The sequence below is a fragment of the Ischnura elegans genome, chromosome 9, assembly GCF_921293095.1.
Source record: "Ischnura elegans chromosome 9, ioIscEleg1.1, whole genome shotgun sequence".
Taxonomy (NCBI): domain Eukaryota; kingdom Metazoa; phylum Arthropoda; class Insecta; order Odonata; family Coenagrionidae; genus Ischnura; species Ischnura elegans.
This window is the reverse complement of record NC_060254.1, coordinates 22382042-22453747: the sequence shown is the minus strand read 5'-3', so window position 1 is coordinate 22453747 and position 71706 is coordinate 22382042. Positions and strand designations below refer to the sequence as shown.

Below are 71706 nucleotides of genomic sequence, written 5' to 3'. Positions count from 1 at the left end.
GCCATATTTGTTGAACATATGACAAAAAAACTGAAATGCACGCAATTTGTGTGGTGACTTTGTGACACGCCAACTTGTCACAAAGTCACCCCACCATGGCTTTAGGTTAAATTTTATCATGTTTTTTGTTTTTACAATACTGAAAGGAAGATGAGGACTTATAAAAAGAAGTTGGGTGCACGATCCTATAGAAATTACTCTCCAGAGACGTTAAATAAGGCCGTAAAATTGGTTTTAACAAAGAAAATGACCCTGCGAGCAGCATCTGAAAGGTTAGTAGCCATTCATACCAACTTTGCTGTCATTTAACGGGTATTTAAACCCGATGTGCAACTTTTGGCATTTTTCCTTGATGAAGGAAGGGTCTGTGCAAGCAATAAGCCTACCTTCTTAAAAATCTGATAATGTTTAGATTCTTGGAAAATTTTTTCTATTAAACATCTTTTAAAAGCCATTTTTCTCAGAATTAAAAAATCAGGTACCGGTGCGGTATACCGTTTCATACGTTCATTTTTTCTGCTCTTAGATTCAATATTCATCGAAACACCTTGTGGAACAAAACCAAAGAGATAAAAGGTTCAGCCAACCTAAGCCCAGAGACAGTCAAACCTAAAAGAGAGCATGGGGGTCAACCTGTTTTCACAAAAGAAGAAGAGGATACGTTCGTTGCTCATTCCATTGCAATGGCAGCTTACGGTTTCCCAATGACGTCTTTTGATTTGCGTTGCGTCGTTAAATCATATCTTGATCGAACCGGGAGAAAAGTTCCCGCGTTTACTAATAAAAACTTACCTGGGAGAGAGTGGGCCATGTCATTTATGAAGCGGCACAAGGATATTCTCTCCGAACGCGTCGCCAAAAATATCACCTATGCAAGAGCCGCGACTGACAATGAAGTGATTGACGAATATTTTCAGCATTTAGAGAAGGAGCTAGAGGATATTCCGCCAGAAAAAATATGGAATTATGATGAAACAAACGTCCAGGACGATCCGGGAAGCAAAAAAGTGCTTGTCAGAAGAGGAGCAAAATATCCTGAGCGGATACAAAATTGTTCGAAAGCATGTACTACTATTATGGTCTGTGGGAACGCCGCAGGACAGTTGGCTCCACTATATATAAATTACAAGGCCGAGAACATGTGGTCGACCTGGACCGACAATGGACCTGAAGGAGCCCGGTATAATCGTACTAAATCTGGATGGTTCGATCACCAAGTGTTTGAAGACTGGTTCGTCAATCTTATGCTCCCCATACTGAAACAACAAGACGGCCAAAAAGTTCTTATTGGCGATAATTTGAGTTCGCATATTAACCTGGAGGTTATTCGTCTCTGCGAAAAATATGGGATAAAATTCATCGCACTCCCACCAAATGCGACACATCTACTGCAACCGCTAGATGTCGCAATATTCAGAGTTCTAAAACTGATTTGGCGTGAAATTTTGTCCAATTGGAAGCAGTCGACGTCCGGTAGCCGGTGCACGTCCGTCCCAAAAGACGAACTGCCAGGTCTGCTAAAGAAAATGATGGACAAGCTGCAGGAGAACATCATAAAAAATCTCCAGTCAGGGTTCAGGAAGACTGGGATTTTTCCACTCAACAAAATGGAAGTTCTCCGAAGACTTCCGAAGGCCGTCTTGGAAGAGAGCCTGCAGTCCGTACCAGGAGTGGTTGGTGAGATCTTTATAGAAGAACTAAACAAGAAGAGAAAAGAGGTTACAGGATGCCGGGCCCCCAAGAGAAGGAGAAGGCTCGCCGTTCCAGCGGGCAAAAGTATCTCAAGTGCCGAAATTGAAGCCAGTAGGGCAGAACAGCCGAAAGGGAAGAAGACAAAAGCCAGTCCTGCTTCTAGATCCAGCGGTGGCAAGAAAAAGGCTGTACCGGTAGTCAATTTCTCTGAAGAAAGCAGCGCCAGTGAAAGCTCTTCAGACGAAGTCAACGACGGAAAGAAGAACTGGACGGATGAAGATCCCAGTGACCCCGACGTGCTGGATGAATCTTTCAGCAATTTGGAGGATTCAGATGTTGAAACGACTCCCACCACGGTGATTCCAAATGCTAAAGACGTCCTGGGAATCAACGGCATGGCGCCTGAAAAACATATCTTCAAAGTGGATGATTTTGTAGTGGTCAACTTTGAAGGGAAACTTTTTCCAGGAAGGGTGACGGAAGAAAAACTCGAGGGATACATCGTTAGTGTAATGGAGAGGACCAGTATGTACTGGAAGTGGCCTACTAAAGAAGATGCTATTTTATATTCTAAGGAAGAAGTTTTGTATGCCATCGACCCCCCAAGAGCTGTAGGAAAGCGAGGGTTCTTTGAGGTGAAAAATATCGATTAGGGAGATCCCTTTTCAACGCTTGTAAAAATGTTGTAGCTTTGCCAAAGCATAAAACACTTTTACATTAAGTAAATATACTTTTTAATTGGTCGAAATTGTGACATTAATTTTTTCCTGTACTTTGTAACCTGAAAAAAATGTTGTCACAAAGTCACCCCACAGGGTGGGGTGACTTTGTGACAACGTTTTCCCTTTATATAGTTGTTCATATTAAAGATACAGATTTTTTGAAGACATAATCTTGTAAAGGAAAGTTGAAGCTATCTTGTGACGCCATTCGTTTCAGTTTATCTTAAAAATCAATCAGCGTGCGAGTGAAAAAGTGCAAAACTTGTCACAAAGTCACCCCATTTTACGGTAGTGCTTAGAGATCGGGAATAACCTTTTGCCACATACGTGATTCCTTCTTTCAGTAGCCTATTGTAAAACCAAATTCCATGGTGGATCACCTTGCTTCTATCTATAGCTTCACTAACAATGCTTGGAATTACCAACATTCGACTAATTTTATCTAAGACGTACACATTTTGGACTACTTCGTGCACAAATGCACTGTTATGCAGATTGCGGAAGCCCTGAATGAATCTGCCTACAACAGAACCCGTTTGAATTTCATTTATCATGCAGGGCAATTTTAGAAGAGAGATAAAAGATTCATACACTTGAATCTCAGCACGCTGCTTACTGTGAACTAGGCGGGTCATTTTTCCATTAAGATCCTCAAAAGGAAAGCAACTCAATACATACAATGGCCCTGACTGGATGACAGTTTCCGCTAAATGCAGCAAGGCATGAACATTGGCAGTCGTAAACCTTAGACCATAAATTCTTTCATACAGCTCGACAAATTTTTCCAATTTCTCCTGAGCGTTCATAATGTCAGTTTTTGAAATCGAACCCCTAGACAAATCCTTCACCGCTTCAACAAGGAGCAGGTAATGACCAAAATAATCATCTCTCATTATTCCATTTAAGATAGCCAAGGAATAGTACATGAAAAATGTTTTAATTTCCGATGCCTTTAAATATGCCAGGTTGTCCATAAGAGATCTAGGCAACCTCTGAACGTAACTTGGAGGTTATATGGCAAATAATCTGATATCAATTTCCTCTTTCACAGCATACAGAGAAAAGGGAAAGCCCTTGAATTTAACATCAAACCATAATAACATCAGCTTATTCACAACACCACAATATAAGGTATGCATACTGTCAATGGTAATTCCGGAAATGTAATCCGCCATTATTACATTAAACAAACTTATCCCATTGACCCCTTGGACACGCTTTTTCCCATTAGCTAGCCTACTTTGCTCATTGGTTTCCACTGAAGTCCTTGCTATCCTCTCCTTTTCATATGGATAAACAAGAGCCCTTTTTTTCTCTGCAAATTCATGCATATGACCCCGATTTTTGCATTTAGGACATCCATGTATACCATTGAAATTTACCATATTCAAACAAAGAGCTTTGGTAGGCATGTCTGCGGTCCCGACGAGAAGGATGCCCTTCATAACTCTCGTACCAAGATTGTCAAGATCAATCTGAATACCATTTGCTAAATTATTAAATTCACCGAGCAAAGGCTTCAGGAACAAGTTGAAATTGGGTTTGGTCTTCCCATACCATAACCCAGCCAAAACAACATTTTCAGGCAAACATCTGTTTTTATATGGCAACTCATTAACAGTCAAAAACAAAGGCCACACATTAAATTTAGCGGACTTAAACAACGGAACCCCATCAGTGTTAAAAGTAAATGAAATGTTATTTGGGTCACTTAATATACCATCATTATCATAATACCGTTTATATAATTCTCCATCGTACAAATCCTCTATATTATCATCCACAGACTTGTTCCTATGAAATCTGTGAAGAAGTAGATTTCTAAATTTGTCCCTGTGCATCATGTCTTTAAGCTGCTCAGCAATGGAGAAAGTGATAAAGGAATTCATTTTAGCATTACCACAGGTGCATTGGCCTTTTTTTTGGAAATACTTTAACACACTTCGTGCATCCATAATGCCAGTTAACAGAGCGGCTTTCCAAGGACAAAAATTTTCTCAGTCGATACAAAGTTTTAACGAAGGCATTTTTTTCTGGCAAGTGAAACGAAATGACCTTCAGTAACGTCTCCATTGTTGAATATGCAAGTTGGCATTTAAAAAAAACCGTCAGTAATAGACATACACTTTCCATGACAGTAATTGTGGCATTGGGATACAATGGCGTATTAAAACTGAGTTCAGTTTCATCCAAACCGTAAAGCACGTCTCCATTCTCACTCAGCATGGACTCACAATCAGATGATTCATCTGCTGAAACCCATTCTGATTGCGTAGCTCCCACGAAGCCTTCTTCCTGGGATGACTGAATTACAGTATCACGTGATCCTGTATGAAGCACAAAGGCAATCATAAATGATTAATCGAGTGGGTTCCAATTGGAACAATATTATTTAGGAGTAAAAACGTTTGGCAAATTAGATAAACGCACCTGAAAAATTTCTTAGGTTGAAGTAATCGCCAGCATCTTCATCACAGGTGGACGACGAACCAATGATTTCAGAATCTGTTCTCAGCCTCTTCTTCAGTCGGGAAATTCTTTGACGTTCACGAGTGGATGTTTTCGTCCTTTTTGGAGCCATTTTAAATCCCTTTCTTTAAAATGCCAAACACAGGATTCGTTATTTTGGTGAAAAATGTAGCATCCTTGGGTTAATTTTTCCGCTTTGAGTAACAGATTTAACTTAGCGCCCAACAAAATGAGAACTACGAGAACTTCCTCACCAATGGCGTGTTGTCTCGAAATCGATAGTTGGTACACAATCGTTAGCTACCATCGATATCTTTTCGGCAAGCAATAAGTGTGTGTTAGCAAGAAGACTGCGGGACATTAACCAAGATCTTGAAAGTTAATTCCGATAAAACAGCAGACCTTCCCATTAATTAGCTTAGCATATTTAAAAAAAATATTTACTCTGGATAGGGTTCCTCGTTCGATTGCAGGAACGACCTTGACGAAGGTGAGCTGTGATTGGTCGAGCCTCAAGTCGCCTGTGACCCAAGCCTGCTGAGCACATTGGAGCACATTTTAGCGTTGGGACGCCATTAATATTTTATTATCCGTGGCTCTGTGGTACACCTTTCAGTGTTTCAGTGATGGATAAGAGCAGAATTATGGCTATGGATGGTGTCGTTGATAACGAATCAGATGCGAGCGAGGTCAGCGTAGCATCGAATCGAGCTCGGAGGAAAAATAGAGAGTTTGCGCTGGTGCACTTTTTAAAGGATGACCAGACGGACGTAATTGACGTGGGGGCAATTTCGAAAGTGGAAGATCGCCAAGTGGGGAAGATAGCCGATGTGCTATGGAAGGATAATACAAAATACCGAGCGAAAATCCTCGCCATCAATGGTACGTATACATTGCAGCTGTAACTAAATTTCGAGCAAGTGTTTGCAATTGTGTTCATGCTCGTCGAACAATCCTATCGGTAAGCCGTTAGGAAAATAGTAATTTTTGCGTGCGTGCACGCTTACTTTGTATATTTTAGCGCTTCGAAGAAATCTCTGCGAGGAAGAGGACTTCTTCTGGCATGAGAGGAAGAGGAGGGAAAGAGCCGAAGCGACGGCGAAACCGAAATTCAGTGTGAAGCAGGGTAAAAAAACAAATCCGGTGGCAAAGGTGACTGGGAACAATGAAAATAGACCAGTTTCCGATGAGACTTTGGAGAAAGGTTTGGAAATGCCTGGTGGGTCGGAGGTCTGTTCCTGCCCACTTTATAAGCTGGTTTACGGGCAAGGTAAGAGTCGTGAATTCCCATAAAGTGCATACACGTTGCGTCAATTAAATGTTGGGAAGGATAGTGTCTAATGATTTGCCTCTTTTAGGTAGCAAGACTGAATCCGCTCGGATACTAAGGGAAATGGCCACGAAATTGGATGGCGGTGAGATGATAATCTGTTCAAACTCTACTACGGGCAATAAAGTTTCCGACCTGCAGGTAAGTTGCTTACTTGTTGGTTTTGTGTCTGGGAATATGCTACTCATGTTCTTCAGCTAACGTTTCAGATGGCTGGTTACTCATTCTGCATTGTCATATTATAATTTTCAGCCCTTGGTTTCTGGTTCGAGTGTCCTAATTAGCCGTAGGAAAAAGAGAGCGGCATTGGTGGGAGTGAAGGACGGAGAGTCCATGATGAGGGCACTCATTAGGGTCCTAATACCTAAAGTAGTAGTAGTAGTGTTTGGATTTAGGGTGCGTCGACGGCAAGGTCATTTTGCACCACTACTGTGCTATTTAATTACAATTGTTATGTATAAAGTAATCTAATGCATCTGATGTCTTCGTTGAAAGTGTACATAATTAGACTTTATTAAAAATGTTTATTTCTCTGAGAAACCGAAATGTACAGATTAAGTTGGTAGGGTGGTCTCCTAAAAGGGTTTTTAGGTCTCCCCCTAGATTATTTCGCCTTCGCGCTTCGCGGTACTTAACACAATCTAGCATGATGTGTCTAATACTTAATGGACATTTACAATCCCCACATTGGGGAGGTTCCTTCTCTTCAGTAAAGAGATACGCATGGGTCAGGGGGCTGTGCCCTATCCTCAATCGTGTAAGTACTACTTCCTCTCTCCGATTACTACGAGCTGAGGAGGGCCACGCTGCTACCGTGTCCTTGATGCCACGGAGCTTGTTATTATTTAGAATCCTCCATGACTCCCTCCATTTTCCAAATACCACGTTTCTTAGAGATGCTCGTAAGTCCTCGTGGGGAACCAGCGTTGAGACTAGAACTTCGTTATTCAGAGCTTCCTTGGCCATAGCGTCTGCTATCTCATTCCCGGCTATCCCCTCATGTCCCGGTACCCACAGAAAATGGATATTCAAACCCTTTCTCGAAAGGGTCAGCAGGAGAGAGTGTATTTCTTGCACGATCGGGTGCACGGGTGAGAAGCCAGAGATGGCTTGTAGCGAGCTCCTGGAGTCAGTGCATATCACAAAGGAGCCGCCGTGGTCATCTAGGGCTTCTAGAGCTGTCCTTATGGCATAAAGCTCCGCCGTGTACACACTGCACATCGGGTGAAGCTTTGCTCTGATGTTCCCGTGGATAGGGGAGACCACTGCACATGCACAAGCAGAGTTATCTTTCGAACCGTCAGTGTAAACGGGGGTAAGGTTGGGGTGATTCCATCGGAACATGGCAAACAAACGCTGGTACTCCGAGGGAGTTGTGGAAGACTTCGGTCGAGATCGTGAAAGAATATTCACCACCGGAGTGGGAGTAATCCAAGGGGGGTGTTCCGAGAATGAAACAGGATACACTTCAGGTAGCGTGAATTCGCATCCGCGAATAAAATCGTTAAAACGAACGCTTACTGGTCTGGTTGCTTTAGTCCTTCGGTTAAAAACATTAATAAAACGGGGTTTAAAAAGTAAACTATAACATGGGTGACTCGTCATTGCTAAAATTTTGGAAACGTAGCTACAAAGAAGCCAGGTCCTTCGGTAACATAGAGGAGGCTCGCCTGCGTCGGTATATATACTGGGAATCGGGCTGGTCCTAAACGCCCCAGTGCATAGTCGCAGACCTGCGTTGTGCACTGAATTAAGTGCTTTCAAATACGTCTCGCGTGCGGACGCATACACGAATGAGCCGTAGTCTAATTTCGACCGCACCAGTGTGCGGTAAAGTAAAATTAAGGTGGTGCGGTCTGCTCCCCAAGATGCGTGGCTTAAAAACTTTAAAATGTTTAAAGACTTCAAACAGTTTACCTTGACAGAATTAATGTGCTCCTTCCAGTTGAGTTTGTGGTCGAGGGTCATCCCCAGAAAACGGACTGATTCCACAAATGGGAGGTTTCTACCACCTAGGTGTAACGTGGGATTTACATGGACGCCCCGAGTGCGAGAAAAGTGAACGCACTTTGTTTTCTCCAAAGAGAAAAGGAAGCCGTTATTTTGGGTCCATTTGTGAAGTTTATTGATGGTGAGTTGCGCCATACGCGATGCATTCACGACCCTAGATGATCTGCAGAAAATCGCGAGATCATCCACAAACAGTGACCCTAACACTGGCTCCTTGATGCAGTGAGCTATGTCGTTGATCGCAATAGCGAACAACGTCACGCTCAGAACCGAGCCTTGGGGAACTCCGTTGTCAAGAGGGTAAAAATTTGACAACAACTGTCCCGTCCTTACTTTAAAAACACGGTTGGTTAAAAAATTTTGTATAAAAATGGGCAAACAGCCTCTAAAACCCCACTCGCGTAATACGCGTAGAATCTTACGTCGCCAGACCCGGTCGTAAGCCTTCTCTAAGTCGAAAAATACACCGACTACGTGTTGGCGGAGAAGGAAGGCTTCTTGGATGAAATTTTCAATTCTGACCAAGTGGTCCATTGTGGAACGGTTCCGTCTGAATCCGCATTGTATCCTAGAGAGGAGTTTTCGACGCTCCAGCCACCAAATGAGACGTCGATTTACCATTCGCTCCATTAACTTGCACAGGCAGCTGGTGAGAGAAATCGGCCGGTAAGAATTCGGGTCAGCTCGGTCTTTTCCATGTTTTGGGATGGGGACAATGACGGACTCCCGCCAGGACGGAGGAAAATCCCCATTGGCCCAGAGCTGATTAAAAGTTTCAAGGATTTCCAGCAACGCCGATTCCGATAGATTTCGGAGGAAGGCATTGTGGATCTCGTCGGGTCCTGGGGACGTGTCGTGGGAGTCATGGATGGCAGATTTCAGCTCCCAAATGGTAAATGGCATATTGTAGTCTGCCGTTGTTTTAGGCTCCATAAAGGATATAGGGACGTTCTCGAGCCTTTTCTTGAGGATCGCAAAAGAAGGGTCATAGCATTCGTCGCTGCTCACTTTGGCGAGTAATTGGGCGAATACGTTCCCTATCGCAGCTGGAGAAGTGATAACCTTTCCTTCGACTTCTAGGAAGGATATACCTAGATGCTGGCTGCTACCCGATATGCTCCTCACCTTACGCCATACCTGTGCAAGTGGAGTCCTGTGGTTGACACCGGAGACAAAATTCATCCAAGAAATCCTCTTTGCGTCCTTTATTACCTGACGCGCTTTCGCTCTTAGTCGCCGAAAAGCGGAGAGATTATTTGCTGTAGGATACTTGTTGAAAATTCGGAGAGCTTTCTTACGTTTTTTAATGGCTTCTGCGCAGGTTTCATTCCACCATGGCACCGCATTTCTTGGAAGGATGCTTCGAGATCGTGGTATGCTAATTTCGGCGGCTTGAATGATGCTGGATGTCAAAAGATTTACGTTTGTTACACAGTCGTTGTTTTTATCCCACACGTAGTTAAAATTTGAGTTAAAAAGATGCCAATCAGCTTTCCGGACAATCCAACAGCCTGGTCTAATAAAATCGGGGTTTATATTTTGCTCCCTTTTGATTAAAAGGGGAAAGTGATCGCTCCCACTAAGATCCTTATGCACAGAGAGTTTGAGTTTATTGACCAAACTAGTCGATAAAATACTCAAGTCAATGGAGGAAGAATCGCCGCTATAAGAGTTAAAACGGGTTTTCTCGCCGTTATTGAGTAAAAAAAGGTTAAAATCACTAATAAAACTTGATAAAATACGTCCCCTGCGGTTGCACTGTTCCGGGGTGCTTCCCCATAGACGATCGTGAGCATTAAAATCTCCGAGTAAAATAAAAGGCTGAGGTAGCTGGTGAACAAGGGATTCTAGATTAAAACGGGTGACGGGTGCACCCTCCGGCAGGTAAACGTTGCACACCGTTATCGCCTCGGGAGCGTGCACCGTCACCGCTACCGCTTGGAACGGTGTGTTAAGATTTATTCGGGAGGTGTAAAGAGCCTCCCGGACAAAAACCGAAACTCCACCATGGGCTCGTTGGCCACTAGTATCGTCCAGTCTAAAAGTGTTAAAATGTTTTAAATATCCCTTGTCTGTATCTTTAAAACGCGTTTCCTGCAAACATATACAGAAAGGGTTAAAATCATTTATTAAAACAGCCAGCTCCTCCTTATGCCGATAAAATCCATTACAATTCCATTGTAATATAAAATTCATAAAAAGGGTTCAAAAAGGGTAAAAGATAAATAAAAACAGAAAAAAAAGGATGTCAATATTGAAACTTGGAGCAGCATTAGCCCGGAAGTCTGTGGAATCATCGCTTTAAGCGACTTTTCCTTCCCTTATTCCTGACTTTTTCGATCTCTGTGTCCGAAATACAGAGATCTTCGTCTATGTCCTCCTGCATCGGTTCCATACCTTTGCCGGAGGGACCAGGAGAGGGAGTTTTCTCTCGCTGGTCAGGTTTTCTGGTGGTTTTCTTTGTTGTATTTTTGGGAGACACTACGGAGGAGTTAGGGGTGTTTTTTTTAGTATTGCTATTGTTACTCGCATTTGTTTTTTTTAATAAATCTATCTGCTTTTCAGGTTCCGTCTGTGTAGAAATGGTGCACTTCTTAACTGGAGCAGAGGCGATTGCGGCAAAAGAACGCGAGAAAGAGGGGGCACTAAGGGCTTTGAACTTTTTCCTTGCCTCCAGGTAAGATATTTTTTCCATAGTTTTTATTTCCATAATCTTCCGTTCCTCTTTCATTTTCGGGCAATCGCGAGAGTAAGCCGCGTGGGTACCCTCGCAATTCACGCAGCAGGCCGCTTCCGCACATTTGTCCCCATCGTGCTTGTCCTTGCCGCAGCGCGGGCAGGTGGCCTTGCCCTCACATCGCGGTGCGATGTGGCCGAATTTTTGGCATTGGAAGCAGCGCATCGGTTGAGGGAAGAATGGTCGCACAGTTACAGATTCGTATCCTAAGAAGACTTTAACGGGCAGTTTGTCTAGAGCGAACGTGAGAATTACTGACGTGGTATTTATCACTTCACCGTTTCGCTTCGTAGTCAGTCTGCGGCAGTCGATGACGCCCTGGGGGGCCATCTCTCTCTTGATCTCTTCTGGTTCCACGTAAAGAAGGTCGTAGTGACTTATTACTCCCTTAGAGGTATTTAGAGTGCGGTGGATCTCGACTTTAACTGGGATGTCGTGTAATTTTTCAGTTTTAAGCAATTTTTCAGCTTGGATGTTGTTCGCAGTCTCTATTAGTAGGGTACCATCTCTTAGTTTTTTCACCGAATTTGGCTCTCCAGTAATTATCGATTGCATAGCTTTTTTTATGAAAAAGGGAGACACCTTTTTCAGAGTGTCACCTTCTTTGGCGCATTTCATAGACAAAAAACGCTTCGAGCTTTCAAAAGACTTTTCTCCTCCGCCCGTGTCCGGGCGGGATCTTTTTGGTGGAGGAAGAGTAATCGTCTCCATGAAAGTAAGAACATAATTCATCCCCTGGGCTCCCCACCCACCACGGAGCCACACATTCGGGACGCCACACCGAGATCCGGTGTGGTCGCCAGGGCTACCCAAGGGATATAGGAACCTTTGATAGGGGGTCTCTTTTGGGTTAGAACCTCCAGCGCGGGGGCCCTCCGAACCCACGCACCTTCGGCCGCCCTACGGAGACCCCCATATCTCCAGCACTAACCCGTCCTGGCGTACGCTCGGAAGGAGCCGCCAAGCTCCCCAGCCGCCAGGAGCCGATTGACCGAGCTGGGCTCTTCTCGGCCGCCCGTTTTTCGGGGAATCCAGGGCCGAAGTGGGGTATTGAACTCCGGCCCATACCGGGTTTCCGACGCCCAGCTGGGAGCCGGAGAACTCACCCACCAGGATCCCCTTCTCCCCCTTGTACGGGTCTCCACGCACGGCAAACACGTGGGTGAATCTGGACGCCAGATGTATCGGCTACTCAGCACAGCAGAGTCACATGCTGTCTGGACGCTATCCTAGCGTGCGAAGGGTTTTTTGACGAGGTTGTCTCCCCGGTGGGCTCGGGTCCGTGGGGGCGCGGCTCCCCAAAGGAAGAGATAACTCTCCTCCCCCCGTGCGGGGCCTAATACCTAAAGATAATATCATTCGTTTTACTGGCAAATGTGACCAGAATAAGGAGATCTTAGATGCCATTGCGGGTAAGTGACTCATAGTTACTTTACATATAATTATAAAGTATGTTCTTAAAATCCCAGCAGTTTATTATTAAATTATTGTGATTTCAGCATACACAGTACAAAGGTTTGACGAGAAAAAGGTGGAGGAAATGAAGAGGCCTGTTACAGTGTACAATGAGATGAGGAGAAATTATTTCCGGACGGAGAGGAAGTCACAGGGCTACTACCGGAAAAAAAATGGCAGCGAGTATGTTCCATTTCTTATTAGTTATTACTTTAACTTAAGGCATATTGAAATTGAAAATCTTATCTGGATTTTTACTGGTGAAACTGTCATGCCTTGTTACCTTTTCTAACAAGCAGACGTTGCCAAAGTGATGTTAGGAATTTAGATGAAACCATTTTTGCTAGAAAGTAGACACATACAGAGGAATACGGTGAAGGGCTTTCATCCATTTACGCCGGTGTTCGTGAGAAAAAAGCATTTCTAAAGTTAAAAATACGGATATGTTAAATATAGTCTAAACGTTGGCATTATTGTTAACATCCAATTTAGTGTCATACTGCACTCTGGACTACAAGGTCAGACGTTCAGTCCTGCGTGATGGCGATTTTTTTAATATTCTTTAATGTGTTTTCTTTCTCGACCTCTTGATTTTCAAATGTATTTTTGTTATCGAGTGCAGGTCCTTATTATGATTGTGTTCAATGATAAGACATTCTATGCCAACGTTTTGGAACTAATATGTTCCATCATCAAGGCTAAAAAACTACTTGACACAACTTTCTGTTTTTTTTTCACACTTTTATATCTTTATTCATTTTGGAAACTGTTGATATTGTAACGTTTATTATTGTATATGTTAAAAATACTGGTTACTCCATTGTCAAAACAAATGAAGAATGATATTTGGTGTACAAATGACTCTTAGAGGTCTTCAATAGTGGTTTCTCAAGAGGCATCATGCCTTACGCTCACTACAACTGGTGCATTTTTCATCCTAACATGAAACAGTAGTAAGGAACTCAGCTTAACACTTAGTCTAAGGTAATCACCCCTCCCAACATGGTAAACTATCACTGTAAAATGAAGGTTGTACTATTTTTGATTCCTACTTTGTAGCCCTGATGATGGAACATATTAAAGTTCCAAAACATTGGCGTAGAATGTCTTATTAATGAACACAAGCATAATAAGGACCTGTACATGATAACAAATAATCATTTTTTATTCCAAAATGTCTATTTTTTGGTCAACTTTTCCATGTTCGTCAGAGTTGTTGATTTACTTGCTTTAACCTATTTTTATTGGCGGCCTTTGGAGAATATGCGCTAAATTCATATTCATTTCCCTAACTAACCCTTACCTCGAATGTTTCTTTCTATTACCAAGACTCAATAAAGCGGGAGTGATAGAACTGTTGTGCCAAAGTTAAGGGAACTTATTTCTAAAGCAAATGATTTTAAACATGCTGTCTTGAATGCTCACTTGAAGTATTCAAAATTGATCGTATAGGTAGAAGGGGAAGATCTACTCGCAGGACGACTCGAACCAGGGAAACTTTTTTCTCTCGAACCCAGGCGTATTTGGACGAAAGCCCTAAACCGTATTCCTATCTAAGTGTCTACTTTCTAACAAAACTGATTTCACCTAAATTCTTGACATCACTTCGGCAACGTCTCCTTGTAAGTGAAAATTAGTGCTACTGGGTCATTCCAAGTCAACCATGCTCTCCATTTAAAATTTTAATTATATTTTAGGCCTAATGCAAATAATTTTTGAGATATTATTGTTTGAATACAACTCTGCACCCACTAAAGATCTGCCAAATGGTTCAAAACAATCATATTTGTGCCCCTGTAAAATCTTTACCGAGTCAACTAAAATATTTTAAAAATTTTAAATATCGAAAAAAAATACCTAATTTTTTATTTATTTCAGAGATGGGCCAAAGAAAGCCAGGAAGAGGAGTGTGCCAGAGACGGAAAACACACTATCAGACGGAGAGAGTCAGTGAATGAAATTTTAAGTTTTCAGTAACTGTAATTTGTGTTGTGTGTAATGCAATAAACCATTTGGTCCTTTATTTCATAAAACTGTGCATTATTGGCTACTTAAGTTTACATTAGTTTTTTATTAAATGTAGGTAGAATTGCATCACTTGTCGCAGGTAATATGCTGCGCAGATAGTAAGTTTTGACCTCTTACGTGTAAGAATATTTAAATCGCTTACTGATGAAAGGTATGTCCAAACTGAACGATTTTTTTTATCTTAGTTGGTGCTAGGTGCAAGACTCGGCGTTTATTGAGAAAAGGAATCATTTGTGGACAGAATTACTAGCAAAGTTTTATCAAACTATAATATTTTTAAAAAAGAATTTTATAGTTTATAAAACTATAATATTTTTTTGTGATGTTCTTGGGTGGTGAATTGGGCATGATGATTATGATTTCTTTGTGGTAGTTCTGTATTCCCCATCTGATACTTGTTTTCATGTTAGTAAATTGTAACGAATAACCAGAGCTGTAGTCTTGAGGAATGATGAGTATCATTTCTGTCCCTCCAACCCTTCAGCAAGCCCGGGGTAGACTATAATCATCCCTCTCTATCTTTATTGCATCAGAATAGTTTTTGAGCATAAAGTGAATACTAAAATATAGTTTATCTTGATTATTCGGTGATTGCAAAAGTTTTCCCCTTCAATTAGTTAAAGTATGTTTTTTTTAGGTAAATGCTAACTGAACTCAATAGGGACATTATTTCCTATGTAACCAATAATCCAGCTTGTGTGAATAGTCATTTTATATTTCATTTGTTTGATGTGTCATTTTGAAGGGTCATCTCATCCCTTTTTTTTCAGTTGAAAGTAATTATTTTCAATTGGAGGAAGTACTAAATGTCCTTTTTACCCTCAAGTATATCACTTCATAAAGTTTGCTTTTTTACTGTTTTGTGACAACATTTTTAGCCTCATAATCGACAATATTTTTTTAGTGTTCTAAATATGTTCATTTTGTGTTCAAATTATGTTCTTCCTATGTTCACAAAAGTGTGCTCACTTTGTGTTCTTTTAATGTGTTTTGTGACAGAGAGAACATAAAATGAACACAAAAATAACATATCCCAAAGAGAAAAAAATGTTCTTTTTATGTTCATTTTGTGTTCTTTTGATGTTCAAAAATTGTTCATTTTGTGTTCAAATTATGTTCTTTTTATGTTCGCAGACGAGTGTTCATTTTGTGTTCTTTTTATGTTCTTTCTGTCACAAAACACATAAAAAGAACATGAAGTGAACATTCGGTGAACATAGAAGGAACACAATTTGAACATTAAATGAACATAAAAAGAACACTGAATGAACACACTTTTTTTCTACTAGGTAAGACAGAGATGGTAGTGGATAATGGATGCAACAAGATGATATTTAAAGAAGAAAATATTATATCTGAGAGAATACTCTGACAGTGTGAAGACTGCTAAAGAAAATACATGTATGCCAATAAAAGGATGTGGGTATGTTGAATTTGAAAACTGTATTCTGAAAGAAGTGTATTATGTGCCAGATCTAACTAGAAACCTACTTTCAGTGAACGCTGTAACTAAAGCTGAAGGTACAGTGTATTTTGATAGTGAAAAAGTATATCCCGAAAACAAAAATTGAAATACCTAGAGACAGCATCATCATGGAGGGGAGAAAAACAAACAATGGTTTATATGTGGTGAACATGAAGAAAAATCCAGGAAATGCTTTTGGTGCTGAGCAGACAACAACAGGCCTTGAGATGTGGCACAAGAAACTAGGTCATCTAAGCTATGGTCAGATAATGAAGATACCCTATATGTGTGATGGAGTATCATTCTCAATGGATGAGAGTAAGAAGGAGAAAAACAATTGCAAAACTTGTGCACAGGCAAAACAAGTCAGACTGCCTTTCAAAACAATTACGGAAAGAGCAAATCGACCTCTGCAGATCATCCATACTGATCTATGTGGACCCATTGATCCACCAACTTATGACAACAAAAATATTTTATGATACTGCTGGATGATATCACCCATATCTGTGTGGTGTATTTCATGGAAACAAAATCATCAAGTGAAGTATTCCAGTGCATAAAGAAATTCATAAATGAAGGAGAGGCACATTTCAAAGTTAAAGAAAGCAAACTAAATGTTAATATAACGATTTATGTACCTGATGATGTCGCATCTGTGACGAAACCGGTCGTATTGAATAAATCGTGTGAAAAGGTATCATAACTTTTTATTGTTCAAACCAAGAAGTGATAATGGAGGTGAATTTCACAACAATCTTCTCTCTGACTGGTGTAACGAAAAACACAGGATATACACGATTTTACAATTCCTCACACACCCCAATTGAATGGCAAAAGCGAGAGGATGATGTTGACTCTTCTAAACAAAGCAAGAGCGTTAATTTTTTATTCAAACTGTAACAAAGAAATGTGGGGAGAAGCAGTACAAACAGCTACTTACTTAGCAAACCGAAGTCCAACTAGAGGAATGCCCAACACACCAGCTGAAAATTGGTATATGAAGAAACCAAATCTAAGAAACTTACAAATATTTGGCCGAAGGGTACACTCAAAAATAGTTCGACCTTTGAAGAAATTAGAGGAAAGGAGTGAAGAGGCAATGCTCGTTGGATATCGTCTGTGGAATCCAAAAGAGAGAAAAGTATTTATCAGCAGAGATGTAATCTTCACTAACAAATTTTTTAAATAATGAAGAAGAAGAATTGCCCAGAAATATAGAAAATGAACGACCAAGAAGAGAAAGGAAAGTACCCAGTAGAAACAAAGTTTATGAGATGAACTTTTTAAGTTGGGATGAAGATGAGGCATATAAGACAAGCAAGGTTGGTAGCACTATTCTTGTGTTTTTTTGTTTTTACAATATGTGTCAGTGTGTGTTTTTTCCAATAAAAGCATAATAAAAGGACACAAGTGAGTTGTTCTTTACAAGTGTGTTGCGACTATTGAGTGACAATTAACAATAATGCGACACATGGTTCCTAATGTAAGACATAATTTTAATATGTAATAATATTCACAGTTGGTACTGTGCATCTGCGATTCATATTAGCATGTATTCATTTTCTCTTGGTCCATCACATATCATTGTATTATACCGTCTAAAACTGTTAACTTGTCGATTTCCAGAGCAAAGTGGGTGATCGTCAAATTTCTGGATTCACTTGATGATGAGGAGCCTGCTATTACTTTCAGCATTATTCCAACATCATGGCTGGAAACAGAAGAGGGGGCAGACTTTGCCAGATGGCCTCCATCTACAAATTCTCAGAAGGAATTGAAAGTTATTCAAAATATGATTCAGAATGGTACCCCAGCATGTACTGAGGGGCCCATCCACATTGTAATTGAAATAACTCCGGAAATTGGTGAGTTTTTGTGTGGAATAGCTTTAAAGCAACCTATATTTACTGCAACCGACCAGTTAATTTTGTTGTTATGGCTGGAAAATTTGATACGAACCTTTGTCAAAATCTCTTTAAGTGTTTACATTGCATCCTTTCCTTAGATACATACGAAGAGGCTAAGGAGTATGAAAAACGCATTGGGAAGCTGGGGCAAGGCCGGAACTTGCTCAAAGGCTACGAGGCAAGACGACAAGCTCTCCTTAATAAAAAAAGGGTTGTCTACACAAATAAGGCATTTCCAGTGGAGGAGTCGTCAACCGATGACGACAGTATATTTTTTTCCCTGAACTTCCCCCAGTTACCAAGATGAAGAAAATTGAGACAGGCAAGAATAATGTTGCATACTAGAAATATTCTTTCTTGGCTTCGTGCAAACACTATCCTATGTCAATGCTTATTATGGCCTATCATTGTAATTGAAATAACTCCGGAAATTGGTGAGTTTGTGTGTGGAATAGCTTTAAAGCAACCTATATTTACTGCAACCGACCAGTTAATTTTGTTGTTATGGCTGGAAAATTTGATACGAACCTTTGTCAAAATCTCTTTAAGTGTTTACATTGCATCCTTTCCTTAGATACATACGAAGAGCCTAAGGAGTATGAAAAACGCATTGGGAAGCTGGGGCAAGGCCGGAACTTGCTCAAAGGCTACGAGGCAAGACGACAAGCTCTCCTTAATAAAAAAAAGGGTTGTCTACACAAATAAGGCATTTCCAGTGGAGGAGTCGTCAACCGATGACGACAGTATATTTTCGTTACCTGAACTTCCCCCAGTTACCAAGAGGAAGAAAATTGAGACAGGCAAGAATAATGTTGCATTCTAGAAATATTCTTTCTTGGCTTCGTGCAAACACTATCCTATGTCAATGCTTATTATGGCCTATCATAATGACATTGGAACACGCGTCGGAATTGGCGTCTCGTTCATGTTGTTCCTGCAATAACTCGTTAGAAAGTGGGAGGAAAGTTATCCTATGAGACATTTGCCCTCATTTCATTTCATGCTGAATGCACGGGCCTTAAAGATCTGCAATTGAGTGTTTTAATAGACAGTCATGACATTTTTTGGAAGTGTTTTTCATGCCGCGAGTCTAAGTTCACTTTATCAAACATGGCCGCTGACATTGAGTTGCTGAAGCTTGAGATAAAAATTTAAAAAGTTCGCGACGATCCGACGCCATCAACCAGAGAAAGGGTTCATTTAAACCATCTAAACTATTGACAGCTGATGAAATCAGAATTCAGCAACCGGCTTCGCTGGCTGCTGCTACAGCGACCAAAGCTGTTACTACTAAGGTGGAAGAAGATGACGCGAGATTAGGCGAAAGGAATTCTGGTTCGGGAACTGAAGAATCTCTATCGCTGTCGCCATCAGTTCAAACACCTGAGCAGACAATTGTGGAAAATATTGCGGACAACGAAGGTTATACAAAGGTGAGATCGGAAAAAAATAAAAAGCGTAAACACAATGTTGTGTTTGGCAGCAATGCGTGTTCTAACGATACACAAAACTTTTCTGGTGTCCCACGGCGGTCCCTTATCTATGTGGGACGTGTTAAATCAATCACAACATGTGATGATATATCCAAATATCTGCAGAAAATTTTCCAATTTGTTACTTTCTGTGTGAGAGCTTGTTTGTTGGCGAAAAATATCGTTCTTTTAAAGTTGACGTGCCGTATAGCCTGCGGGAAGATATGTTTAAAAGTGAAACCTGGCCTCAGGGAGTGAAGGTGGGGAAATTCTTCCCATCTAAACGGTTTAAAGATGTAACGGTCGCTGCATCCATACCTTGTAATGACCCATCAACTGCGAACAGCGGCAAAACGCAAGTTACAACCCATGATAGAGTCACGAGATCGGTCACTGGATCTCTAAAACCCAAAGCGACATGCATATTGTAAGCGGAACATCTTGAGTTCGCGGAGACGAGAGACCGGATGGTAATGTTATTCTGATCCCATGCATAGGCACTCATGAGAGTGCGTGGGAGTGATGCTGCCATCAGCACCTTCCAGGACTATGGCCACGTGGTGGTGGCCACGTGGTGGTGGCCACGTGGGTAAGGGGAAGGCGGAGGACGCCGTAGGCAGCGGCAGTCGGCGGAAAGACTCACGTGAAAAAGGTGTGCAAAGAGGGCGTGTGCGCGTTGCAATATGTTTTGTTGTCAATAAATACCTTCACTAAATGACTTGTTCTAATAATTCCTCTGGAGTGCCAGCCCAACAGAAACCCCGCGCTTACAATATTATATATGCATGTCGCTAAATGTCTGTGGTTTTTGAAATCATTGAACTTTACTAAATACTGAATACCTTGTGCATTGACAGGTCCTCGAAGGTGGTGAAGAAGCGGATGGATCTGAAGGTGGTGAAGAAGCGGATGGATCTGAAGGTGGTGAAGAAGCGGATGGATCTGAAGGTGGTGAAGAAGCGGATGGATCTGAAGGTGGTGAAGAAGCGGATGGATCTGAAGGTGGTGAAGAAGCGGATGGATCTGAAGGTGGTGAAGAAGCGGATGGATCTGAAGGTGGTGAAGAAGCGGATGGATCTGAAGGTGGTGAAGAAGCGGATGGATCTGAAGGTGGTGAAGAAGCGGATGGATCTGAAGGTGGTGAAGAAGCGGATGGATCTGAAGGTGGTGAAGAAGCGGATGGATCTGAAGGTGGTGAAGAAGCGGATGGATCTGAAGGTGGTGAAGAAGCGGATGGATCTGAAGGTGGTGAAGAAGCGGATGGATCTGAAGGTGGTGAAGAAGCGGATGGATCTGAAGGTGGTGAAGAAGCGGATGGATCTGAAGGTGGTGAAGAAGCGGATGGATCTGAAGGTGGTGAAGAAGCGGATGGATCTGAAGGTGGTGAAGAAGCGGATGGATCTGAAGGTGGTGAAGAAGCGGATGGATCTGAAGGTGGTGAAGAAGCGGATGGATCTGAAGGTGGTGAAGAAGCGGATGGATCTGAAGGTGGTGAAGAAGCGGATGGATCTGAAGGTGGTGAAGAAGCGGATGGATCTGAAGGTGGTGAAGAAGCGGATGGATCTGAAGGTGGTGAAGAAGCGGATGGATCTGAAGGTGGTGAAGAAGCGGATGGATCTGAAGGTGGTGAAGAAGCGGATGGATCTGAAGGTGGTGAAGAAGCGGATGGATCTGAAGGTGGTGAAGAAGCGGATGGATCTGAAGGTGGTGAAGAAGCGGATGGATCTGAAGGTGGTAAAGAAGCGGATGGATCTGAAGGTGGTAAAGAAGCGGATGGATCTGAAGGTGGTAAAGAAGCGGATGGATCTGAAGGTGGTAAAGAAGCGGATGGATCTGAAGGTGGTAAAGAAGCGGATGGATCTGAAGGTGGTAAAGAAGCGGATGGATCTGAAGGTGGTAAAGAAGCGGATGGATCTGAAGGTGGTAAAGAAGCGGATGGATCTGAAGGTGGTAAAGAAGCGGATGGATCTGAAGGTGGTAAAGAAGCGGATGGATCTGAAGGTGGTAAAGAAGCGGATGGATCTGAAGGTGGTAAAGAAGCGGATGGATCTGAAGGTGGTAAAGAAGCGGATGGATCTGAAGGTGGTAAAGAAGCGGATGGATCTGAAGGTGGTAAAGAAGCGGATGGATCTGAAGGTGGTAAAGAAGCGGATGGATCTGAAGGTGGTAAAGAAGCGGATGGATCTGAAGGTGGTAAAGAAGCGGATGGATCTGAAGGTGGTAAAGAAGCGGATGGATCTGAAGGTGGTAAAGAAGCGGATGGATCTGAAGGTGGTAAAGAAGCGGATGGATCTGAAGGTGGTGAAGAAGCGGATGGATCTGAAGGTGGTGAAGAAGCGGATGGATCTGAAGGTGGTGAAGAAGCGGGTGGATCTGAAGGTGGTGAAGAAGCGGATGGATCTGAAGGCGATCTTCCCGAGAAGCAGCAATATGAGGAATACGGTAGGTAGAATTAGGTAGAATTGAGATTAAGGGTGCGTCGACGGCAAGGTCATTTTGCACCACTACTCAATCGTTTGATTCAAGACGCTTTATAAATGGATCTTTACTACGCAATTTGTTTCCATAAAATAGAGGGAAGCTTTTAAATTTTATTGAAAAGACCTATTTCCTTGAAAAACAAAATTGTACTACTTAGATTGGTGGGGTGGTCTCCTAGAATATATTCTAGATCCCCATCTAGATTGAACCGTGTTCGCGCGTCACGGTATTTGTCGCACTCTGTCAAGATATGTGGGATGCTTAAAGGGCACCTACACTCATCACATTCCGTAAAAAGAAAGCCATGAGTCAGAGGGCAGTGCCCTATCCTCAAACGAGTGACAACTACTTCCTCCCTTCGATTGATTCTGGTAGAGGAAGGCCAAGCTGACGTTGTATGTTTGATGCTTCGCAGTTTATTGTTGTTCAAAGTCCTCCACGACTCCCTCCACTGTTCAAATACAACATTTTTTAGTGACAGTCTTAGGTCTTCGTACGGAACTAGCGATGATGTAATCTCTTCGTTAGTAAGAGCTTCCTTGGCCAACAAATCTGCTTTTTCGTTTCCACGTATCCCAGCATGTCCCGGAACCCAAAGAAAACAAACACTTATTCCCTTGTTCATGAGAGTCAGCAGCGTGGAATGATTGTGTTGAACAACTGGATGCATGGGTAAGAAGCCAGAAATGGATTGTAAGGAGCTACGGGAGTCGGTGCATATGACAAACGAGCCATTTTCGTCACTCAAGGCTTCCAAAGCCATTTTAATTGCGAAGAGTTCCGCCGTATAAATGTTGCACAGCGGATGCAGCTTCGCCTTAATGGCTCCATGTAGAGGAGAGAACGCTGCACATGCACAGGCAGAGTTACATTTCGATCCGTCCGTGTAAATGGGGATTAAATTGGGGTGGTTCCACCGAAACTTAAAATACTCACGTTGGTATTCCAAGGGAGTAGTGGAGGATTTTGGTCGAGATAGTAAAGGCATTAACCGTAGGAGTGGGAGTCAACCAAGGTGCGTAAGTAGAGTATGCAACAGGGTATATGCCGGGTAATTGCAAATCACACCCGAGAATAAAATCATCAAAACGAATACTTACAGGTCTCGTTGTCGTACTCTTTCGATTAAAAACGTTTATAAAACGGGGTTTAAAAAGTATGTCGTAACATGGGTGACTCGTCATAGATAAAATTTTGGATGCATAACTGCAAAAGCAGCCAAGTCCTACGATAGCACAAGGGAGGTTCTCCTGCGTCAGAATGGATGCTTGGAACTGGGCTGGTTCGAAAGGCCCCAGTGCAGAGTCGTAGCGCGGTGTTGTGCAAAGAATTTAACGCTCGTAGATACGATGGGCGGGCAGATGCATAAACAAAGGAGCCGTAGTCTATTTTAGACCGCATCAATGTGCGGTATAGTAAGAGTAGGGTGGTACGGTCTGCTCCCCACGATATGTGACTCAAAATTTTTTAAATATTTATAGACTTAAAACAACGTGCCTTCAGATTATTGATGTGATCTCGCCAGTTTAGTCTTTGATCCAATGTTAGCCCCAGAAAACGGATTGACTCCACAAATGGGAGATTTCTTCCGCTAAGACGAAGTGTAGGAGGAAGGTGGACGCCTCTGACACGGTGGAAGTGAACGCATTTGGTTTTCTCAGTTGAAAATCGAAAACCGCTACTATGGGTCCATTGGTCTAATTTGTTCAACGTGTGCTGGATCAATCACTATATTTTAGCCACTCTTGATGACCTGCAGAAAATCGCCAGGTCATCAACGAACAGAGTGGCCATTATCGGCGTCTGGATGTACTCAGCTACGTCGTTGATCGCAATAGCGAAAAGAGTCACGCTCAAGACGGACCCCTGGGGGACTCCGTTGTCAAGAGGGTACGGACGCGTTAGGAACTGCCCCGTCCATACTTTAAAAATACGGTTTGTTAAAATTTTTGAATAAAAGTCGGTAGGTTGCCCCTAAAACCCCAATCAGGCAGAATGCGTAAGATTTTTCTGCGCCAAACCGATCGTAGGCCTTCTCTATGTCGAAGAATACCCCAACCACGTGTAGGCGGAGGATGAAGGCTTCTTGGATATAATTTTCGATCCTCACCAAGTGGTCCAAGGTGGAGCGGCCCCTTCAAATCCACTTTAAATATTGCAGAGAAGGTTTCGGCGTTCCAACCACCAAATGAGCCTCCGATTAACCATTCTCTCAATGAGTTTGCATAAGCAGCTGGTGAGTGAGATCGGACGGTAAGAATTTGGGTCGGACTTATCTTTCCCATGCTTGGGTATGGGGATTATGACACTCTCCCGCCAGGACGAAGGAGAGGTTCCTTCTGCCCATAACTGATTATAGGTTCGCAGGACTTCCAACAAGGCGGATTCCGGGAGGTTGCGAAGAAAAGCATTGTGGATATCGTCTGGTCCTGGAGAGGTATCGTGGGAGTCGTGGATGGCTGACCGCAGCTCCCACATAGTTAACGGGAGGTTGTAGTTGCCATCGTCCGATTCTCCTTAAAACAGATAGGGATGATTTCTAATCGCCGTTTGAAAGAGCGAAAAGATGAATCATAACTTTCGTCGCTGCTCGTCCTGGCGAGTGGCTCGCCGAAGACGTCGCCTATAGCAGGGAGTGATGTGATGGTGGTTCCATTTACTTTCAAGTTGGAAACGCCGAATTGCTGACGGTTGCCCGATATCTTCTTCACTTTACGCCATGCCTGTGCTAGTGGTGCCCTGATATTGATACTAGAGACGTATTTCATCCAAGAGTTCTTCTTTGCCTCTTTCACAACTTGGCGGGCTTTCGCTCTCAGGCGTCGGAATGCGGACAGATTAATTGCCGTGGGATATTTGTTAAAAATTCTTTGCGCTTTCTTACGTTGACGGATAGCCTTTGCGCATTCATCGTTCCACCATGGAACAGCAGGTCTCGACATTATGCGCCGAGATCGTGGCACGCATGTGTCTGCCGCGTTGATGATAGCGCTCGTTAAACGTTTCGTATTAGAAACGCTATCGCAATTTTCGTCGCATGTATATTTAAAATTTTCTTTATAACTATGCCAGTCGGCTTTTTGGATAATCCAGCTGCCCGGTCTGATAAAATCAGGGTTAAGATTTTCGTCCTTACAGATAAAAATAGGGAAATGATCACTCCCGCAGCGATCGTCGTGAACACGTGATGAAATTTTGTTAGTTAAACTGCTCGATAAAATTCATAAATCGATGGTAGAGAAATCGCCATTGAATGAGTTTAAGCGGGTTTCCTCCCCGTTGCTCAATAAAATTAAATTAAAATCAGCAATAAAACTAGATAAAATACGTCCACGGCGGTTGCATTGCGCCCCCGTGCTATCCCACAAGATATCATGAGCGTTAAAATCTCCTAATAAAATGTAGGGCCGAGGTAGTTGGCGGACAAGGGACTCCAAGTTAAAACGTGTGACTAGTGATCCCTCCGGCAGATACACGTTGCATAACGTAATCGCCTCAGGGGCATTCACTGTCACCACCACCGCTTGAAACGGTGTATTAAGGTTTACTCGGGAGGTGTAAAGTGCCTCCCGAGCATAAACCGCCACTCCTCCATGGGCTCGTTGTCCACTCGTATCGTCCAATCTAAAAAAATTAAAACCATTTAAAACACCCTTGTCCGTTGATTTAAAATGCGTTTCTTGCAGACAAATACAGGATGGATTAAAATCACGCAATAAAATGGCCAGCTCCTCCTTGTGCCGATAAAAACCATTGCAATGCCATTGCAAAATAAAAGCCATGATTTAAAAATATAAAAGAGGATCAAAACTAAAAAGAGCAGTTGAGTCACGAAGGGCGCTTCACGTGACTCTTCTTCCCTCTGCTCTAAATTTTTAAGATATCCGTATCGGATAGGTATTCCAACTCCATTAAATTGGTTTGGCTCTTCGGAGCCTTATCAGAGGGGCCGGGGGACTGAGAGTTCCCGCGTTTGGTTTGTGTAGCCCCGGCGTTGTTTTTGTTAAGTTTCTTAATTGGAGATTTCGTTCCCACGACTTTATCCTTGTTTGCCGGATCTGTGGCCTTAGCCGGCGCGGCCGATTTTTTTCTCCAGCCTTCTTGTTCATATTTTCTTCTGTCTGAGTCGAGATGGTGATTTTGGCGATAGGAGCGGAAGCTATTTGGGCGAAAGATCTGGAAAAAGTAGGAGCTACTTGAGCTCTGTACTTTTTCCTCGCCTCAAAGTACGGGATCTATTCTACTGTCTTGATCTCCATTATTTTCCGCTCTTCTATCAGCTTCGGGCATTTGCGGGAGTACACGGGATGAGCACCCTCACAGTTGACGCAACGCTGGTCCCTGTTGTACTCACCCTCATGCTTGTCCAGGCCGCATCGTGGGCAAGTGGTCTTGCCTTGGCACCTCGTGGCCATATGACCGAACTGCTGGCACTGGAAACATCTCAGGGGTGCCGGTATGAATGGTCGCACTCGGACCGATTCGTATCCGATAAACACTCTGTCAGGGAGTTTGTCGCGCGCGAACGTGAGTACGACAGATGTCGAGTCTATTCTCTCTCCGTTGCACCTTGTAGTGAGTCGACGAGAATCAGAGACTCCTTGGGAGGCCATCTCACGTTTGATCACGTCGATCTCAACGTACAGCAGATCAAAGTGGCTTACAACTCCCCGACAGGTGTTTAGGGTGGAGTGCACCTCGACCCTGACGGGAATATCATACAGCTTATTAACGTTTAGAAATTTTTCACTCTGGGCTTTATTATCAGTTTCAATGAGAAGTGTACCATCGCGAAGCTTTTTAGTTGATTTCAGCTCCCCGGGAACCAAACCCGATAAAACTTTACGAATAAGGAAAGGGGACACCTTTTTCAGGTTCTCCCCTTCCTTCTGGCACCTCATTACTAGATAGCGCTGACTAGCGCCGTGAACTTTAACTCTCCCGTCGTCTGGACGGGATCTTTTGGTTGGAGGTGGAGTTTCTTCAGTCATCCAAGTACATTAAATTCATCCCCTGGGCTCCCCACCCACCACGAAGCCACACATTTGGGACGCCACCCGCAAGCCGGAATGGACGTCAGGGCTACCCAAGGGATATAGGAACCTTTGACAGGGGAACTCTTTCGGGTTAGAACCTCCAGCGCGGGGGCCTTCCGAACACACGCACCTTCGGCCGCCCTACGGAGACCCCCATATCGCCAGCGCTAACCCGTCCTGGCGTGCGCTAGAAAGGAGCCACCAGGAGCCGATTGACCGGGCTGGGCTCTTCCCGGCCGCCCGTTTTGCAGGGAATCCAGGGTTTCCGACGCCCAGCTGGGTGCCGGAGAACTCACCCACCAGGATCCCCTTCTCCCCCCGCACGGGTCTCCACGCACGGCAAACACGTGGGTGAATCTGAACGCCAGATGTTACTGCTACTCAGAGCAGCAGAGTCACATGCTGTCTGGACACTATCCGAGCGAGCGATGGTTTTTTAACGAGGTTGTCTCCCCGGTGGGCTCGGGTCCGTGGGGGCGCGGCTCCCCAAAGGAAGAGATCAGCCTCTTCCCTCCGTGCGGGGCTGAGGAATACGACGAGGAGGAGAGCTACTCCTACTTTCTACAGGAGATACTGGTGGTGCTTTACCATTTATTTTGTTCTTATATTTAACTACATTTGGTGGTTAAAATTATATTGAAAATCTTCATTTTTACTTGGCATGAAGGATTTACGATGCAGGATTACAACATCAGCATTTTGTGGAATAGAAATTTGGGGTATATAATGGAACTGTAATGAAATTGCATATTTGGTTTCAGTGAGAACGCAGTGTCCTGGAGAGGAGATACGCAGTGGTGGTGTAGAAACAACAAATTGTCACGGCATGTCTCATCCTCCAGTGGGACATGACATCTCATCTCAGGGTAATGATCTGGAAGTGCTTTAGTTTCAAAATTTATTCTTCAATGGTTGTGCATATTTTTGGCCATTGGAGTTGATCATTTCATCTTAAGTAATAACTTTTCTCTAACAATTATTCGTCGTGAAGTCGTGTCGTGAAGTCGTGTCGTGAAGTAGGCTACAGATGTAGCTACTTCACGACAATATCGAGACAAAAGACTCACTACCAGATTATTTAATGAAGAAATTTGAGTGTGAGCGACAGTGAAATTGATGCTAAGAGGTGTATCAGTGCAGCTATTAGGAATTTTTTAAACAATTACGCCAGGCGTTTAAAATAAAGTGGGAGAAAATATGAATATTTTCTTACGAAATATAATACGTGGCTTCAAAACCCATTGCTCCTGCCCAATACAGTGACAGAAAAACGTCTCAGAAATAACTTAAGTGCCGAAGCTTAGCCATCAACCTCCAAGGGAAGACCCAGAAAAGTGTTCGAACACTGCACGGATAGAGCGAAACGGACGAGAGTGCAGCCGTTGATTAGGTCTCAAACAGAGGATGAAATCGTAATCGTGTTCGCGGCCCAGTAGCTCCATTCCTCTGGGAAACGAGACGCTGCAGCTATGGTGAGAGAAGTTACCCGAACTACTCCCCGTAAGGCTAACAAAGTAAAGAAAGCCTACAAATCGCCCCCACGACCCTCAATACCATACACTGAGGAGGAGGCGCTGGCGCTTCTGATTGAAACTGGATTGACAGACTCGCGCTACACGAGGATCAGGACAAGAGCGAAGGACAGATTAAGCAGCATTTACCTGTCTTATGATGTGTTAAAATTGTCGAAAATGCAATGCTAACCTCCTAAGGAAACTTTAAAAGTAACAGAAAGGTGTGCAGAAGTCAAATTACAAGCTCATTTGGACCACACAATCGAACGTATTGCGTTGCAGTGCACTAATGAGAGAGAACTGTGAGTGTCACGCTGACCTGCATTCCCACCATGGTTAGCTGTAGAGCAAGCAGATACATAATGCCTTCCTCCCACCCCTCCCTGCATCCGGTGAGAAGAACGGTGGGAACTGCAAGCTGGCCGATGCGTCGGTGGGAAGAAGACACGACGTTGGGAGTTGGTTTGGAGACGACTTGCGGGATGGATGTATCTGAACGCGAATAAAGAGGAGTTATGGAAAAGACCGGGAATTTGTTATTAATTCCATAATTCCCTTCCTCGCGTTCCCTCTGCGGCCTCCGGCGGACCCAGGAGACTTTACAGAACTGCATTTAATATTTAAATAGGGGTGTGACGGTAGCAGTGGTCAAAGCGTATATAAACAACGCAATGAAATTTATGAGGGTGCTCAGAATCATTCACTATGGTTGTCATATCACTCGTGCCTATGGAATTATACCAAATTCATTGACTAGGGGGGAACAAAACGATACTGTGGAAAAATCCACAACCGTCGTCCAGTAAATTTTGCCGGCCATTTAAGTTTTTTTTCAGAAAGAAATTTTCCAGAAAGAAACAAAGACAATCATAAAACAAGAAATTGAACGTGTGCAAAGTGAAATAGGATCGCTTAGTGTAACCATTGTAATAGATGGAGCAAACGCGCTTGAAGGAGGAGCGGCTCTCCGCATCAAGGGAGCAGAGAATTCGGCAACTAATCCAGTGAGAAGAGATAGGGGACTGGAATCCTGCGCAGTTCCTCTGGCACTTAAGGAACCTCGCCGGAACGGCTGTCCTTGACGAGTTTCTCCGCACACGTTAGTTAATTTAGTACAGCTAGGTTTACATGTGCGAGAAATTGCGTGATATTTCTACTGAAAGTCAAAATTGCAAGTGCAAACAGGTCGGCGAGCAAGGTCATGAGCTCGGCGGCGGAGTGTGGCACTTCAACTCGAAGATCTAAAAATGAAACTTAGCTCTATCAATGTCTAGAGCTCACATTGTCGCCTGATCACACCGTGGGAGATATTTCCCGATAGTATTGTGGACGTTGGGCTGAAGTGAGGTTGTGTTGTCTCTCGAGTCTCCTGTAATTTGTTAATTGGTTTCTTGTATGCGGTGCCGTGTTGTGTTTTGTCAATGGATGAAGGGAACAAGATGGAAAAATCCCGTCGAGCAAAGTTAGAAGAAATGGTCGGACCTGGAGACAAATTCTTATTACGTTATATGAAGAAAGCGAAATATTGTGGAATGTGACACTGAAAGATTACAGAAACCGAGTGACAAAAAACAGGAAGCTTTGCGTGATATTAGCAAGAAGCTGAAAATTATTCAGACTGGAGTTCAAAGAAACTTCATAACTTACGCAGTCAATACAATTCAGAACTGAAAAAGATAAGGAAGAGAATGCCAGGGCAGTCAGCGGATGATGCATACGTGTCCAACTGGCCATACTTTGCAGCTTTGAAATTCATTTAAGTGAACGTACTTACAACATCCAGTACTTAGGTAAGTAAACATGCTATTTGTATTCAAATGTGGTAATTTTTTATGGTTCCATGAAAGGGAAAGTTTTGGTGATGCGAAATGGACGTTCATAATATGTAACATTATTGCGGTTTTCAGTTATTTTTTTTACTGAAGGGCATATTCATTTCTTATAAAATGAAAAAATACAAAAAAGCAAAAAAAACCGTGTTTTACAGACTTTTTTTACTACCACCACATTTTTCGATTGAGGTCAGCTATGCATTAAAATATTTGCACATTAAACTATCAAATTTACTACCATATGTTATTGTGCACCTTTGCATTAGTTTTTCATACTTTAGTACTCAGTAATTCAGCACTACAATGACTATTGAATAATGTGTTATACATAGATTTGTGGCCAGATGTTCAGCTAAACCACGTAATTCATTATACTATTAAATTTAACAGACACATAAAACACATTATTAAAAAGTCATTCCATGCCAACTTAACCAGAGTCCCACGAACGCAAGCTCCGCTGTTTAATGGGCTACACAGTTCGTATTTGTTTGTTTGACAGCCGCTAGATAGCGGGCAGCTTCAGAACCTAAAGAAGAGCCGCTCGTGTCATAACGTCACAGGAAGTCATTTTCAGAACCCATGTGCTCTGAGACAGCGTGAAAAATGGCTCGCTTCTGAAAGTACTTATTTTTCTCGTATTTTCATGAAGATTGTGTTGTTGTATTTTCGTAGACAATTACGTGAGTAATGATGTAATAATTATTTAGGAAGGAAATATTACATTGTCTGAATGTACATTAGAATTGTTTTTGCATGTGTAGTATACTACACATCGGGTCCTTGGATGTGAATAAATTCTTGATCACGAAATTCTGGAAAATCATGTACCAGTGCTTTTGCTGCATGTGTGCATGTTATTTTGATTATAGTAGTAGTAGAGTTTATTTTATAGGGTGCGTCGGCGGCTAAGGCCATTTTGCACCACTCACTGACTGGTATTGATAAAGGGGATTAGGCCCGTTCTGAAATTAACGTGTCAATAATTTACAAGAGGTATCATTTATATTTTATTGAAAAGTCGAGTTGAGTGTAGGAATGCTATCAGTCGGGAAATGTTTTCGGGAGTGTCTCCTAGTACCTCAGCTAGGTTGACTCCGAGGTTGTGATTCACCCGTGCAGTACGATATCTTGCACAGTCCGTCAGGATATGTCGCACTGTTAGTGGACAATCGCAATTTAAGCATTGGGGCTGTATTCTCTCTTCGGTGAAGAGGTATGAATGGGTTAATAAGCAGTGACCAATTCTTAAGCGTGTTAAAACCACTTCCTCCCTGCGGACATTTCTTATAGAGGTCTGCCACGCAGTTATTACGGGCTTAATTTCCCGAAGTTTGTTATTTTGGATTTCGAGCCATTGCGTCTTCCAATTTTGTCTAATCATACCCCTCATGGCATTCCCTAAATCTTCCGCTGGCATTAACTGAAAATCTGTATCCGGAGACCTGAGCGCATCTTTGGCTGCAGAGTCTGCTTTCTCATTCCCTGGTATGCCCACATGTCCAGGGACCCAAGCGAAGCTTATAGTGGTCCCTTTTTTACTCAGGGATAACAGAGTGCTTTGTATGTCCTGAACAATGGGGTGACAAGGAGAATAACGAGATATGGATTGGAGAGCACTGTAGGAATCTGTACAGATCATAAATGACGCAACACTGTTTTTAATGAATCGGAGAGCAATCCTAATGGCAGTGAGCTCAGCCGTAAAAATGGAACAGTACGGATGCAATTTTGCCTTAAGGACTCCATGATATGGGGATACCACAGCGCACCCACAGGCGGTATCCGATTTCGAACCGTCAGTGTATACGAACGTAGATTCGGAGTTTTCGGCGCGGAATTCCTTGAAAAGTTGTTGGTATTCTCCCGGCATAGTAGTAGATTTAGAGCAGCGAGTAAGATCAAGTCTCAAAGCTGGCCGGGGAATTAACCACGGCGGCACGTTGCTGTACCCAGTGGGGTACGTGGCGGGCAAGGTAAAATTGCGTTCTGCGATTAGGTTTCTGAAGCGAACACTTAGAGGTTTAGTGGATCTTGTCTTTCGGTTAAAAAGGTCTAAAAGCAGTGGGTGAGAAATAATGTTAAAACAGGGGTGGTTCGGCGCGGATAAAATTTTTGTGGCATAATTGCACATCAACGTCTCTCTGCGATTGACTAGGGGAGGCTCTCCTGTATCGGCGTAAATGCTCAAGACAGGGGAGGTCCTGAAGGCACCGGTTGCTAAACGCAGTCCCGTATTATGAACCGTCGAGAGCGGTTTCATGTAGGTCTCACGGGCGGATGAGTACACAATCGATCCGTAGTCTAGCCTTGAACGTACTAATGCTCGATACAGCATAAGCATTGAGGTACGATCCGCGCCCCATGTCGAATGTGACAGAAACCGTAAAATGTTCAGAACTTTGAAGCATTTGCCTCTTAGAGCTCGGAAATGTTCGCGCCAATTCAGGCGCCGGTCCAATGTCATACCCAGAAATCGGGCGTTCTCAACGTAAGGAAGCTCATTACCATTGAGATATAGGGACGGTGGGGCTTGTACACCCCGTCCTCGGTAAAAGTGAATGCATTTCGTTTTCTCAGTAGAGAAACGGAATCCATTCCTCTGAGACCAAACGGAGAGCTTATTCAGAGTCAGCTGGATCAGCCTAGAGGCATTCGTTAATTTTGATGACCTGCAGAAAATAGCGAGATCATCAACAAACAAGGAGCCCATAACTGGGGAGCGGATACACTCTGTCACATCGTTTATCGCAATGGCAAATAGGGTCACGCTCAGTACGGACCCCTGGGGTACTCCATTTTCTTGTGGATATAAGGTAGATAGATATTCACCTATTCTAACTTTAAAAACTCGGGTATACAGAAAATTTTTAATGAAAATAGGTAGATTTCCTTTAAACCCCCATTTATCAAGTGTCTTCAGAATTTTGTACCGCCAAACACGGTCATACGCTTTCTCTAAGTCGAAGAACACGCCAATTACGTTTTGCCGCAAGAGAAATGCTTCCTGAATGAAACTGTCAGTCCTGACGAGATGGTCGGAGGTTGACCTACCCCGTCGAAAGCCGCACTGGATATCCGAAAGAAGGTTCCGCCGCTCCAACCACCAAACGAGACGACGGTTGACCATTCTTTCCATCACCTTGCATACGCAGCTGGTGAGAGATATCGGTCTATAGTTGTTTGGGTCCGATCCATCTTTTCCTTGTTTAAGGATGGGTACGACTATGGACTCCCTCCAAGGGTCTGGAAAACTACCCTCTGACCAAATTTGGTTAAGGGATCGCAGCATATGGGGGAGTGCTTCTTTGGGAAGATTTCTTAGAAAAGCGTTATGCACCTTATCTATTCCTGGTGAGCCGTCACGGGATTCGAGGATGGCGGAGGTCAACTCCCACAGAGAAAAGGGGTCGTTGTAAACCTCGCCAGAGTCTCTCGGGTTAAAGGTAAGAGGTATCGTCTCATTCTGCTCTTTCAGTGTTCTAAATGGTTCGTCGTAGCTGCCGTTACGACTCGTCTCCGCAAGTCGACGTCCGAAGCACTCGCTTATTTCGGGAGGTGTCGTCAGAACTCGGTCAGTCTCCTTCAGGGATGAAATTGCAGGGTTGTGGTTAGAGCCAGAGATGCTTTTAATCTTCCTCCAGATGTTGGATATGGGAGTCCTGTGGTTTATAGAACACACAAACTCCTCCCATGAAGCTTTCTTGTCCTCCTTAACCACTTGCCGAGCTTTCGCTCTGAGGCGCCGGAAGGCGGTGAGATTTGTCGCCGTAGGATATTTGCTAAAGATTCGGAGTGCCCTCTTTCGCACCTGTATAGCTTTTGCGCACTCCTCGTTCCACCAAGGAACTGTGGGCCTGTGAGATTTGCATTTAGAACGGGGTACGGTGGAATTTGCGGCTTCTAGAATGTTATCTGTGAGTACTTTTATGTTCCCCACACCATTCACATTGTCGTCGTGGTTAAAATAAAATTTTCTTTTAAAAAGAGACCAATTGGCCTTGCGGACAACCCAATTGCTTGGTTGAGTCGGACGGTGGATAAAACCGCCACCTTTAGTAATTAGAATAGGGTAGTGGTCGCTACCGCATAAATCTTTATGTACGGACCACTCAAGCCTACGCATTAGGCCACCTGTCGAAATACTTAAGTCGATACACGAGAAGGTACCGTTGAAGCTGTTGAATCGAGTTTTTTCACCGGTGTTTAGTAAAAACAAGTTAAGGTCATTGATAAAATTTGTGACTATGTGTCCCCTTTGATTGCACTGAGTTCTTGTGCTACCCCATAGGGTGTCGTGTGCGTTGAAGTCACCCATTAAAACATAGGGCCGAGGTAACTGACGAACGAGGGATTCTAAATTAACTCGACTCACAGGTGCACCTTCCGGCAGATATACGTTGCAGAGAGTAATTGCCTCGGGTGCGTGTACTGTCACTGCAATTGCCTGCAGCGGAGTGTCCAATTGCACTCGTGAGGTGCATAGGGCCTCCCGAATAGCAATTGCCACTCCACCCTGGGCTCGCTGACCACTGGTGTCGTCAAGTCTAAAATATTTAAAACCTTTTAAAACGGTCTTGTCTGTCAGCTTAAAATGCGTCTCTTGCAGGCATATGCAGACGGGGTTATAGTCTCTAATTAAAACAACCAGCTCCTCCTTGTGCCTATAAAAACCATTCATATTCCATTGTAGAATAAAATACATGGTTTAAATTGTTAAAATAAATAAATAAATAGGTTAAAAACTGGAAATGTACGTATGTACACAATGAGCGGAGGATCAACGTTTTAACCGCTGTTTCCTCTGCTTTATCCTGGCCTGGAACACTTCTGTGTCCGAGACACAGAGGTCTTCTTCCATGGCATCATATTGTGCATCTTTAGAGGATGTGGGTGGGGGTGTTTTATCCCGCTTATTCCCAGCATCCTCAGAAGTAGATTTTGGGTTTTTCTTAGGGGAAGCCGCCTTAGAATGACTTTTCCTGTCTGTGACTTTATTAATTTGCTTTTCTGTTTTTTTTGGTTCTCGTATGGGCATCTTCGTGCTCTCAATGCGAAAATCATTATAAGTCTGAGTAGAGATGGTACATGTTGTTTTTTTAGTGGTGGTTGCCACTATTTGCGAATACGATTTTGAAAATGTTGGGGCCATCTGTGACCGGTATTTCATTCGTGCCTCGGAATAGGGGATTCTTTCCAGGGTCTTTATTTCCATTATCCTCCTTTCATCTTTCATGACGGGACAATCTCGGGAGTACGATGGATGCGTGCCCTCGCAGTTGACGCAGAAAGGCTCCGATGAACATTTCTCACCGTCATGCTTGTCCTTGCCACAGCGCGGGCAGGTGTTCTTGCCCTCACATCGCGGTGCGATGTGGCCGAATTTTTGGCATTGAAAGCAACGCATCGGGTTGGGAAAGAAAGGTCTCACAGGTACCGATTCATAGCCTAGGTAGACTTTGCTCGGGATTTTATCCAAACCGAACGTGAGGATTACCGAGGTAGTATTAATCACTTCACCGTTACGCTTCGTTGTAAGTCGTCGACAATCAATGACACCCTGGGAAGCCATCTCCTTCTTAATTTCGTCTGGTTCGACATATAGTAGGTCGTAGTGGCTGATCACACCCCTAGATGTATTTAGAGTACGGTGGATCTCGACATTGATTGGTATATCGTGCAACTTTTCTACTTTTAACAATTTTTCGGCTTGTACGTTATTGGCTGTTTCGATTAATAGGGAACCATCTCTAAGTTTCTTTACTGAGTTTGGCTCTCCTGGAATGATGGCTTGAAGTGCTTTTTTAATGAAGAAGGGAGAAACCTTTTTCAAATTTTCGCCGTCCTTGGAGCATTTCAATGACAGAAACCGTTTTGCTCTTTCGAATAACTGTTCTCCTCCGCCCGTGTCCGGGCGGGATCTCTTTGGTGGAGGAAGAATTTCAGACTCCATACTACGTTATATTTCATCCCCTGGGCTCCCCACCCACCACGGAGCCACACATTCGGGACGCCACACCGAGATTCGGTGTGGTCGCCAGGGCTACCCAAGGGACATAGGAACCTTCGAAAGGGGGTCTCTTTCGGGTTAGAACCTCCAGCGCGGGGGCCCTCCGAACCCACACGCCTTCGGCCGCCCTACGGAGACCCCCATATCTCCAGCACTAACCCGTCCTGGCGTACGCTCGGAAGGAGCCGCCAAGCTCCCCAGCCGCCAGGAGCCGATTGACCGAGCTGGGCTCTTCTCGGCCGCCCGTTTTGCGGGGAATCCAGGGCCGAAGTGGGGTGTTGAACTCCGGCCCATACCGGGTTTCCGACGCCCAGCTGGGTGCCGGAGAGCTCACCCACCAGGATCCCCTTCTCCCCCACGTACGGGTCTCCACGCACGGCAAACACGTGGGTGATTCTGGACGCCAGATCTTACGGCTACTCAGAGCAGCAGAGTCACATGCTGTCTGGACACTATCCGAGCGAGCGACGGGGTTTTTTTACGAGCTTGTCTCCTCGGTGGGCTCGGGTCCGTGGGGGCGCGACTCCCCAAAGGAAGAGATAACTCTCCTCCCCCCGTGCGGGTTTTTGATTATAGCCATTTAGAAAACCTCTTACTATTTGCATATTTATTTTGCATTACTAGTGTCAGGAGATGAAATAAGAAAAGAACTCGTGACTGAAAATGATGGAAACATCTCAAAACTGGAAGGGTTTTCCAGCGATGAAGAGGCTTAAGAGAGGTTAGCGCCTTGCCCAGATGATGTAGAGTCGTCGGAAGCATCGGAAGATGAAGCCACAGCGTGTGCCAAGACATCAACTATCAAAAAAGGTACTCGGTGGGTCCACACAGACATTTTTGAACCCCTCCAGCTCTTGAGGAGAAGCTTTGGGACGGGAAAGATATTCCCGTTCAAGGTTATTTTTATAAATATATTCCTCTTGCAAACTCCTCCTTCAACCTCTTTTTAAAATGTCTTTTCATTGTGTTCATTTTACACTGTTCAATGACAAGTTTGGTCTTTCCTTTCTTTCAATTGAGTATATTGTCTTTTTTTCTTTCATAATTTTTCAGAGCATAAGAATTATTGTCAATTATGTTTATGTGATATGGGCGTCTAATTATTTTAATGGGAAAACGCCCGTCAATCTGAACTTTTGAAGTGTATTATGGGTTAGGACTATGCATGATATGTGGATAAGTGCTCAGGTTTTACCTAATATGTGCTGAAGGGTATATTTCGACAGTGATAACTAGTGGGGACGAAATTTCATGTGCTGTATTCTTGTTTATTATTGTGCTTGGTGTTATTTTTTATTTTATTTCTTTTTTGCACGTGCCTAAGAAATTGGTTTCATTGTGTTTCATCCCCCCCCCCCCCAAATTTTAAAATTTCCATGTATGTAAATTTTAAAATTTGGCCTATGGCCTATGACCTGAGTTCTTCTCTTTCCTCCTGTACTTTTCCCTTCCCGTCTATAAGACATGCCTGCGTAGGCATTCCTTCTTCCACCCACTCCCGCCCACTTCCCCCCTTTCCTCTTGCACCTCCTTACCTATAGAGTCAGCAGCGTACTTTGTACCTAAACGCGCGATGCACTGACGACATCGGGAGCCAATGAGGGCTTCGAACCACGTCACGAGGGGGACGCCGAGAGACCGAGGTACTGTTGGCGCGCGGCAGTCGCGCGCGAGATGTAATCAGGAGTGAACGCAATAAACGCTATCCACCGTTAGTCTGACTGTCATTGCCCTTGGTTCCCTTCCTTCCTTCAGCCGAATCCGTTGATCGCCGCCCCTGGCGTTACAGTGCGCAAAAATAAAAGAGAATTACCACCGGATAAAGTTAATGTATGATAGAGAGTAGAAAATGGCAGCTTATTCTGCTTTAGAAGAATATAGCTCTGGTTTCGTACCTCCCAAAAAAACAAATAATGTCATCCTTTTATCAACAATGCACAACAGAATTTCTATCGACAAATCCACAGGAAATAAAAGGAAACCGGAAATATTGACCTTTTCCAATTCAACTAATGGAGGGGTAGACACATTAGATGAAATGTGCAGCACCTATTGTACCAACAGAAACACCAGGTGACGGCCAATGACTGTTTTCTTTCATTTGCTAAACACTGCTGGTATCAAAGCATTCATTATGTTTAGGTATACCAATCCCAATTCAAAATTGCGGAGAAGTTTTCTTCGTGAGATATCTCGATCCTTAATTTTACCATACATTAAAAGGAGATCAAAAATAAACACGATTCCCAGAGAGCTGAGAAGAAAAGTTGAGAAATAATGAGTCTGATTGTGAGGAAAAGAAAGAGAAAAGAAAGAGGAAACAAAGAAAAAAGTTGGAAGATGCGTTCTTTATCCTAGAAGTAAAGATATAAAAACAAAAATTTGATGTGAATTATGTTAGAAATTAATGTGTGGTAAGCATTTGTTGAAAATTTGCAGTGAATGCTTGAAGTACATAGATGGTATACATGAATCATTTTCAACTATCTTTCAATTCAATAAAACTTTTCAATAGCATGAAACTGGACAGTTGTTGAAGATTGTAGACTGAATTAGTTAACCCTTCTAATGTTGCATGGCAATTGTGAGAGGAGTAATTCAATAGCTAAAGGCAATCGTAGAGTCATCGAAAATTTTTCCTCAAGAATACATTTAGGGAAATCGATTAATTATTGGCAAGTAGGTAGTATTTACCTATGGCAAACAGAAGTTGATGTTAAATTTTTGTTAATAAACGAATATCACATATATAATGAGATACAGTGATAGATTTTTATAAAATCATATGCCATGTATGTTTATCTCAATAGGGTTTCAAGATGCCTATTATGTGCCAATTACCCTGAGAGCACACGAAAAATGGCCGACATATAATATCTGTCAGTCGACTGATAACTTAAAAAATGGAAGTTCAACGTAAACCATGAATATATACGACGTATACTGTGGTTACAGGAATGATTATTACTAGGAATGCTCCCAATGATTGCGTGCTTTTAAACAGTGGGAAATTAGCAATTGTAGTGAACTTCTTGAAGTATTCTCCCAACATTCATGTGGTGGTAAAGGTATTCAAATACATCATTTCCAATGATGAAAAAGAGACCAACACAGGGTGCGTCGACGGCTAGGTCATTCTGCACCACTGTTCAGTCATTCGATTCATATTGTTTATTGAGAGGGTCGTATATGCGTAATTTATTTACATAAAATAAGTAAGAACTTAGATATTTCGCTAATCAGACGAATTTCCTTGAGAAATAATATTACATTATTCAAATTAGTAGCGTAGGCTCCTAGAAGGGATTCAAGGTCCCCCTATATTGTACCGTATCCGGTCGTCACGGTATTTGTCACAAACTAAGGATACGTCGGATACTTAAGGGGCACCTACACTCATCACACTGGGAAGTTTGCTTCTCTTCGGTAAAGAGAAAGGCAATATCCTTAGCCGTGTACTTACTACTTCCTCCCTTCGATTGTTCCTGGCGGAGAAGGGCCAAGCTGACGTTGTCGCCTTGATGCTTCGTAGTTTATTATCGTTCAGAGTCCTCCACGACTCCCTCCACTGTTCAAGTACAGCTTTTCTTACTGACGCTCACAGGTCTTCGTATGGAACTCCCCTTGATGTATACTCTTCGTCACTAAGAGCTTTCTCGGCCACGACGTCCGCTTTTTGTTCCCAGATATGCCCGCGTGTCCCGGAACCCATAGAAAACAAACATTTACTCCCTTTCTCGTGATAGCAGCGTAGAGTGAATATCTTGAACAATTGGGTGCATCGGTGAGAAGTTAGTAATAGATTGTCGTGAGCTAAGTGAGTCGGTGCAAACGACGAAAGAGCCATCATTGTCACTTAAAGCTTCCAAAGCCATCTTAATTGCGAAAAGTTTCGCTGCTAGGACACAACACAGAGGATGTAATTTCGCCTTCATGGCTCCATGGAGAGGGTACGCTGCACATGCACAGGCGGGGTTGCACTTTGATTCGTCAGTGCAAATGGGGATGAAGTTGGATTGGTTCCACCGAAACAAAAAACTGACGCTGGTATTCCGAAGGGGTAGTGGCGGATTTTGGTCGAGATCGTAAAACTGTATGAACAATAGGAGTGGGAGTCAAAATAGGTCCGTGGGTAGAGTACGCAACAGGGTATACCTCGGGTAAATGTAAATCACATCCGAGAATAAAATAGTTAAAACAAATACTTAAGGGTCTCGTTGCCCTAGTCCTTCGATTAAAAACAGGGTTTAAAAAGTATGTTGTGCTTCAACGTACCATGGGCAAAACCCACTTCAAAACACGCGCCACCACGTGATTTCCCCCACTCCCCTCACACCACGAACCTTCCCCAACCCTTCCCATCACACGCGTCACCACGTGTCCTAGCGGTGCGCCCTCATTGGCCGGTGGGCGGCCAGGATCGGGTATATAAGGCGGTGCCCGATACCATGGAAAGCAGTCACACTGGTCAGATGGGTCTAGGCTGCTGCCGCTGGCGGAATTCCAGCTGGTGCCGCTGGGAGTTCCAAACTGGGAGTTCCAAACCGCCCTGCGCCAACCGGCGACTACACTGTCAATCGCCCTGCGCCAGCCGGCGGCAACACCGCATACAGGTGCCGACCACTCGGCCGTCGAGGACGCCAATCGGCGCTGTCCGGCCACCATCACCATCTCGTTGCTGCCAGCGACAACTCATCTTGCCGCCATTGCAACTGCGACAAGCAGCAATCCCACAGCGGAACAGACACCGCAGATAGGTACCTTCCGTCGCTAAAAGGGCACAACTGGACAATGCAGTTGAAGACTTCACCTATCTAATCCAAAACTTCCTTAAGTCTGACTCCATACCAGCAAAACCGGAGGCCATGGCTGGCGAATGCCTACCCGCAATAATACAAGATATTATCCGGAAACGCAATGCTGCCAGAAGGCTCTGGCAACGAACGTTCCTTCCAGGAGACCATAATCTATACCGAGCTTTAAAAAACCGCGCCACCTCCCCGCTCCGCGGATACAACTCTAAGAATTGGGATTCAATGATAGAAGCCCTATCCCATTAGGACCATTCAGTCTGGGAACTTGCCAGGAATCTGAAAGGAAAGCGCAGTCAACCCAAACCACTCACAAGACAAGGCATCATAGCAGTATCTGACGCTTCCAAAGCCTGCCTTTTTGCAGACCACCTGGCTCAAACATTTCAAAATCATCTCACCTCTACCCTCGAAGCAGACGCTACAACAGCATCCAATTCTCTTCAGGAAAGGCCGTCACCACCTTTTCCTGTCATACCTCCTGCTGAAGTGCATGAAATCATAACCAAACTCAAGCAACGCTCTGCAGCGGGTCCAGACAAGATCTCAAACCGAGCTATTAGGAACCTTCATCCTAAAGCCATCGAACGTCTTAGAACCCTGCTTAACGCCTGCTTCCTACTCTCCCACTTCCCTCAACCTTGGCGCTTAGCCAAATTCATCATGATTCCAAAGCCCGATAAGCCGCTAAACGACCCAAACAACTACCAGCCAATTAGTCTACTCAAATGTATAGGTAAAATCCTGGAATGAACCATTTTAAACCGGTTGAGCAGAGAAATAGAAGATGCATAACTACTCCGACCAGAACAAACCGGCTTCCGGCAGCACCATTCAACCACGCACCAAGTAACTCGTCTAGCGGAATACATAACTTTTGGATTCAACATCAACAAACAAACCCATGGGGTGCTCTTGGATCTGCATAAATCATTTGACCAGGTCTGGCACTTCGGAATAATAACTCTCCAATCTACCGATATCTATCTACATTCAAAAACTGCTCTCCTTCCTAGCAAACCGATCCTTCCACGTAACCGTCAACTCCGCCTGTTCCCCAACCAAACCAATCACTTCAGGTGTACCCCAAGGCTTCACCCATCCTCTTCATCCTTTTCATAAACGACCTGCCAATCAACCCCAAAACTGAAACCTTTCTGTATGCTGATGACGCGGCTATACTATCCCGATCATTTAACCCAAACGTCGCAACAAAAAACGTCCACGAACACCTCAATGAAGTAAAAATCGGGATGTACACCTGGAAGTTCAGCATCAATGCCAACAAATGTAACGCCATAACATTTGCCAGGAAGGCGAAATACAAGAATGTCACGAAAAGCCGCTATGGAATGGAAACAATTCCTGACTCAAAAGAAGTCAAATTTCTAGGAGTAATGCTTGACTAAAAGCTCTCATGGAACGATCATGTAGCTTATGCTACGAAGAAAACACAAGCAGCAATAAAATCACTAAACCCACTGCTCAACAGAAGAAGTCGGATGACAGTATACTTATCCATGATTCGTCCTCTACTCACTTACGGCTACCCAGCATGGGAAAATACCTCGTACACCAACCTAAATAAAATATGCATCATACAAAACAAAATCCTTAGACGGATTGTCAATGCTCCATGGTTTGTCAGGAATTACTACATAGCCAGCAATCTGAATATCCCTCCCCTCGGGAAACACCTTGAGGAAGAACACCTAATATCGCACAAACTCAATCACACTATACACCAAACTACAAGCACACCGCTTAATAATACGCCCTATGGAGAAAACCGCCAAAACATCAACCAACACACAAAAGATTAGCAGCCACGGCTGAACATCGTCACATATGTGCATCAGCACAGTCCAACTGCCTGCCTGCCATGGAAAGCAGTGTGGAGGAGGCAGCCTTAGGGAACTAAGCCGATTGACACCCTCGTCGGTATTTCTTCCTCTTTGGGAGCCTTAGGGAAAGAAGCCGATCGACACCCTCGTCGATCTTTCTACCCTTTTGGAGGGAACCTTACGGAAAGAAGTCGACTGACACCTTCGTCGGTCTTTCTTCCATTTTGGAGGGAACCTTACGGAAAGAAGCCGATTGACACCCTCGTCGGTCTTTCTACCCTTTTGGAGGGAACCATACGGAAAAAAGCCGATTGACAATCTAATCTCTTCGGTCTGTCTTCCTTTTTGGATGGAACCTTAGGGAAAGAAGCCGATTGACACCCTCGTCGGTCTTTCTTACCAAACTGGTTTAGACGTTTCGTCCCCTGCCTCAACCGGATGCCCCGGCCATCGCAGGCGGAACGGAGACGCAGTCGCGCCCGCCGTGACCGTCAGGAGCGCGCACACCGTCCCGAGGGGTCCCCGCCACGGACACCCCCGCATCCGGACAACGCCCACCGGAGTCCATCCCCTACGGAGGCGGATTATTGGGCCAGGCTGCAGGAGCTGGGGCGGAGCCCGTGGCCGGCCCTCAGCCCCCTGACGCCGCCCTAACACCTACGGAGCCTGGACCCGCCTCCTACGCCGCAGACTCCATAGCTGCCGTGGAACAGCGGAGACTCCCGTGTACCCCAGGACCCACGCCCGGAGCAACACCGGACCACCTGCCGGGCACGGCACCAGGAAGCAGGACGGAGTCCTTGCCCGCACTTCAGTCCGTTATCACCGCTCATTAAGCTGCATCCCCTGGACTCCCTACTGTCCCCGTACCTGGATCTGCCCGCACCGCCCCCACGCCATCAAGATCCCCGGGTCTCCAGGATCTGACCGCGCAGGTTCGTGTTGCTCTAACCACTGCGTAAGACCTTGCAGGGCATTCTCCTCCAGGTGAACCGGGATCCTCGCACCTCACTGCCACCTGCCTCGAGTACGGCTGCCATATACTCTGTTAGGCCCCGCGTATCCCGGTCTATCGCCCACACTTCTTTTTAAACTTGCAATTTCTAAGTCTCTTCCTTTTTTTATGTTGATCATCACCGACCCGATTTCTCTTTTCATAACAGCCATCACAACAGCTTGAAATTGAGTATTTCAATTGTAATCGGAAGGTGTCAAGTGCCACTCGAATAGCAATCGCTACTCCGCCTCGGGCTCGATGGCCACTGGTGTCGTCGAGTCTAAAAACGTTAAAACCTTTTAAAATCCCCTTGTCTAAGATTTTAAAATGCATCCCTTGGATACAAAAATGAAAAAAAAATAAAATCACGAATTAAATTGGGGGTTAAATCAGAATTTAAATGTCAAGCTCCTCTTTATGCCGATAGAAACCATTACAGTTCTACAGCATGGTAAAAGCCAATGAAAATCGTAAAAAATTGAAATAAATAGTTTAAAAAATAAGTTGAAAACTGCCAGAGGGAGATCTAACGCGTATTGGGTCTCCTTTCCTTGGCTTTCGCCCAGATTATTTTCAACTCGGAGATATATTCATCTTCTATTGATTCCGGTTGGCTGCGTGTAGCCGAACTAGATGGACCGGAGGACAGAATTTCCACGCCTGCTTTGCGTGGCCCCGATGGTGGTTGGGGTTTGGTTCTCTTGGAATAACCCGGACTGGGGTCATTTTTTCTGGCGGTGTTGTTTTTAGTCGCCGGTTTAGATGCCTTATTCCGCTAGGCTTGTTTATTATGACATAGATTCTTAGTTCTTTCCCTTCCTGTGTTTGGATTACTATTCCTCGCACTATCCACAAGGAAAGCGTAGGAGCGGGAGAATGTAGGCGCGATAAGAGATGTATTTTTCTGGCTTCATGATACGGCAGCTTTTCCACGGTCTTCATCTTAATTATTATCTTCTCGTCTCTCATCTTGGGGCAATCACGAGAATATACGGGATGTGGACCCTCGCAATTGACGCAAGAAGGCTCCGAGGTGCAGGCTACACCTTCGCACTTTTCTTTGCCTTGCCCTCGTATCTTGTAGCGATGTGGCCGAAACTCTGGCATCGAAAGGAACGCATGGGACTGGGGATGAATGGCCGGGCGGAAACCGATTCACATGCCACTAAGACCTTGTCAGGGAGATTATCGCGATAGAAAATGAGGGTGACGGAAGTGTTATTAACCAGCTCGCCGTTCCTTTTCGTCTTCAATCGGCAAAAGTCAATTACGCCCTGAGACGCTATCTCTCTCTTCGTCTTCCGACACGTAGAACAAACCGTAGTGGGTGACGACTCCCCGACAGGTATGAAGTGTACGGCGCACCTGGACCTCGAAAGGGATGTCGTTGATTTTTTTCATTTGCCGTAGTTTTTTGCCTAATGTTCCGTATGATGTTTTAATTAAAGCGTCCCATCTCTACATTTTTCTGATTCTAAGTCACCGGTCAACGCTTCTGAGAGAACTCGTCCTATAAGAAACCTTAATCAGGGTCTCGCCATCATTTGCACATTTGGAGAACTTACAATATCCCCAGCCCGTTTTCGGACGGGATCTTTTGGAGGAAATAAATTAGTATCCATAAAGAAACAAATTCTATCCCTTCGTTCCCCACTCACCACGGAATCACAGATTCGGGACGACACACCGCGATCCGGGTTATCCAACGGATATAGCGCCTTCGAGTGAAGGAGGGGAGTCTTTCGGGTTGAAACCTACAGCGCAAGGGCCCTACAAACCCGCACGCCTTTGGCCGTCCTACGAAGACCCCCGTATCTCCAGAGCTCGCCACCGACTCGTACCGTTTTACCGGTAAGACCTTAAAAGAGCCCCTGAAGGCGGTTCCCCGATGGCGGTCCCCCGCCGCCGGCCGTGCAGCTAGCCGATCGACCAGACTGACTAGGTACAGGACGCCCGTTTCGCGACAAATCCAGAGCCAAAGTGGGATATTGAACTCCGGCCCATACCGGGTTTCCGACGCCCGGCTGGGTGACGGAAAACTCACCCACCAGGATCCCCTTCTTCCTCACGTACGGGTCTCCACACACGGCAAACACGTGGGTGAACCTAGATGCCAGATGTTACGGCTACTCAGAACAGCAGTCAGTTTGTGTCTGGACACTATCCGAGCGTAAGAAGTTTTTTTAACGAGGTTGTCTCCCCAGTGGGCTCGGGTCTGTGGAGGTGCTGCTCCCCAGAGAAAGAGATCACCCTCTTCTACCCGTGTGGAGCCTATGATTTGTTTCAGCTCCAGAAAGCCAGCTCTTACCCACATGAGCATCGCTAAAATTGGGATGAAAATGGGGGACTAGTTTTGGCAGACTGGAGCAAGGAGGAAGAGGATCCATTTTAAGACCCTTACTGAGCTGATACTTCAAAGACCATCATGATCAATTAAGTCATTTATTGCAACCCTGTGCTTTCAATTCATTCCTGTTGCCCCTGACAAAATTTCATAGTGCTTTTGACGATTAATATTGGGGCAACAGAAATGCATTTTCAGCAATTCTGACATGAGTTTGAAGCCATCATGACATATTTGTGGAGTGCTGAAGACATGCTTGTGCAGCACTCAATCTACCTCCTCCTGACACCCATTTGCAGGTTATCTGACATGGAAGGGAAGTTACAGAGTGCTGGACATGCTGCAGCAGTGCCTTCACCACAGCTGCAGTGCTGCTGCAATCAGAAGGATAGTGGTGCCTTCATAAATTATCTGTCTGGTCTTCAACTTCGAGCAGGTGATGAAATATTAGTGAGTACCCAATAAGGGGAATGTGAAAGTGAAACAAGTGACAAACTGGTAAACTTAAAGAGGAAGAAGGTGAAAGAGATTTAACTACTCTACCTGCATTCAATTCAAACTTGACCAACACTGAATCCACTAGTCTATCTCACCTCTGCAACTGTCATTGACAACATTACTACAAATGTTGCCTTGGAGGCTGTGAAAACCAATGTTAATATTTCTGACACTTCCCATTGATCTCACTTTTACTCTAAATCTGTCTCATATTGCTAAAACACTATACAAAAGAGACTTTTGTGATGAGAATATGGCTACCTTCGTTGAAATGCTTCTTTCTCATGATTGGTTACCTGTTTACCATATGTTTTCCAAAGGTGACAGTTCCCATTATTTTTACTCTACTTATAGATATTACTTTGATTTCTACTTTCCTAATACACACAAAAACTCCTCTTTAATTAGTCGCAGAAAGACCCAGGTCACTGAGGAAATACTAAGTCCCTCCACCACCTACGAAAAATACAGCATTTTTATTTATCATGGCAGGATAAATGATTGGAGACAATGAAGGCAGAGATGGACAACCTGAGTGAAAAGCCAAATTTGGATTTCACTGAATAAATCAAGAAAGTGGTACTTTCCTGGAAAGATTCTTTTACTGAATCACACTCCAGCCAAAGAAGTTCCGTCTTGGCAGCTTTCTTTGGGACACCCTTTTAGTCGCCTCTTACGACAAGCAGGGATACTGCGGTAGTATTCTCTATCCCCCAAACCCGCAGGGGCTATTGTTCCAGTCTGGGTGAGATGATTGGATTAAATTAACCCTCCTACCTCAGACACCAAGAAGTCAGCCGTAGTTGAGCATGCATTCTCTGAAGAAAGGCATTATACCTTAATTGACGAAACGCAGGGATTATCCCAAGGAAGATTTTATCTCCAGCGAGGCATTTGAAATTGACAAATGCCCACAGAATTTAAATGAAGTGGACAGTGTTAAACTCAGCCAGACATGGAAGAGAATCTTCCAAAAGAACCAACGGCCTTGATGTTTCCAGTATGTTTTCAACAATGATTCACCTGCCCGCAACACCACGGGGGGGAGATTTTGCTTACCGCTCAAGGACAGGGTTGCGAGTTCCTCTGATGTCAGTCACCCTTCAGCCCCACCACTCTGGTGGCGTAACAGAGTTGACGAGTGTATTTACGACAACCAAAATCCAATTTTTATTCATCCTTGATGAATAAAAATTAGAAGCTTGCTGCTAAAGCTAGCATGACAAAGCACAATATGCACCTGCTCCAGAAAGCCACTGATACTAATTTAAGTAACCCTTTCCACCAGCCAGCTATGGTCAAAGGTTCAGGGGCAAAATCGCTGAAGTTTACCAGAGAAACATCTTTTTGGATAATGCAATTACTACAATATTGACTGTTTAAATAGTAATTTTACCATAATTCTTCATCAGGTGAATGACAGCGTTGAGTACATGTCCTATGTAGTAAAAGATAGATTTTGGGAGATTTTGGGAGATTTTGCAGGCGAAATCGTCGTCATATATGTAATTGGTATTCCCACATCCCAAGAGCAGGTTAAAGGTGCACAACTGAATCCACAAGATACTAAAAGTAACCTTTCAGGTCATAGACCAGCGAGAAATGTTGGGAAACCCAAATACCTCTGTGATTATGTGTGTGCCTCAAATTTTCATTGTGTATGTTTTATTCACTGGAGGTCAATTTAAAAAAATTTATAAAAAGGGGAAGATGTTATGTATGCATTGTTGGCAACCCTGTGATGTTATGTATGTATAGTTGGCTACCCTGTACTGGAGGTGAAGGTAGTAGACCGGCAGATAAGGTGTCATGGTGTATTAAGTGAACTTGTAAAGAATAAATCTTTTATCTCATCAATGCATAACATGAAAATGAAGCCCTCAAGAATTCAATTTCTTTAATGATAAAAATCATGAACAGGGTACAACTAGCCAACAATATTACACAATTTAAATACAAATTAATTAATAGGAAGAGAAAAATGATAAGCCATCAAAACAAATTTCAGTCTCTAAGCTGGAATTATAACAAAATCATCAAATCATACAAAATATCACATGTAAAATACACAAATCGAAAGGCACCATATGATCAACATTATTTTTAATGATCAGCTAATTAAAAGTAATGAAAAACAATCTTTAAATACAAATGAAATACATATGCAGTTTTATTGACCACTTATTTTTATTGTTAATCAGTTACCAAGGAATAATTAGGACCTTCAAATGAAGCCACATTATTTCAATGTTTCAGCACTGCATACTTCCTTCATCAAAGCTTTAATTGCATGCATTACAAAAAAAAGAAAAAAGTGAAGGGAAATGAATTCTGGTTATATTAATATTTATTATAAACTGATAATTATAGCAATTGTTTTGAACAAAAGGAAATTTATGACTATATGAAGTCTGTCACTATTAAATCAGATTTACAGTCTATACCTCAGAAATATACTTCCGAATACAATTGCCAATAGCCACTACATGCCAACTTGACTAACGCATGTTGCATGCAAACTTTAAATAATTCATAAAATATAAACATAAATATTTCCCATCGCTAGTATGGTCCTGTTGACTTCTGTTGTTATCCTCAAGCCACCTTTTATTCTTTTTGAAATGGGCTCTTTACGGGCCTTTCCTGCCGGTACCTATGAGAGGTAAACATTTTGCGAGCTAGAAGTAGCATAAGAATATTTTTAACCTCTCTGTATAGAGCTCTTTTTTGGGGAGGATTAATCCTGGTCTCCTTGTCCCTCTGATTTGGTATCCAAATCAATGGGGAGCCCCACCATTGAGTGAGGATCACTGAGATACATCCTCTAGCCCTATCTTAGCATGAGTCCACGTTCAACTTTTTCCATTACCAGTGTTTTTTAAGCCAAACATTGCTTTTGATTTTCACTAATTTACACCTCTGTAAGAATAAATAACATCTCCTTTAGCTTCTGAAATATAAAACGGATTTCTAGCGTTTATAGTTACAAAGTTAATAAACACAAGGTACTAAGGCTTTAAGTCCTGAAGTAGGTTATTAGTAACACTTAAATTTTGTTTAAAAATTGCTTACATACAGAACAAAACGAAGAATTCATTTCAAAGTATAAAAATAGGAGTATGCAACAGAAATTTCTTTGCAAAAATCATTGCAGATTCAAACAGTTCTCCGTGGATTCCAGCTGTGAGGCAGATCGTAAATGAGTCGGAAGGTCAGGTTTAAAACCCGAGGACTGGCACTGGGGTCTTGCTGAGCTAGGTCTCAGGCAGGGCCTGAATGCCACCGACCATTACTACCACAACGGTCACCTCCCTACCTCTGCGACAGCCATAGCCGACGTCCATTCATTTGCATTGAAAAATATATGCCTACTAAATACAATGTTAGGTCTTCTACACATGAAAATGCTATATGTGTATCTGATTAAGACGAGAAATTCTGCTGATATAAAACACCTAAGACTTCAATAAAAACAATAAATATTGTTAAAATAAACTATTAAAAATATAATTATCTATATAATGCATCATAAAGATAAGAATAGTACACTTACATCATTTATCCAATATTTACGCTTTATTTGACGACAAAATAAAATTTTCACACTTATTTAAGAGATCCACCATATCTGAGTATCCAGCCAACCTGCAAGCTTCATCTAGGGGCACCCATTTGTAATCCTGATGTTCATGAGACAGCTTCACTTCAACCCCTTCATGGGCAATTTCAGCTAGCCAATACGTAACAGTTTTTGGACGACCATTTACTTCATACTGGAAATATTAAATGTTAAACAATGTAATTGACATTCCATAGAAATCAATATAGGTGCATACTAATTTCAATTAAAATACTCATGAGTTGATATCCATTAAAATTAATCATTGGTAATTAATGTGCTACTTCCTTGAGATAACCATTATGTTAATTTTTACAAAACAAATGCACAATGTAATTCAATTACATACTTGCCAACTGACATCCAAATGAATGAGATAAAGACTACAGAGAAAAAAACTAAGTTAACTTTTATGAACAGTGAATGATTTGAAAACCAATTTAAATAGTAAATAAAATCCACCAAACCAGTTTTTCACAGACTACACCGAAATCTATGTGGAGGAAAATAATCCATTGACTTGTCAAAAACCAGGCTAGGAATAAAAATCATTATTTTGAATGACCAGTGATCAGGGCTGGGCAGTATTTCAAATACAAGTATTTTAAAATACGTATTTGAAATACATTGGCATTGAGACTTAGCTCATCCCTAATAATTTGCAAAAGTTGTTTAATGCCTGATATGGGTACGTTTTAGTGGCTAATGTTGAACTATACGTAAAATTTTGCTTGCATTTTGACGACTTGGAGCGTAATAATAGCAATGTGTTAATGATCGTATGTTTCACCAGCAATTTTCATTAAAAACATTTTATTTCATCAGGCTCTAGGATAAACTATTCGTGGCCTAGGGGCTACGCAATGTCTAATCCAGTATCAAAATGAAATTATTTAGGACATTGTGGAAACTCCTACCTTGCAAGAAAAGGAAAGTATATGATTTTCAACCAAGGTTAATCAAAAACTTGACATCACCACCTGATGCTGTTGAATTTTGAGACTTTTTTGTGTTGAAGTATAAATGCTCTTCAGATGTAAAAATCCTGTCTAGAAAGTTATTTAAGATTAAACTCTTGGAATGTGGTACCTCTAGATCACAACGACAATGTATTATGTCTTCAATTTGTTTCCAATCAAAATATAAATTTCAGAACTCAATAAATGAAATTTCTCGGAAATGGTATTAGGCATCGTAGTTTTTTGCAGTGCTTACGAAATTCGAGCATTTCCAACTAGCATATTAGTTTTCGCGTGAGTACTTTTGATTAACGTTAATAATAATGTAAGATATCGTGAAAGGCAAATGAAACTGACATAAAATAGGTTTTTCCAGGAGAACATCTAAGTATTCTATTAGGTGGATTAGATGCAACGTATCATTTATTTATCATTTCAAATTGAAAAATATTGTATAGCCATTTTCTCGGAACCCGCTACATTCTTATTGACGGGCGTCGCAGAGAGCACCACGGCTGGTTCGGCTCTGCCGTGCTCTCACGTTAGCACTACATTCAGAGACGTCACGCGCAAGCGATCGGGCCTTCTATCTAGGTGGCTCTGACCGTACCGAGGCAACGACAGGCATAGTGATCACATGATAATCAAGAATTTGTTGCAGTTGTAGTTATGGAACAACTAGAAGGGGTTAATACTTCTGAGAATCCTAAAGAGAGTGCAGGGCGTTCAGAGGATTTATTTGGACTACCAGCTATATTAGATGGCAGATATTTTCAAATGTGTGTTTCAGAATCGCACAGAAAATTGAAAGCCATGTGCAAACTGTGTAAAAATAAAGAAACAGTAATAAGTGGTACATTGAAGGCAACTATGAACTTTAAAACACATTTCAAGGTAAGGCATGATGAAAGTGAAAGTTTTATTCGTAAATCTTGCTAACATTCTCTTAACTTGGTTAACAGAACCGATAAAATTTCACTATTTCAGAGAGTGCATCGTCACGCTGTTGAGGAGTATGAAAAATATAAAGTAAAAAATAAAATATGTGGGATCAGACTCAAAAGGAAGAACGATGATCCAACTGAAAAGAAACTTAAACAATCTAAGCTGGATGTTTTTCAGGGTTGTAGTACTTCCCTACCTACGAGACAGGAAAAATTTGATCAAAACGTTATTAACTATGCGGTCAATAGTATGAAACCTTTATCCACTGTAGAAGATGCGAATTTCATCAAAATTTGTACAGGTGATTTCATTTCAAATACATTTTGTGCAGTATTTTGTATTTCAAATACTCCTCGGCCTGTATTTTGCCCAGCCCTGCCAGTGATATGCGGAAGTCAAATTCTACGGGATTTTAGAGTCTCAATTGGCAGGAATCACAAACATTGGAGTCCTGAAAGGGAGGAATATCCACCAAGTGCAGAGTCTTAGTCACAAGTGTGCAAACAGAAAACTCCTGGTACTGAGTATGTATTTATTCTTACTAACAATAAAAATACTCCCACTCTCTTAGCACAGCCTGTATGCTCAATATTGCTTCCCTGTTTCAACCAAATTTGGCAAATTTTAAAGATACAGTATCCGTGAGTAAAGGAGCAAGCAAGCTGATCTTGTTGAAAAGATTGCTAATTGAATTACAGTAGACTCGCATTATTACAAAGTTCAAGGGATCGAAAAACCGGAGCTTAGTAATAAAAAGTTCGTATGGATGTTTCTTTCAGGAATTGTCGAAAAAACAGCATATTATATACACAATTAAATTACGTGCAAATATATAAAAACAAGAAAATTAATTTCAGTCTCTCAATACAGTAATCTATCATAATTACGAAGTTCGCAGGACCACAAAACCGGAGTTTCGTAATAACAAAGTTCGTATGAACGTTTCTTTTGAGAATCGTCGGAAAAAACCGTATTTAATGAACGCGATTAAATTATGCTGAAATATATAAACAGGAAAACGCGTTTCAGTTTCTGAACAGAAAAATGCGGCACACTGCAATTGAGGGTTGATATCTTCCCGAATACAGTAAGTCCGGTATACAAGCTGGATGCATTCCAAGACCTTGTTCCTAAGTTGATAAACCTACAGTACAGCCGCCGAAAGTTGTCCGATGACACGCATAATGGACTAAGTTGGGGTAAGGGGCAAGGTTGCCAGGTAAGAAATGGAAACGCCAACAAAGGTTTCCGCGAAGAAAGGAGCCGGAAGGGACGACGAGGGTCAAGGACCTAGAGTGGAAATGGAAGAATCACTTATTTTGGTGATTCAAAGAAAGGGTTTGTTTTGGTGGATCAGGCTTATTTTGGTGCATCTTATGCCGTTGACAATGTTGTGAGACGAGGCGAGGGTGCGTTTCGGAGACAGAGATTGTCCGTAAACCATGCTGGCACAGGGTTTTCCGCCCCTCCTTGTGTACTGTGATAGGACAACTCTCGCCGGCCGGACTGTATGCAAGGCATCGAGGAGTGCAGTTATCCTGCAGAATGCAACATCGCATCACAATCGTGCATTAACTCACGATTGTGATGAACTGATCTGGCTTGGTGTGCGACACAGCCGCAGCCTAAAAAATCACTCTCCTCGGTATGGAAGAACTGGTAAAAACGCTGAACAGTTCCTAACTACACCGGATTCAATGATACTTTGTTCAGAATGTGCCCATACTGCAAGTTCCTCTACACCATACCACGTTGCATCGGCCTACTGGAAATTTGGAACTTCAGGCACGCTTGAGTTTTTCGAATGTCCGTATTTCTGAAAGTTAGTAAATCGAATGCGTGTAGAAAGAGGACTAACTGTTCATCCAATTTACAAGCGGTAATGAGTGGGTCACCGTGATTCCACAGGAAAGAAGCTTATTATATGATGTTGCGTGCATACTGAAGAAAGAGCCATAATTGATGCACTTGGGAACAGTACACGAGGGAAACTTAAACGTGGCACAATTATCAAAACGTAGCGTAGTGTATATCCATCTAAATGCCGTTGCTTAGTCATGGAACTTCATAATAATGTTCATTTTGTAAGTGGCGGGACCCAGACTGACGTTCGTTACTTCGTAATAACGAAACTTTCATAATAACATTTCTTTTACTATAGATTGGATAATCCTTTTCGTCAGGACCAATGATTTGCTTCGTAGTAAAGAGAAATTCGTAATAATGATTATGATGCAGCATAGTGTATATCCACATGAAAGCCGTTGCTTATCCATGGAACTTCGTATTTAAGTTCACTTTGAAACCACCAGGACTGGGACCAAAGTTCAAAATTTTACAAAATTAAAAATTTCCTCATAATGTTTCTTTTACTATTGATTGGATTAGTTTTCGTCTGGACCAATGATTTGCTTTGTAAAAACGAGAACTTTGTAATAAGGTTGTATGTATTAATGAGTCATATTGTTTGTATGTTTTAGGTAAGAAACAAAAAAGATAAATAAGTTGGTTTAACTGATATATACATAAGTTATATGCACTATGGGGGATAAAAGTATCCCAACAAAGCTTGTGCCGTCACTATCGCTCTGCGGGATAGTTGGTTTCCTTTCCAGTGGGTTGTTATTCTTAGGTCAACGAGGGAAATTCAAACAGGCAAACCATCTCCTCTCTTCGTCATCCAAATGCGCAACTAACCACAAGTCTCCATCAACCCACGGCCATGACTTGCAACGATCTCCATAGAATAGAGATGCATTCGGAGGCATCATGTGCTCACATTGGGAACGCTCCTCTGAATTTTCCATCGCATATCTCAACGAAACGATAGAAATCACTACGGGCCATAGCATTGATTTTTCTTGAGGCAAACAAGACGATCAACGAGCAGACTCAATGGGCCACTTGTCTGAATGCAGATGACTATGAAGAAGTTTTAGCTTTTTCTGGAAGGTCTGACGAGCACATGGCCAAGATGTGTTTTTCTTAGGATTGAGAAGGATATGCTCCTATCTTGATTTCAGATGCCTTTGTGAGCAGGTGAGAGGGGGAAAGTAGTCAGCTTGTTGGAGGCAGGCTTAACAGTAGCAGAAACATAGATATTGTCCTTAGTGAAGTGTGAATAGGGTAGTTTCCTTCATCAAAGAAAACGAAAGGCATTGATTGCGATTCGTTACCCACCATTAGTGCATTCATAATATACAAATTATTTGGTATTAGAAATATCGGTTTGGACGAATGGGAATGGTCAATTTAATCCTCATTTGAAAAAGGCCAGATTGGCGCCCATGCGATTCCACTCCACGTGATGTCACAGGGGCCTAGTTTCTAAACGAGTAGACAGGAGTTTTACAGCTTCTGAGATTATCAATGCATGCATGAGGCACAGAGCCCAGGGAAACATGTCTCAATAATCACCTATTAAAACTGCCTAAGGCCGGAAAGTTTCCTTAGTTTGGTAAGGTATTAATAATCCTTATTTAAGCCAAGAGCTACCAGCTAGCAGGGTACTCTGCTACCTGCTAGCATCCTGCGTCATATCAGCACTCAAAGCCTTGCCCCAAGGTCACCTCACTTGCCGCAGCGGGAACCAGAACGACATCACACGGGGTTTTCCCAGCATACTTAGCCGTTGCATTTTCACACACTTGAAAATTTTCACTTTTCATTTAAACGCGAAAAATAGATGTCGTCATTTAAAAATCTAAAAGCATGAAATACGTTACGTACTCCAGGGGTAATATTCTTTCGATTTAGGCAATAAAAAAATTATAGGAAACCACCCTATTCATTGGAGTATGTTTTTCGTGCCATGATTTTTTTGTCCACATTATTTCAGAAATTTTATTTGACCCTTTTAATTTTACAAAATTGATTTTCAAAGCAATTGAAAAGAAAGTGATGTGTCAAACTGCTGAAAATAATTTTGTTTGAGTTTTGGCCAATGGCTAGGAAAAAATAAAATGTAATTTTTTTACGATTTATGGAATTTACCTCGCATAAATTGTGTGTCGTCATTTAAATTTGTAGCAATCATGTGCATATGCATTGAGAAATATTTTCAGTCGCAACTGTCCCACTAAAATCTTTTAAAGTGATGATTGTTTAGGTGTTAAGAGTAATTCCTGATGCTCACAATGGCTGTCTTGCAGATTGTCAGGCGAATATTTATGCTGTAAATTTTCAGAGAGGAGAAAATGAGGAAATGGATATGGGCTTTGAGTGAATTTTAGAATGAGTGCCATAATAGGTGCAAAGAAGGGAAGGAAAGGAGGGTAAGAGGGAGATAGCGGAAAAAGGAATGCACAACAGCTAAGGATATCAAATGCGCCAGCAATCTGGTGAGCAGTACGGAATACAATCGAGCCTCGGTGCAAGGCAGGAAAGTTCACCGCCACGGCCTTGGTTGCGGAAAAAAGACTTTATTTGAATTTCCCTCGTCTCATTCCAAGGATTAATATACCCTTAGAAATGGACTCCATTCTCCTGCAAAGCAATGGTGGTGGCACAAACTCTGTTAGGATAATTTTTCCCCTATAGTACATTGGATACACTAAACGAATAGTTTCAAATTAATGAAGAAGATTTCAACAAATTCCACCATTTCAAACCAACTTTAACAACAGCAAAATATGGCCCTCCTTTAATTATCATCGACCTTTGCCCTTAGAACATCACTGCCGAAGCCCTTTAGTATGCAGTGATAAGTATTTTATTCAAACTAAGAGTTATTTTTATTACTTAATCATTTAACTTGTATGACATAGGACGCACTTTGCTTCTGACTAAGACAACTTACGTTCAGTATTTCTTGAAAGCCTTCTAGCACTTTTAAATCGCTTTTTTTGAGCCCAGATTCCTCCTCAGTCTCTCGAAGGGCCGTATCAAGATCAGATTCGCCTGGATCAACATGGCCTACAAAGCAGGAGAAAATAATAATGATAAGAATAAAAATTTACAATGGGCAAGAGCCCAGTTTTCTATACACTTATCATAAAATAATAAATATCACAAAGAAATATTTAAAATTATAAAAATTAACTTGAATGTCTTTTTCATACTTTCACTAATAAATATTTATCAGCCCTTCAAGACACCTCCTGAAAATGTCAGAAGTATCGTAATACGCATCAATAATTTCACTTAGGGAGTTGAATAATTTTAGCATATGAACAACAAGCCCATTGATGGAATAGTTTCTGCAGCAGTATGTCATAAAGAATAACACGGAGCTCCTGGTACATGTAAAATTAGCAATAAAAGGTAAACTTGCAAACAATAGAGAATAGTAGACAATACTGTTGCATATTTTTTACTGATAAAACACAGCCGCTAATTCCCTTCTAACTGATAGAGCATGTAGGCCCTAAATTATTGGGGATTCTCTATATGGGGGGGGGGGGGGTAAAAAACAGGAGCCAGCATAATGGTTAGCACTTCGTAGGAACTTTTTTGCTCAAATCAAATGGTATTGACATGTCATTTGCAATAAGGAGTTCAGATGACGGAGTTGTACTCCAAAATTGGACGAACAAGGCAAGTAAAAAGATAGCGCAACATATAAATAATTTTAACATCATTAGGAAATATAATGCAAAAACCAAGTCTTCATAATGCATTTGCAGCAATGCTAGATACATGTTGCTCAAAAGTCAGTGACTTATCTAAGAGTACTCTGAAGTCTTAAAAACACTTCAGGCATAAAAATAGATTCCTGGGGCCGTATTCTGTATTTCGTCGGTACCGCACCGGTCGGTTTCCCTTTCAAGCCCACCGACTGGACATCATTCCGTACCAACAATGGTTTCCGTACCGACGACGGCACTTTCAGCGATTCTGTAAGGTCGTCGGTTTCAAACCAGTCGGTACGGTTCCCCTTCCTTCCCATTCAGGGAAAATCCGAACATATCCGAAGTTAGAAATCACCTAACGTGCTACCACCAATGAAAGAAGGGTAAAATCAAGTGAAGACTCATTGGCACAGTTTGTTATCGTCATTCTCAATCTTTTTATTTGCGGAAATTACGACATATTGATAGATTAAGATAATCGATATTGGATAAGTTGTTAACAATGCTTATATAATGTGTGGTAGTAATGCTGTACCTACAGAATCGAAGGAAACAATATTACAACATCACAATAAAGTTTGTATGTGATGGAGATGGTTGTTACTGGAATGAATTATTGAAACTATCCTTGAGATCGTAGTTTCTTTTTTATTTATTGGTTCCGTATATTACTATTTATTCATGATTTGATAATATAGTTGTCCGATTTTGAATTTTCGCAGAAGACGATAGCCGTTGGTCATTAGATTGGGCCAGGAACCCTCTCCATATGCGGCTGAGGTTATATCCATCCTCCCTATTAAAGTTATTTGGCCTTTTCGCTATCTTGACGGATTCACGTATAACACGCAGATGATATTCTTTCATCTTTTCCAATACCCGTGTAGCATTAAACATTATTTTATGCCCAGGGCAGGAGGCGTAATGTTCAGCGACCGCTACACGCTAAATGTTACCTACACAGCAATTCCCGAAAACAATTACCAACACCATTCAGAGATCTTTTAAGAGAGCTACTAATAACTAGGCAGCCATTTATATTGTGTATAAAGTTAAAAATTTTAAGTCATCTGCATACATTAAGTGTGGATGTGGAGAAATTACACGACTCAGATCATTGACAAAGATAAGAAATAAGTTATGCCCTCAGTGAAAACCATGAGGGAATCCAGAGTTTACAATAAATGGCTGTGAGAAATAGGATTCCATTTTTACTTGAATTTCATGGCCAGTAAAATAACTATGAAACCAATTGAGTCCAGTACCTCTGACACCAAGAGATTTCAATTTATGTAGCAGAATGGAGTGATTTGGTGAGATTTACTCTATCAAACACTTTAGACAAGTCAAGGTGCTAATAAATTTCTAAGAAGAGGTTCAAGCTTGTAAACAAGTGCGGAAGTATTGCCGTTCAGGGAAAGTTTTCTCATTCCTGACAACGACGCCATTTTTCAGGATCTTATTGTTCTTCGAAAGTACCAGTGCATCACGTTGGCTACGTAGCATTAAGCATTATGCCTAGCATCACATAAAAAGAATGCCTTAGTCGATTATTGAGTTCTCCCATTACTGATTCAAATACCTCATAATAAATGGTACTACGTTGATTGCACAGGTCAGCAAGCGAAGACTTGATCTCTTGTAGCTCTGACTTTAAGCTTAAAAATAGTTTTAAGCTCATTAAGACCTGGAAGGCTGTTTCCAGAGGAATGGCCAGCCATTGTGCAACCCTCACGAAAATATCTCAACTGCGATTGTTTTCGAGAGGCTGCAATTCACTCCTCGAAACATTCTGGCAGCCCCAAGCGCCCGAGGTTGCACACGATGACCACGAGAACAGGATATCGAAGCACCTTCGGTGGAACTGGTCCCACATACGGCGCGAATATTTACACTTACTAATGGCATTTTTATGTATATTGAACAACCAGATCGGTGTGAAAAAAATATGCAGTGAGGCAAATATAAGGAAACATTATGCACGCAAGTGCACTGACTAGACTTCCTATGAATAATTACACAATATGAAATGAATACAAATTGTTATCCTAAAAGAAAAATACTTACTCGTAATAAATAATAAACTAAATTAAATGCAGTCAATACCTCTAATAGACTAATTAGTATCAAAGAAAAATAAAGTCAAACGAACCTTTAGGCGGAGTCCAATGGTGAATCCCGTAAGACGTCTGTAGGAGCAAATACTCCACCCGGCTGCGTATGACCCGGTAAATTACAAATCCAGCTGCTCTGAGACCCATGTTTCACACTGAAATCCAGGGTTGAGGCTATACTGCCAATCACCTACTACTTTCAAAGGTAAAACCAGAAATACTCTACCCTATAGTAATATAAACTATACGGGTAAAACTTAAGAAACCGGTAGCGATGGTAGGAAGAAAACCGATACGGAGCGGATGGAGGACAACAGAAAAGCAGGTATAAAATCAGTATTTTAGCATCAGAATATTTGTCCGACTGTGCGGCAAGTTCTACCTTAACTAGGATTTATAAACTCAATATACGGATTCAATAACTCCATGGCCCATTCATAATTCCATTAATTCAAAGAATTTCGCATTTCAATTATTGCCATTCCGACCGTGCTGCTGCCAACGGACAACCGTGAAATTGACGAAAGAAGAGGAAAAGAGGAATGAGTCGCAGCGGTCGCAGCTAAATATCATTATCATGTTCAAGGCCCTTATATACGTTGATCATGTTCCAGTTCATCGTACCCGTTTTTTTCTTGAAAGTGAAAATACATGAGGAAGCACAGATGTGATGTAACGACGTGACGAAGAGGAAATTCATTGCAAGCATATGCACAAGCTTCAAGTTCACTCAGTTAATAGCCTTCTTTGTTTCGGTAGTGGACCTAACGAAATTGCTGTAATAATTAATATGCAAACGATACCCTGACCTCGGTCGACCTTGACGACTCAATTATTTTACGCTCACCTAGAAATAAATAAAATCAAAGAATGGCACTGAGGCGGAACGCCCCAGACTGACCAAATACACGGAAATGGTCAAAAAGACGCAGTGACAGTTATTTAAATTGCTGCAATCGTGAGCGAGACATGCCGAGCGTTAATATTCCTTTAAATTTCCTGTTGACAGTAGGGTCGTCGTTATTAGGGAAATTACTGCGTACACCAATTATCTTAAATGCTCCGAGATGATTACCGGCCGTGATGGAAGGCCTTCTTTGTCAAGGTAGAAATATATCGTCAAAAAAATAAAAAGTCTGATAAAAAATTACAAGAATTAGGGTCTTGCCTCGCAGGAGTAGTCTGGTTACAATTCAATGCTGGTATGCCAAATTAAACCGAACAAAACTAATTTTGAAAAAAAGAACTTTACACCGTCTCTATATTATTACCACTCACATTAACTTTGTTTGGTATTTGATAATAAACCCTCATATTTCTTGATGTTTTTAATCACGTAATGAAGCGTATTTTCCAAGGCTAATCAGTGACATCGCCAAAAAAGTGGATACATACAAGTAAACAAGATGAGAATGCATCTATGATCGTCAAGCGTTAGCTAAGCTGTTAATTTAAGCACGTCAACAAACCAAAATCAAGCCCGATTTCGGCGACCGCAACATGTACGAAAATAGCCCAGCTGAACTAGACTTTCAGATAAGGGATAAGGCTCACTTCCAGACGACTGCTGAACGTCCCGTGCCTCCTTGACCGTAACTTTTCTTTCCACCGCAGCAATGGCAGATTCGAAGGAGAAACGCGAAGGAAGCAGCGAAAATGAATCTTCCTGGTGGAGTGGAATCAATGGCTACCATATAGGTAAGTATACCTTGAATTAAGCTGTGCATGCTGAGTAATTACTAAAAGATTTATCAATTCAACTTATGGGCAGCTGACCGAGCAGCTTGAACATCTTGTTAATTAGTCCGTGTGTAGCTATCCTTTCGTAACATATCTCAAGGTTGTTACTGACTTAGGCATTTATTCTGCAGTAGACAGCAATATGAATTTTCTCTTTTTGATATACTTATTCGGCAATATTCCTGTATCAAAGCTAAACAATTGGATGTATGTAAAATTAACAATACTTAGCTACTTATGTTAATTGAATTACTGCAGTGTAGGAGCATCATTGCATGAAAACGCTTCATACGCGCTAAATTAATTTGAGTAGCATGTAGTTAGTTCCTACTTATCCAAGATAAACTTTGAAAATGTTCTCCAACGTCAGTGGCATGACATGAGCAAGGTCTTTAATATCTCGTCCATTTTGGGAATAAGGTTGTTAACATTAGGTCCAATGAATACGTTACAGTATAAAACACATAGCAATTAAGTCAAGTGATATCTTGGCTTCATAGAAAGTGAGTGAAAAACCGTAAACGGAGGATTTAACATACCAGACATGACCTTCTTTACCGCTGTCTCAAATTTTTTGCCGCTGACTACTGCTTCGGTCAACTCTAACATTTTTGTATTATTATCGTTTCACTTTAACTACGTTTTTATATCCATTTTTATAGATTACTTCGTTATTAAATCAATAAATATATTTTTGTGTCAATGTTTTCTTATTAACTACGCATAACTATTTGTTAAGTATAATTAATACTTCAGTTGACGCACAGCTCACTTCCGTGGTAGTTCAAAATTTCCCCGTTGTCTGTTGTTGATTCCGTCTCACGTCCGTCGTGTCTGAGTCAGGCATCTCTCTGTTTGAGTATCTCAACGTTTAAACGATTTAAATCAGTGGCTTATCGTGAATCAAAATGTCGGCTAATATGCAAGCTTACAGAGATAAATTGGAGGGTGCCTTGAACGAAGACAAGCCGTGGACGATTGTGTTGGCTCAAATCGAAGCAAAAACTGGCGTCAAGAGAATTTATTCATTTTTTGGTAAAATTGATCCGTTCAGTGTTTCGTTTCCTCATAAATATTCTTTAATTGTAGTTTTTGTGTTGCTTAACTGGTATAAATGTTCTTTATGACTAACTATTGAGAACGTCACTTTTTCAGGCATAGTTGTTTTTGTGGCATTGTACCTTGTGTTTGGCTATGGAGCTCAGCTTATATGCAATGGAATTGGCTTCTTGTACCCCGCTTACTGTTCCATGAAAGCAGTAGAAAGCCCTAATAAAGAAGATGACACAAGGTGGCTTATCTATTGGGTTGTGTTTGCCTTCTTCTCGCTGTGTGAATTCTTCTCTGACTTAATGATTGGCTGGTTTCCCTTCTACTGGTTGATTAAGGTAAAGAACATTCGAAGCATTTTAAGTCATATTTCAGTTGTTATTACTTGGAATATTTGTCATGCATATATTCTAATGCTTCGTGTCTATAGATAATCTTATGTTTGTACTGTAAACTATTGCAAATACAGACCGAAGCTTATCAACCCCGTCAATTTAATATTTCGGTCAGTACCAAGCTGTATATCATTGTTGGTGGTGAGATACACTTATAAGTTCCAGCGGCTACGCTTGCGCAATGGTAGTAACATTATGTTTCCTATGGAATATCCTGTTGGTGTGTGAGGAAATTATGAAAAAACTGACCCGGCTTCCTCTTTCTTGTGATGAAATGGCCCCTCCACTGTACCGGCATTGTTCCATTGCGATTATTCGGCAGTTTCATGCCATTTAGGTGAGACTGCCGTGTGTCGTCATTAGCCGCTCACTTAATATTAGGGGCAGTCATGGCGCTTAAGTTAATTCGCGTGAGTGAGTAGTATTGATTCAGCGCTTGCACACTTAATTGAAATTGGTGTGGTCATGAGCTTTTTCATTGATATGGTCGTCGCAATTACGTTGTTTGTTTGCTTCTGGGTTGATATTCAATTGGAGGCTAATGTTTCACTAGTTTGACCACTTGCTTGCCGAACATCTTACTTACTTCATTCCTTATCTTATTGTAAACATGAAAGTCACGAGGGTGAAATGCAGATCAGGCACATCTACCACAACACTTTCCACTGAGCTCTGCGGCCTTCAATCTGGCTTTGACTAAGCGAACCAAAAATTCCTATTTACTGCCCCTTTCCCTAAAACCCACAACCTGCTACTCTTCAACACCCAAAACATTCATTTAAGGAGTGAGCTCTCTCACGTTCACACCCCTCCTTGTGGTTTTCTAGGTCCTACCAGGAAGGCAGAATCATTAAATAGCTCACTACCACACTATCTCCTTCGTACATATTTGGATGAAATATCCCCCGGGAAATGTATTGCCCCCTTACCATGAAACTATCAGTAAATCAACCATCACGTTTAATCCCTGTATGGGAGTTAAGTAAGTTGCACTTTTCTGTTTCACTCACATGAGCCTGCAGACCATATGCAAAAAGCATTTTTATAGTCCCTTGCATCCATAGTGTGTCTGTGCTTCAGTTCCTGTACACTGTTGAAAAGACTACCTCAGTGAGGGTGCACATGGGTGTATGGGTCATTCCTGAGTGCATATGGTGTTTACCGATTTTCCATTTCTTGTGTTACACCGCATCCAGCTATGCTGTTGACAAGTTTCACCAATGATCCTCCTGGTGTCTTCAGGTCAAAGGTGCCGCTCTGCACTTATCTCAGTTTTATCGAGTCCTTCCTTGCCTATCTACTGATTGGTTGCCTTTTTGGGTGCTGTCTTCCATGATTCATGGAGAAAATGCCTAGCCCCTTGGTTCTGGATGTGGTGTAACTTGAGAAATAGAACATCAATATTCACCCCCACCAAATAATGAGAAGCAACAAGTTTTTCCCTGCTTTAAGATTACAGGATTTGCTTGATAATTTATTATGTGTGGGGCGTAATAGTGTAGTTCTCCAACAGACTCAATTCAGCTGTATTGGTTGAGTTTGGGGACAACATCTTGCAATGAAGGATAGAAAGCTCTATCTACTCTCTGCAATTTTCTTTAATGTGGGTTAGTTTCAATCATCATCCTTGGCACTACAGCTGGACACTGCCCTCCGAAACAATCTGCCTCCATTCATTCCAATCTTCTGCAAATCGCCTATTTGTCTTGACCTCACAGTCTTGAGTCAGCCTCACATCATTAGGCCACTGGTTTTGTGGTCTTCATCTACTTCTCCTCCCACCTGGAGTGCCAACAGAAACTTAAATCATCTTAAACCGATCTTAAGTCATTAATCGTCTTAAACTTAGATCATTTTCAACCAATTAGAACACATGGCTGATAACAGCACATATAACACCATGTTTGGCTTTTAATGGAATGACTATTGTAACTACAGAAACCGGTGTAAGAAGCAATGGAAAAAGGGAAAGTGGTAATGACCATGTGATTCAGAAATGATGAGATAAGCGATCTCTTTTTTGGTCTCTGAAAAGCTATAGCTGGAGCTAAAAACCTGAGGGACAGAAAAAATGATTGTGTGATTCAGGCTTTTTTTCTCCATATTCGTGCATGTATTACAGCACCATACATATTATTTTGGAAATCTTTCTTTCCCACCATTTGATTACTTGTTCTTGCGTTGGAGTCACTGTCCATGTTTCAGAGGCATAGAGGATTTGAGGTCTTTGTGCACTCTTTTCTATGATTAGTTTTTTGCTTCTTGCAATATGTCTTGATCTAAAAATATGCTGCAGTGCATAACGACATCCATTGCCCATGTGTAGCTCTTCTTGAGGTTTAGGGAAATCTGATATTTTTAATGCTAACAAGGATTCCTGAAGTTCTTCACTCTTTGCAAACATTTTATTAATTTCATTTTAGGTTCTGTATATTATCGGGATACTTTCCATTTTCAAGTTTTCATTGCTTATACCTATCATCATTAATTACCAAAGAAGAGTGTTTTATACTATTTCAATGGAGATAAAAGTCTCTTCTAATGATCATTTGTTTCTAGAGACTACCAGGCCCGGTCATTGGCAGTAAATTTGGTTTGTCGGTTCCTTATTCTTCCTCCAGAATTTATTGGAGCTGTCTCATTGATTTCAAACTGAGAAGAAATTTCTTCATTAATTTTAACTTCCTTTTAGAATTGTGTACTGTCATTTTGATGAGAATTATTCATTTGGAGGGTATATGAAATTCTTTAATGATATTATGTAGTGCAGTCCTTTGACATAATCATGCTTGTAATCCAAGAATGGGCGATGAAAACATAACATGATATTGTGTTCATAACGTGATTTCATTCTTCTGAAAGTCATATTTTGAGTCGTCATTTTCTTTTCCAATCACTTTCAGGGATGCTTTGATTTTGTTTTCTTTTAGCGGATGTTCAAAGTGATTTTGCTGTCCAATAATTTCTTTGTTTCTTTTGAGATTTCTTTTTGGATCTTTGCAGAAACCCGCTGTTTAATTTTTTTTAATTTAAAACTGGTATAATTTCTGATTTCTCACTCGTTCTCTTCTTCATTCTTCTCCTGATTATTGCTCATTTTTTCTAGCTAAGCAGTCTGTTCTTTCCCGAGCATTCTTTTTCTTCTTTTTTCTACAGTCTTTAAAAGTGATCTTTCTTTTCTATTGTAGTTCTTGACTATATTGCAAAATAAATCGCTTAGTAATCTCTTGATATATATGATTATTGACTGTTTCTCTTGTTCTTTTTCGAAGCATTCCCTTGTCTAAGTTTCGTTCTTAGACTACTAGTGCTCTCTAACTGTCATACATCTCTTCTCTTAATTTTCTTTGAATGTTACCAACCAATTTCTTGGCAGTTGTTGCTTTTTTTTCATTTTGTTCTATTTTCCTTTTGAGTTTGCTTCTTTCCCATTCTTGTTTTTCTGAAGAATGGCAGCTACTTTTGTTTGGCTCCCTTCTCTTTTTTTCAAGTTTCACATCCACTTTAGCCTGGATGTGTTTCAACATGGTGGACAAAAGTTCTCAGCATCGCTTTGAAACACATGTATTGTGAAGAAAACTGTGAACATTGTAGCAGTTATTCTAGAAATAACCACCGACTAGCCAGTGGCCTACCTTTATGAAGTCCACTAATCAGTGCAAAAATTCCACGGAGGAAAAATATTATACCTCCACTAGGATTCAAACCTGTATCTCCGTCATTCGTACCAGATGTTCTATCACTTGATCTACCTAGGCATCTGCTTCACGTACGGGGAAGTTTAAATGAAGGGAAATGGGGCTACCAAATTTTAAAGTGTCTGTGCTTTGATGCCTTAAGAGATAGTTTTGTTTTAATTTTTTCAATTTGTCTGCTAAGTTTGTCATTACGTGCTAATCATTTTGGTTTTAAACATTCCTTTACAGTGTCTGTTCCTGGTTTGGTGCTTTGCTCCCATTCAGGGAAATGGTTCCATATTTATTTATACAAAAATCATCCGCCCTAGATTTCTTGAGCATGAAAAGGATGTTGATGATTTACTGAATAAGGCAGGGAGAGCTGCATCCTCTGGTAGGTACCTGTTTCACAAACTCTCATTTTTCATCTTCTTGGGCTCTACACGGAGTAATTGAATGTAATTCTGCTGATGTTTCAGGTAGCGACTCATAACCTTTCCTCAAGGCAATTGTTATTGATGTGCAACGAGTCGCTGCCCGAAATTTCAGCAGAATGACATGCAATTAGCCAGTGTAGAGCTCGAGAATAGTTCATCTGTGTAATTTACAGGGAGACATCACATCTTACTCCATCACTCATCATTACATAACTTGACTTGTTTCGCGTATTATTGCATTTTGGATATTTCTTAAGTAAAGTATTGTTGTGAATGTAATTTACGTGTAATTTCTGCACAATTGAAGGTCACTATTTCCTCTTTGTTTAGCTGTTATTATAAAGAAAACATTTCTCTGGACTGATCTAAAATGAACATAATTTATGGCATTGTTTTTTTTTCTAGCTTCAAAACGAGTTATTGCAGATGTTTTAACCAAAGATGAGTGATTATTCATGTGCTTTGGTGAAAATTTGGCGTTTTTAATGCTTACTGAAGAATTTGATTACTGCACCATCTACTGCCTAAAGTGAAGAGTTTTATGCTGAATTTTCAGTGTATAGTTTTTTCTATGAAGTTTGAAAGAAAATTATGCTTGTTTTTTAAAAATATTTCTTAAAACATGTGGTTATTCCTCTGATAAAAATGCTGAATGAACATCTGATCGAAGGCTCACAAGGGAGCCTTTGGTGTACAAACATACTTGTCGTCCTCTGTGTATTGAAATTGAATCTTCACATTTAGTACAAGACATGCTTCAGATGTTGAACTTTGATTGTAATAATGCTATAGTGGAATTCTGGAAAGATCTTTTACTCTGGAAAGGTTCTTTTTCAAGCTTGTTCTTATTGAAGCTATGCACTTCGAATCTGTGATTCATCATATAGATGAAAATAAAGCAGTATTTTAATTTTCTTTGTCATAATTATATTTTCTGATGTTTATTTTTAATTACATCGTAATGGTGGCTTACAGAGCCAAAATTGAACCTTGAAACTCATTGAAACCCTTTAAAGGCTGTTCTATCCTAATTCAAAAATCCAAATATTACGGTCGCCAGTTTTTATTTCCCAATTCGGCTGCTACAGCCAGTGGAATGGGAAGCCTCCTTGGGATGAGGGGGGAGTAGTCGCTGATCGAAGGAAAAAAAAAGGAAAGGAGGAGGGGTCGAGCTTCACTCCGACCAAAAAAAAAACATGACGCTGTATCAAATTTCACTGTGGAGGGACGATATTGAGAATGGTCAGGATTCGGAGGTTGATTTTTGCTCTCTGGTGGCATTAGTCCCATCTCAGCCACTCGGCAGGATCCAAAAACGCTCTCTCTTGACGAAACTGGCAACTACGGGTGGCTATTATAAAGAATGGCGATTACTTGCATTGTTCTCTTCTTATTCAACTCTCCTCGAAGGGGAGAGCTGGTCAACATTCTCATCACAAGATTGCTAAAAATTATTCAAAGCATCGTAAATGTCAATAGGGTGGTTTCCTATTATTTTTTTATTGCCTAAATCGAAAGATTATTACACCTGGAGTACGTATTTCACGCTTTTAGATTTTTAAATGACGATATCTATTTTTCGCGATTAAATGAAAAGTGAAAAATTTCAAGCGCGCGAAAACGCGACGCTTAAGTATGAATGTCGGGAAGTCTCTCCGCGTGACGTATTTCTGGTTCCCCCTCCCGCCCTGCGAGGTGACCTTGAGGCGAGGCTTAGCTCTGATACGACGCAGGCTGCTAGCGACTAGCCTAGTACCCTGCTGGCTGGTAGCGCTTGGCTTAAATAAGGATTATTAATAACTTATCAAACAAGGAAAACTTTCCAACCTTAGCCAGTTTTAATAAGTGATTGTTAAGACATGTTTCCCTGAGCTCTGCGCCTCATGCATGCAATGGTAACCTCAGACGACGTATAACTCCTATCTTCTCGTATAGAAACTAGGTCCCTGTGACGTCACGTGGAGTGGCATCGCATGGGCGCCAATCTGGCCCTTTTCAAATGAGGATAAAAATGGACCATTGCCATTCGTCTAACCCGATATTTCTAAAACAAAATAATTTGTATATTATGAATACACTAATGGTGGGTAACGAATCGCAATCAATGCCTTTCGTTTTCTTTGATGAAGGAAACTACCCTATTACGCTAACCGAAATGCGCATATTTCGTGAAACCTTTTTTAAAGTACAACTTGACAATTTTTTATATTTTTTACGATGTTCCCCAGTATGAATGAAATAGTAATTACTGAGTAAGTAATGGTTATAATCAAAGTGTTACAGGGAGAACACTAATGAGAAATATGACAAATAATCAATGAACAAAAATTGATTTTCAATCAACTTTAATATTTATTAATTTATATGGTAAGAACAACATAAATTGTGTATTGGATCAGACATCACAAACAGCTTTGATGAGGCCAATTACCCTCAATACATCGCATTGGGTCATATTGACATCTTATTTTCTTCAATGTTTTTTTAATAAAATGATGTCGTTCGAACTGAAGTTTTTTCTGGTCTCTAATTTCTTGTAATTCTACCGCTAATTAAGTAACGTTAAATGTTCAAATTGTTCCTTCGTTCTGACGCAACTGATGTTTTGACCCGACGCCACCGCAAGTGTTACAATTTATTATCACAACTGATCCATTGTAAAGACGATTAAAATTCATTCGCTCGCATTTTGCTTGATGAAATCGCTGATCCTTGCAGTAGTACTTCCACAGAGAAAACACAAGAGCAACGTTTAGCTGTAATTGGCAAAGGTCCAAAATTAATACACATGTACCTACACCGAAAAATGAAATCCGGGTAGAAGAGCAGAAAAGGCAAGGCAAAGGAATGTATGTATGGTAATATTTCATTTAAATGTAGTTTTTTATTTATAATGATTTTTTAATTTCCGGTTGGCGATTCTTAGATATATTCTGATAGCTTAGTAAAAATGCCACTGTAATGACTATTATTCCAAAGCATTTGTTGCATAATCAACTACTTTATGCTAGGATTTTTTTCATTTTCTCTTTAGTATTTGTAGAAAGTCAAACCGTCCACATGTCACTGAAAAAACTGGATCGAGAATGCTCTTCGATTTATTAGGAAGGTTAGGAAAAACATTTTGACCCATCTTCCTAGAACACACTATGTGCAAAAAGGGTGCATGAAGAACCATCACCATTTTGCCTCTTTTTTTCCGCGGTAGTATTAGATATAGGTAATAGTGGAAATCACAAATCTCTACTTTGATTCAGTTTCTGGAAATTATGCAAGAGATCTCAATATGTACTAGGTATTTGAGTGAAGATGAATAATCGGATCTCATTGGTCTCCTTTTTCTCTCTGGTTTGTATAAAGCTTCCAAAGTTGATTCCAGGGAGATTTGGAGCAAAGATGTCTATCAAATTTTTTCCCTTACACTGAGCTTTTGGATTTTTTTCTACGGTGCATTACTTTTTATGACCTCAGCACTAGACTAGGAAGGAATAAAAGTGACTAGTAAGCCACAGTTACTGGGTTCATTAATAAAATATCTAATAAATTTGAATGTGCAAATACACCATCTGAGTACATACATCACGATCCTTGAGCAACTTGTACCATTTCGAGGCTGATGTCCTTTAACGCAGTATGTATCCAAAAGCCAAAGAAATATGGTATTGAAGTCATTGCTGTGGTGGATGCTAGGAAATTTGACCTAAAAATTGAAATTAATATGGGCACGTAGCCAGATGCCCTTTCAAAGAATCCAATTCACCTCATGAAATTGTCAAATGCTCAGCAGAGCAGATTGGATGCAGAGGAAGAAATATTGCCGGTGACAATTAGTGTACCAGCATGCCTTTAACAGTGGAACTCCTTCAAAAATTCTGAATTTCCCCCAAGAAAAAATAGAACCTTACATCATGGGCGAGGGACAGGGGGGGGGGGGGGGGGGAGCTGCCCCCCTCACGCAAAAATCGCTAGTCTTTAAGCAAAATCAGTACTGAATTGACACGAAAGTATTCAACAAATCTTCTTTAATCCCACGAAAAATGATAAGCATTATTATAAGATAAAATAGAAATATTTCCTAGATAAAATAAAAATATTTTTTCTAGGAAATAATATCATAAACTAATAAAGCGCTGTTATAATTTTCTTGAAATATTGGTTTCATTCACCTTTTCCTTGCTAAAATGTCACAACTTGGCTTGCGCCCCCCTCTAGACCATGGCTTGCCCCCCCCCCCCCCTAGTTATGATCCTGGGTACACCCTTGTCTTACATCCCTCCCTTTTTGGCTTTACTCCAGACATATCCACATTTTAATACCTATGTTTCAATGAAATCTATGTAGTACTTATTTCTACCATTATCTATGACGTGACTATTACTGCCTCAAGTGGTAACAAAATGCTTCCTGACATTATATCATTTTACAATACTATCAAGGGGGTGTGGATTCAAATGATCAGCTTTGCTCAAATCACAGTGTCGGCCGAACAACGAAAAGGTGTTCCTTTCCATGGGATATTGTCTCCCTTTTCTGATGCAAAGCA

At 41.8% G+C, this 71706-nt stretch overlaps 3 protein-coding genes and 1 long non-coding RNA gene across 9 annotated transcripts; 3 read left to right on the top strand and 1 right to left on the bottom strand.

Moving 5' to 3' along the window:
• Window positions 1-12291: 12291 nt before the first annotated feature.
• Window positions 12292-14525, top strand: LOC124165934. Its single transcript, XR_006866360.1, has 3 exons — window positions 12292-12372; window positions 12460-12598; window positions 14294-14525. It is a non-coding gene; the product is annotated as an uncharacterized LOC124165934 (long non-coding RNA).
• Window positions 14526-16078: 1553 nt separating this feature from the next.
• LOC124165906 (uncharacterized PE-PGRS family protein PE_PGRS54-like) lies at window positions 16079-27696 on the top strand. Its single transcript, XM_046543445.1, has 6 exons — window positions 16079-16226; window positions 17540-17776; window positions 17917-18084; window positions 19043-19251; window positions 20148-21732; window positions 27569-27696. The coding sequence occupies exons 1-6, from the start codon at window positions 16079-16081 to the stop codon at window positions 27694-27696; spliced, it is 2475 nt and encodes an 824-aa protein (XP_046399401.1).
• A 20841-nt stretch (window positions 27697-48537) lies between these two features.
• Window positions 48538-62238, bottom strand: LOC124165057 (bis(5'-nucleosyl)-tetraphosphatase [asymmetrical]). Of its 5 annotated transcripts, none has more exons than XM_046542296.1 (4): window positions 62144-62238; window positions 59903-60019; window positions 56979-57094; window positions 48538-50430 (listed from the first exon to the last, which is right to left on the bottom strand). In XM_046542296.1, the coding sequence occupies exons 2-4, from the start codon at window positions 60009-60011 to the stop codon at window positions 50227-50229; spliced, it is 429 nt and encodes a 142-aa protein (XP_046398252.1). In that variant the 5' UTR covers window positions 60012-60019; window positions 62144-62238; the 3' UTR covers window positions 48538-50226. The 5 variants fall into 5 exon arrangements, with proteins under 5 accessions (XP_046398252.1, XP_046398253.1, XP_046398255.1 ...); XM_046542297.1 differs by having other exon boundaries at window positions 59903-60057; window positions 62144-62168; XM_046542299.1 differs by lacking the exon at window positions 62144-62238 and adding an exon at window positions 60247-60357.
• On the top strand, window positions 61398-68078 carry LOC124165056 (receptor expression-enhancing protein 5-like). 2 transcript variants are annotated; one of them, XM_046542295.1, is made up of 4 exons: window positions 61398-61562; window positions 62760-62992; window positions 66976-67120; window positions 67569-68078. In XM_046542295.1, exons 1-4 carry the CDS (start codon window positions 61481-61483, stop codon window positions 67610-67612), a joined length of 504 nt encoding a protein of 167 aa, XP_046398251.1. In that variant the 5' UTR covers window positions 61398-61480; the 3' UTR covers window positions 67613-68078. The 2 variants fall into 2 exon arrangements, with proteins under 2 accessions (XP_046398251.1, XP_046398250.1); XM_046542294.1 differs by lacking the exon at window positions 61398-61562 and adding an exon at window positions 62402-62639.
• Window positions 68079-71706: the final 3628 nt, after the last annotated feature.

Excerpts from the sequence above, each read along its gene's own strand:
- LOC124165906 (XM_046543445.1), top strand. The coding sequence starts at position 16,079 with ATGAAGAAAAATCCAGGAAATGCTTTTGGTGCTGAGCAGACAACAACA. Across the intron at positions 16,227-17,539 it reads ATCATTCTCAATGGATGAGA|CAAAGTGGGTGATCGTCAAA; the intron begins GTAAGAAGGAGA and ends CGATTTCCAGAG. Across the intron at positions 21,733-27,568 it reads GCAGCAATATGAGGAATACG|TGAGAACGCAGTGTCCTGGA; the intron begins GTAGGTAGAATT and ends ATTTGGTTTCAG.
- LOC124165057 (XM_046542296.1), bottom strand. The coding sequence starts at position 60,011 with ATGGGTCTCAGAGCAGCTGGATTTGTAATTTACCGGGTCATACGCAGC. Across the intron at positions 57,095-59,902 it reads CCATTGGACTCCGCCTAAAG|GCCATGTTGATCCAGGCGAA; the intron begins GTTCGTTTGACT and ends CCTGCTTTGTAG. Across the intron at positions 50,431-56,978 it reads GCTTTCAAGAAATACTGAAC|TATGAAGTAAATGGTCGTCC; the intron begins GTAAGTTGTCTT and ends TAATATTTCCAG.
- LOC124165056 (XM_046542294.1), top strand. The coding sequence starts at position 62,513 with ATGTCGGCTAATATGCAAGCTTACAGAGATAAATTGGAGGGTGCCTTG. Across the intron at positions 62,640-62,759 it reads GAGAATTTATTCATTTTTTG|GCATAGTTGTTTTTGTGGCA; the intron begins GTAAAATTGATC and ends TCACTTTTTCAG. Across the intron at positions 67,121-67,568 it reads AGGGAGAGCTGCATCCTCTG|CTTCAAAACGAGTTATTGCA; the intron begins GTAGGTACCTGT and ends TTTTTTTTCTAG.